Source organism: Dipodomys spectabilis, unplaced genomic scaffold (genome assembly GCF_019054845.1).
Source record: "Dipodomys spectabilis isolate Male_0828 unplaced genomic scaffold, ASM1905484v1 ptg000187l, whole genome shotgun sequence".
Lineage (NCBI taxonomy): Eukaryota > Metazoa > Chordata > Mammalia > Rodentia > Heteromyidae > Dipodomys > Dipodomys spectabilis.
Genome location: NW_024870864.1, coordinates 8,490,606 through 8,562,694, shown reverse-complemented (window position 1 = coordinate 8,562,694; position 72,089 = coordinate 8,490,606).

The following is a 72,089-nucleotide window of genomic DNA, read 5'->3' as shown; positions in this document are numbered from 1 at the left end:
GATAGGTTCACTATTTTTAGTAAACATTTAATATTCTCTAATAGATGCCGAGATTCAGGAGAGAACAAGGCTTTTGCATATTTGAAATAAAATTGTGTTGATAAAGTCTCTTTGGAAAAGATGTGTAAAACTCTAGAACTGTAATGTGACACTAAACATGTAAGAAATAATTATACCCCATTTCCAATAAGAGTAATTAAGGAGGAGGCTGACATGTTTTTTGATTACAGAGATGAATTGAATCGTATGTTATATTAAACTTAAGTGAAAACATTCAGAATGTAAACCATATACTTCTAAAAAGTTTTGTTTTGGTCAACAACACCAATTAAGTCAGAGAAATGAAGTATGCTAGATGTATCACTAGGCTAGAAAATGATTTTATTAGTTACAATAACTAGGTTTACTTGTATAAGCAACCATGATCCCAAAGACCAGTGGATTAACAGAGGGCCTCATTTATATGTACAAAGACCCTATGAGGGGCTTTCTTCAGCATTTTCCTCTCCAATCACAATGGAGGAATTTTCACCAGCTTTCAACTTTGTACAACCTCTTTCCAGGAGAGGTAAAGAGCTTAAAGTTCCATTCTTTTTTTAAAATTTTTATTTATTTTTTATTGTGAAAATACTGTACAGAGGGGTTACAATTACATGGGCAAGATAATGAGTACATTTCTTATCAAGCATTGTAGCCTCCTCCTTTGTTTCCCCTTCCCATCCCTTCCCAGCCTCCCTCCACCCCCACCCCCCCCCCCCCCCCGTATCCAATCCTCCCCGTCCCACCACCACCAAAGTTGTAAAGTTCATTTTCGACATGACAACTTGTACTTCTCAAGTACCATTCTAAGTCAAATACTGACTTCATTAGGAAGTGACAGCTGATGGTCCTGGATGGGGTAAGGATATTCCTTCACACTTTCCCTGTATTAGCTAGCAGTTTTTGATTAAATACAAGGACTTGGAAACTTCCAGAATGGACTGAATAAAGAAAATGAGAAGGCTGGAAGAGATTTGAGGGTGCAAGGAGAAACCTTAAACTTTGCTATGGAATGGACTGGGAAAGGAAAGGAGCCTTTTACCATAAGCCCGTGTCTGAGATCTCTCTGGTCAATATTTTCCTACAGGGAACAAACAGTCCTGTTTCTCTGTCTCTTCAACCATACAATGTCCTCCGTACAAACCTGTAGTTAGAAAAAGATTGTCTTGATGAACTTGACTTGTAGAGTCAAGTAAGTTTTAGGAAAAGGAAAGTCTTTGGGACAAATGAATTTCACCATTCCTTAACTACTTGACTTATTCTTGAGACTTTGGTTATAAAATTATATCCTTAAAATATCACTATTGATATTTTGAATGACATAATTTATTACTTATTTGTTTTACATTGACAAGTTGGGTGGCTCTGTCTGCCAGGTATTCAATGAGCTATAGCCAGGAAAAAAATTATATATTTCAGGTCATAGAAGATCCTGTTTCATGTTATTATAGAGTTTTAGACATAGAGGAAAATGAATTGATTTTTTTTTTCCTGGAGATGGTATTGCCAGAGAAATCTGAGGACTAGAGTTCCAGCTTGAACTCTTTCAGTGACAAAACAAAGAGTTTTAACCAGCAGAAACCTTGCTGTGACCTGGGAAGAAATGCTGAAATCAGATATGGATTTGTGAGATTGGGGAAGAAGATGTTGCATTCAGAAAACTAATTAAGAAACTGACAGTGGTAACTGGATATGAAACATTGAAGAATAAAATGTTCTACACATCTGGTTCTGAAAGTCTCTATTTAATACTTCTCTTTCTAAAATAAAGGAAAAAGTAGCAAATGCATCCCTTACATTTCAATACTTTAACTCTTTATAAACTTATACTTCTCCATATACATGTATTTGGTTATGAAATTGTTAATAAGTATTTTATTGTAAAAGTATTGTACAGAGGGGTTACAACCACATGGGCAAAGTAACGAGTACATTTCTTATCAAGCATTGTTGCCTCCTTTGTTTTTCCCCTACCATCCCTTCCCTCCCATCTCCACAACTACATCCCCTCCGCCACTGCCGCCTAAATTTTAAAGTTCGTTTTTTGACATAGCATATTGTACATTTCATTGTTGCAACAGGTCAACCTGTATCCCTATTTAAACAATTTGTTTTTTTCCCTTCCACTCCCCAAATTATACCAACATCAAATATAGTGAAAACAGGGGTTAAACCATGGGGAAGGGACATACAAAGCAACAAAAAAAAAATCACATGGTACCTTATAAATAGTTTAGAAACCATAGTGAGAAAAAAACACTTATGTCCTTATCTTGGGGTTCATTTTGCTTAACATAATCTTTTCTTACCTTTTCTACTTGTCTCAGATATATACTAGTTATTACAAATAGGGCAAACCATGGGACCTATGTTTCTTTGCATCTTGCTTACTGAAATTTTAAAAAAATGTTCGATCTCAAACTTACTCAATTGCCCCGTTTAATGACCATTAAAGAAGCTACTCTGTGTTAGCCTTGAACTTGACTACCTTTCCTGCTTCTGCACTCTTGGGAAGAGATGTAAATGAATGCAGAGTTATCTTAATTCGGGCTCAAATTCTGAAATCTTCACTGATATAATGCCTCAAAGAATGAAACAATTTCTATTTAAATGCTTGATATGGGTCTATTAAGTTTGTTTGAATCATTTGTCACAGCATTATTTACCATAGCTAAGATATGAAACCAACCCAGATGCCCTCAGTAGATGAATGAATCAAGAAAATGTGACACACTCACACACACACACACACACACACACACACACACACACACACACACACACATACTCAATGGAATTCTATGCCTCCATCAGAAAGAATGACATTGCCCCATTTGTTAGGAAATGGAAAGACTTGGAAAAAGTTATATTAAGTGAAGTAAGCCAGGTCCAAAGAAACATAGGTCCCATGGTTTCCCTTTTTTTTTGCAATAACTAATATATACCTAGGACAAGCAGCAAAGCTATACATATGACCATATAAGATGATACTAAGCAAAATGAACACCAAGATAGGGGCACAAGAGGTTTTATCTTTCTTGCTTTTGTTTTTAATATATTTATAATGTACTATGTGATTTTTTCTTTCATATGTTCTTCCCCCATGGTGTAACCCCTGTTTTCACTGTATTTGATTCCAGTGCACTGCTTCTTGTATATATGTTTTTTTAATTTTGGGAAGGGAAGGGAAACAACAAAATGCTGAAATAAGGATACAGATTGACCCATAGTAACAATGAGATGTACAAGACACTATGTGGGGGAGGGTGGGAGGAGTTGGGGAGGTGAGGAAGGAAGGGATGGTAGGTAATAATGCTTGATAGGCAAGGTACTTATTATCTTACTCATATAACTGTAACACCTCTGTACAGTATTTTTACAATAAAACTGTATCTACAAATAAAAAGAATGAAACAAGTCTGAGTTTGTTATATTATCATGGAATCACAAGTCACATGGCTGCTTAATTACATGGAAAGTAGGAACAAATCCTTAAAATGTCTCTATCTTTTGCATGAAGATATGATGGTGAAATCGATGAAAAATGGGTGTACATTAAAGTAAATCAGTACTTTTCTTCATTGTCTAAGTTAGCCAAAAGAAAACATAAAGCAGATAACATTAATAATGTTTTTCACATTTCTGTGTGCCTGATCTTGAGACACTCAGCACTTTTCAGAACTGAAGGCCTTTGCTTAACCATGGGCTGGGGCTAGTGATATTAAAGGGCTCACCTGAGTCTTTCAAATGCAAAACCCCCAAGGCAGATCCATTCCCTCTTTCCTCCTCTATTAGCCTAGAGCACTTTGGGTCACTATTCCCCCTGTCCTAACTACCCCAGAACAAGGATGACAGTTCAGAAAAGTCTGGTTTATTTGAGCCTGTTGAACTTACCTCATCCAACCAGTTCTGACACTGCTCACTTGACTAACCCATTTCTCCTTAGAAACTTCAGTAAAAGCTCTTGCTTATATTTTTCCTTCACTCCCTTAGCTCCTGACTAACCCTATGTCTTTGCTTGTGGCCCACATGGAAAGGCTGGACTCCTCTTGGGAACTGAGAGTAACTCATATTTCCAAAGGCAATCTCCTTTTGGCTATAAATAAAATCATTTTTAAAAATTTTATTTTATTGTAAAGATGCTGTATCGAGGGGTTACAGTTACATGAGTAAGGTGATGAGTACATTTCCTATGGAGCATTGTTATCCCCTCCTTTGTTTTTCCCCTACCATCCCTTCCCTCCCATTCCTCTACACCCCAAGTTGTAAAGATCATTTCCAGCATAGTGTCTTGTGAGTATCATTGTTGCAATGGGTCATCTTGTGTCCTTGTTTCAGCGTTTTGTTATTCCCCTTCTCCTCCCCAATTAGATAAATTAATATACAAGTTGCAGGACACAGGAATCAAATACTGTGATAACAGGGGATATACCATAGGAGGAAGAACACACCAAAGAAACTAAACACATAATCAAATAGTACATTAAAAGTAATAACAACAAAGAAAGACCTCTTGTGTTCATATCTTGAGGTTCATTTCACTTAGCATCATCTTATATGGTCATATGTACACAGCTTTTGAGCTTTTTTGCTCATCTGATAAAATTATCCTGGGAGAACAACAAGGAAAGGGTAACAATGTTCGACAAAAAATGTGCTCATTGCCTTATTCATGTAACTATATACCCTCTGTACAGCATCTTTACAATAAAATAAAATTTAAAAAAAGATTATCCTAGATGTATGTTAATTATTGCAAATAAAGGAAACCATGGGACCAATATTTCTTGGGCCTGGCTTACTTCCCTTAATATGATTTATTTCAAGTCCATTTCCTAACAAATGGGGTGGTGTCATTCTTTCTGATGGAAGCATAGAATTCCATTGTGTATAGATACCACATTTTCTTGATCTATTCATCCACTGAGGGGCATCTGGGTTAGTTCCATATCTTAGCTATGGTAAATAAATTCTGCGATAAACATAGTTGTGCTGTTAGCTTTAGTATGGTCTTGTTTGTGGTCATTTGGGTAAATGCCCAAAAGTGAGATTGCTGGGTCGTAGGGGAGCTCTATGTGGAGTCTTTTGAGGAACCTCCGTAATGGTTTCTAGTGGTTGATCAAGTTTACACTCCCACCAACAGTGCAATAGGGTTCCCTTTTGGCCACATCCCTGCATCCTGGACTAGAATCAACTCCAAATGGATCAAGGACCTCAAAGTCAAAGCAGATGCATTGAAAGGGATAGGAAGGAATAGGAGAGACTCTAGGTCTCCTTGGAACAGGCCAAAATTTTCTAAACAAAGACCGGGAAACACAACAAATCATAGAAAGGTTGGACAAATGGGATTGCATGAAACTGCCGAGCTTCTCACGGCAAAAGACATAGCTAGCAAGATTGATTGATAGAAAAATACACGGAGTTTCTTTTTTTTCTTGATACTGTTTCTAACGTATTTATAAGGTACCATGTGATTTTTTTGTTGTTGTTGCTTTGTATGTCCCTCCCCCACGGTATAACCCCTGTTTTCACTGTATTTGATGTTGGTATACTTTGGGGAGGGGAAGGGAACAAACAATATACTTAAATAGGGATACGGGTTGACCCATTGTAACAATGAGATGTACAAGACACTATGTTGAAAAAACGAACTTTACAATTTAAGGCGGGGGAGGGGCTGCGAGAGGAGCAGGGGGGAGTGTGGTTGTGGAGGTGGGAAGGCAGGGATGGTAGGGGAAAAACAAAGGAGGAGGCAACAATGCTTGATAAGAAATGTACTCATTACCTTGCTCATGTCACTGTAACCCCTTTGTACAGTATTTTTACAATAAAAAACTTATTAAAAAAAAAGAAAACCCATGGATTGGGAGAAGATCTTCACTAACCATACAACAGTTAAGGGCCTCATATCTAAAATATACTTTAAACTCAAAAAATTCCAATAACACCCATGGTTTCCCTTATTTGCAATATCTAGTATATGTATGAGTCAAGCAGGAAAGGTCAGATAATGTGATGTTAGGAAAATGAACCCTTAAATATGTATTTAAATGTTTTTTTCTTTCATGCATTTGTTTCTAACTCATTTATAAGATTATTTCTTAGTTGCTTTGTATGTTCCTCCCCCACAGTATAACCCCTGCTTTCACTATATTTGATGTCGGTATAATTTGTGGAGGAGATGGGGAAAAACAAGTCGTTTAAGGATACAGGTGGACCTGTTGCAACAATGAGAAGTACAAGTTGTCATGCCCAAAACGAGTTTTACAACTTTGTTTGGGGGGGGGGGATTGGGTGGAGGGGGGGGGGGAGGCTAGGAAGGGATGTGAAGGGTAAACAAAGGAGGAGGCTGCAATGCTTGATAAGAAATATACTCATTATCCTGCCCATGTAATTGTAACCCCTCTGTACAGTATGTTCACAAAAAATTAAAATTAAAATTAAAAAAAATATAAAATAAAAAGAAAAAAATTTAAAATGCAAGTGAAGTGAGTAAATTAAATTGTTTTCCAAGTTAAAAAAAAATTCCAGGGGCTGGGGGTTTAGCCCAGTGGAAGGGTGCCCGCCTGGTGCGCGCAAGGCCCTGGGTTCGGTTCTCAGCCCTGGTTAAAAAAAAAAAAAAAAAAAAAAATGAACCTTTAGATATGTATTTTAATGTTGTTTTTTTCTTTCATGCATGTGTTTCTAACGCATTTATAAGATTATTTCTTTGTTGCTTTGTATGTCCCTCCACCACAGTATAACCCCCGCTTTCACTATATTTGATGTCAGTATAACTTGTGAAGGAGATGGGGAAAAACAAATCGTTTAAGGATTCAGGTGGACCTGTTGCAACAATGAGAAATTGTCCTGTCAAAAACGAGTTTTGCAATGTCGGTGGGGGGGTGGAGGAGGGGAAGGATTTTGTGGGGGGGAAGGGGGGAGGCTGGGAAGGAAGGTGAAGGGTAAACAAAGGAGGAGGCTGCAATGCATGGTAAGAAATGTATGCATTATCCTGCCCATGTAATTGTAACCCCTCTGTACAGTATGTTCACAAATAAAATAAACATAAAAAATAAAATTAAAAAAAATTCCAATAACAAATCCGTAAACAACTGCCTGATTAATGACTGGGCTAAAGACTTAAAGAGAAACTTTTCTGAGGAGGAAATTAGAATGGCCAAAAGACACATGAAGAAATGCTCAACTTCTCTAGCTATAAAAGAAATGCAAATCAAGACAACATTGAGATTCCACCTCACCCCAGGTAGAATGGCTTATCATCAAGAAATCTAAAATCAACTTTTTTAAACATGCATTCTGGGTATCTCAGTTGTTTTTTTGTTTTTAAAAAATTACCTTTCCCTCCCCTCATCCAATAAGATTAAATAAAAAAGCAGCTTTGAAGTTTGGTCCTCAAATTATAAGATTATTTAGATGTTAATCTTACTGTTAGATAATGACGTAGTCTAATTTATTTTTTTAATATTTCATTATTTTGTGCTATTGAGCTCCATGCATACATAAATTGTAGACTCAGATATAAATAGGCTTTGTAAAATTAGATATTAGATATTTTCAAAGAAATAGAAGCTTTACTAGGCATCTTAGGTTACTTATTTACTTAAAGGTTTAATCAAAAGCTAAAAGTTAACAAATACCTAAAAGATGATATAAAATTGTGTTCTGTTTTGCATTGCTAAAATGTTTACATAGTCCAATAAAAACTGGGTTTGATACGTTTTGAATACCAATTTTAATCCAGTATGTGAGTAGCATCTAAAACCTGAGTAAGCCATACATTAATCAGAATCTGTTCATTTCTATTGATTTATCAAAGCTAGCCAGATCATCTACTTTTGGCTTTGACATATTACCTAATTGTTTTGTAAATATTTGAGTTTCATAAGATGCTATTCCATTAGAGATCGGGACAAACAGGAATTCTTGGCAAACTAAACAATATTTAAGGATATTCAAAGTTTGGATGTCCTCAAATTTCACCAAAGTGTTTATGTCATGTGGAATTTACCAAGTGATTTATGGCTAAAGAACTGAAAAAGAGTAAGATTGCAAAACTGTACTTGTTTGGTATCTCTCTCTCCTTTTGCCCCTCCTCCACCCATTTATCTCTCCTCTCTCCACATATATTGCATTTAAAAATCCAGAAGCTCTGTTTAATGATTCTGTATTGGCTGTCATCCAAAGAAAAAAATTACTTCACTTCTAAATTTCTGTGACATAACTTATATGTCTGATGGGAAGACCTACAAAGTACCATTTGTCGTTGCATCCGGCAGGTCTGTGTTTTGTGCCTCCCAGACTGAAATTTGTAATTCATATTTCCTTTGGCCAGATCTTTGGAACAAATGCCCAAAAGGTATATTACTTGTACAAGAGGTTCTTGCAAATATGCCGTCAGTTCTCCTTTGAGTACAACTCTTCTGTGTTAGACCAGACTGTTTGTCAGCAACGACCCTGTCACTTTTTTCTGGTAGTTGAAATGTAGAAACAATCTCTCCTTGGACTGATTCTTTGCATTTTGAAAAATTGCCATAACAAATTCCCCAGCCTGCCAAGTTGGCAGATTCTATGCCAAAAACTGGATCAGAGCCAGGCATCAATGGCGCATTCCAAATCTCTGAGTCAGCATCCAACTCCATGCCATTCTCTGTCTGTGTAGGACAGGAAAGCATCTCATGTCTTGAAGTCGTTGCTAGCCATGTACTCAACTTCATTTTAAAGCTTAAACAACTTTTATGTTGATGTTTCTTTATGTGAAAGAGAGGATAGGAAGAATCCGTACATTGTGAAAAAAAAAATCTGAGATTGAAGATTTCTCTTGAAGTTTGGTGGATTTGAGCCTGCTTGCATTTCAGAAAGTAAGAGAGAGAAGTCTGAATAATTTTTTGGCTTGAGTTATAAAACACAGGTCCTGACCCCTTGTCGTCATTAAAGATCCCATGGGCTCTTTTGAAAAGACTAAGGGGGATTAACCTTTCTGTTCTGGCTAAGTTCCTAATTGGATAATTACATTCTGCCTCCCCAAATTATCCCTGTAGCTCCAATTGGATATGGAATTTTCACTTCCTGTCATAAAGGGTTGTAGGGTGTTACGACATTTCACCCCAGGGGTGATGCCAATTAAGTCGTTAGTGAGGTGAAATCTGTATGTGGATTGTCTTCCTTTTTTTTTTTTTTCCCAACCTCCTTTTCCCACATCCTCATTTGGAGTTTAAAATGTGTGGAAAGCCATTCAATCCTTCCTAATGAAAAGAGATGTCATAAGTTAGTAACACTGCTTTTGGTCACATTATTTCGAAGAATATAATAAAGGCAGTCAATAATTGATAAGCATTTGCAGAGAGCATTATCATTCTAAAGAGAACAAAAGCCCTGCTTAAACACTGCTGTCCCAATACAGAACTGAAAAGCTTCTAAAGCAAGTTCACACATTGCATTTTTGCTGGGGAAGTGAAAGACAGCTCCTTCAGAGCAAGGGAGCTGGGAGCCTTTGTGGAAGGCTGGCTCAACACTCATATAAATGGTTAGGCCCAAGGCCAGGACCAAGGGGAGTGAGTGTCTCTCCTGCACATGGAAGCAGGCTTCTTCAGTGAGCAGATTACACATGCACTTGATTGCAAAGGGAAGGTCACGCACCATTCTCTTCAGCTGTATTTACCCATGTTGAAAATCCTTGTCCACAGGTCACCTCTGATCCTCAGAAGCAACATCTCCAGCAACAGCAGCCTTATACTTCCCTAGCTCAGGAAGGCAGGAAAAAAAAGACAGTTTGTGTTATTTTTATATTTATTGTTTGTTCTTAAACCAATTAAAATGTTTTCTTGTGTTAACTATATTTATTTGTATCCTACAAAGCTGTCTATTCCATCCGTAGACACCACTGTCATAGTCTTAGTTTTATCATAGACATTATAAATTAGTTCTTTAGAAATAGATTTGGAAAGAGACTTATGATAGATGAGTAGTAATATATTTCATCCTGCCCCAATGTGGAATAGCTGTACTTCTGAGTAGGTAACCTTTTAGAACCTGCCCAGGAGAACAGGAAAGAAACAGGGACTGGGTGCTGGCAGCTCACATCTATAATCTTAGCTACTCAGGAGGTTGATATCTAAAAGTTAAGATGCAAAGCCAGCGTAGGCAGGTAACTCCAGGAGACTCTTTCCAATTAGCTAACAAATAAAAATAAATAAATAAATAAATAAGCCATAACTGGAGCTGTGATGCAAGTGTTAGAACACTAGTCTTGAACTAAAAGGCTCAGAGACAGTGCCCAGACCCTGAGTTCAAGGTGTAGGACATGCACATACAGAAAAACAAACAAAACGAAACAAAACTCACTGGCATTAAACCATAAGCCTCATTTTAGTATGTGAAAGTAAATTTCAAAAATTATGCTTCTGTATGCTTTCATTCTACTTTGTAGTGTTTTCTCAGTACAATATAAGTTGAAAGGTTCAGTTAAAAATACAAAGACTCGATAACCATTAGATCCATTACATTCTTATAACTAAAGCTACAGGTGGCATCTGTTGAGCATCTTTAACACTTGTCTATCTTGTGTATCCCAAAGTCTCTGAGTCTCTTGACTTTTTTTCTCTTGCTCTTTATTTTATCGGAAGGGATTTCTTTTATGGAGACCAAATCCATCTCATTGACCCATTAAGCTTAACATTTATCTAAGAATATTCCACAGGTGGCTGAAGGCCTTGCAATAGTGACCATTGTAGATTATTTTTTTCATAATTTATTCTACAACCTGTTTTGTTCTCATTTCATGCATGCAATCTTTCCCCCTCAGTTAGAACTTTAAAAACTAATTAGGCTATATTTTTAAATCTATTTTCCTTTGTCTTGGTTGCTCCCTTTTATCATTCAAAAATATCAATACTTAAGCATGTCGTGGTTTCTTAAATCTGTAGACAAACAGTTTCAAGTTAAAAGTTCCCTAGTTCCTCACTATTTGAAACAATAATTATGAACACTGTTTAGTGGAAATAATTAAATTATTCAAGTTTACCTATATTCAGTAGAAATTGCTCTAAATAACCTACCTAGAAGACCTTTAGGAGATTATGCCATATATCTTGCTGAGATTTGGACAGGATAGCTAGGGGAGAACATATACATATATCTAGGTAGCTGGCTAGACTTATGTGAACAATGACACAGAACTTTTTTTTTTTAGGTTGAAACCTTTTATTTAGCTAATTATTTACTAATAGTGTTTCTTAAAAATTCTTTTTTTCTTTTTTCTTTTTTATTGTGAAAATACTATACAGAGGGGTTACAATTACATGGGCAAGATAATGAGTACATTTCTTAACAAGCATTGTAGCCTCCTCCTTTGTTTACCCTTCCCATCCCTTCCCAGCCTCCCCTCCCCTTTTGCCCCCCCCCCACCCAATCATCCCCCTTCTTAGACAACATTACGGTTTCTCATTCATCTTGGACTACTTATAATTCCTTGAGTACTTAGTGAGAAACTCGTACAGGATCTCAGTCATACTCAGACAATTCATCAGAGATGATTGGAAATTTTTGAATTTTATATTTGTAGCAGTTTACTTTCTTTGTTCTAACCTTGTTTTAAAAATCATAGATTTTTTTGACAGTTCAGGAGTTTGAACTGGCTTTGTACTCTACCACTTGAGCTATGTGTTCAGCCCTTTCTGTGTTAGTTATTTTTCAGATAAGCATTGAATTTTTTCTTGGAGCCAGCTTGGATTTATTCATGCCTTTCATATAGCTGGGATCACATTTATGTACCACCATGTCTAGCTTATTTTTCATATGCAGTTTAGTCTATCTTTCTACCCAGGCTTGCTTCAAACTTCAAACTCAGCTTTTTGAATAGCTGATATTGTACCTATGAGCCACAGTCTTAGTCCTTACATTGATTTTATTTAATAAGAATCTAGTTTACAAAGATACAACCATTCTAAACATAATTTTATATTTGCTAGTGACAAATTAAGTCATGAATCAACTTTCTAAACAAACAAATAAAAAAGCATTTACTGTATTAGACAAGTACTGGTAGCCAATGCCTATAATCTACTTAGGAAGTTGATATAAAAAAGGAAGAGTCTACAGAAGATTGCATTTCTAAAGTAAACAGCCAAAAGGCAGGGACAGAGATGTGGTAAAAATAGTAGCATTCAAATCAAGCAAGAGTGAGGCTCTGAGTACAAACCCCAGTATCACTACCAAATAAAAACAATAAAATATCAGCACTTTTTCTTATCTTCCTTTTATTTGTTCTACTCTTACCATCCTTTTCTTGATTTCTCCTCTTTCTCTCACTCTCTCCCTTTCCCTCCTTCTCCCTCTCTCTCCCTCCCTTTCCTTCTCCTCTGTCTCCCTTCTCCCTCTCTCTCTCTTTCCCTCCTTCTCTCTCTCTCTTTCTCTTCTTCTGTCTCTGTCTTCTGTCTCCTCTCTCTCTCTCTCTCTCTCTCTCTCTCTCTCTCTCTCTGTATGTAGGTCTTGGAGCTTGAACTCAGAACTCAGCCAGCACTCTACCACTTCTGGCTTTTTGGTGCTTATTTGGAGAGAAGAGTGTCACAGACTTTCCTGCTGAGGTGATTTTAAACCACAATCCTCAAATCTCAGCTTCCTGAGTAGCTAGGATTACCTACAGGGCATGAGCCACCAGTGCCCCTGTTAGCATTTCTTTTATTATTATTATCTCAGAAACTATGGGATGTTTAAGAGCAGTAAACAATGAGATGTACAAGACACTAAGACACTATGTTGAAAATGAACTTTATACTTTGTGGCAAGGGGGGGATGGGGAGTTGGGGAGGAGGGGAGGAAAGAGATGGTAGGGGAAAAACAAAGGAGGGGGTAACAATGCTGATAAGAAATGGACTCATTACCTTGCTCATGTAACTGTAACCCCTCTGTACAGTATCTTTACTATCGATCTATCATTTCTCTCTCTCTCTCTCTCTCTCTTCTATGAGCAGTAAAAAAACTAAATGAAACCATTTTGTTTTCCTTCTCAATACAGTTGATTGTATTTTCAAGATTTGCTGATTGGAAACAAACTGGCAGAACTGACTGACAAATATCTTTGTGAAAAGTAGCATATCACCTAGGGAATGATCTGTCAGTTAGTAACCCGATCTGTTAAGTACTAAGTACTTCATCTTAAGTGCATCTTTCAAATTGCTCCCCTGAGTGCAACAAATTTACTACCAGATCATCCAATTCTTTGTGAATTGGTCCAAGTATCCATTGTTGTATCTGTCCCAGAGGTATATACAACCAGGATCTACACACACACACACACACACACACACACACACACACACACACACACACACAAAACATGTAAATATATAACAATTCCATTTTTGTTACCCATTGTTAGATTAGTATCCTCAAGTTGTAGCTAAAGTACATTATAGCATCAAATTGAAATAATCTTATAGATAAATCATTATAGTAATAAAAGGCACATTCACAAAATAATGCAATACTAGTGGGAACTAATTGGGATAGGACCACAGACTGAGAACTATTGTACAGAGGATTGTCCACAGCCTTTTCACTCTACCATTCGGACAAACAAATAAAAGCCAGCATTAGGATGTAAAGATGTTTGACCTTGACTGACTGAACAAGGTGGCTGAACAAAGGGATTTGACAAGGCAGACCACCTGCTGCACTGACAGGGATGAAGTGAACACCTTGAAGGCACTTGGAAGACACAATAGATTAACAGGATCACTTGCTTCATGTCTCCCAATTTTGTTGATCACAGTAATAAACTATGAACTGGATTCTTGATCTTGGAAGAAGAGGGATAAGTATAATGAAATCGGAAAAAGGTAGTCCAATTGACAACATGTCTTTGTTCTTCCTAATGCCATCTCACATCCTTGTTTTGAGTCTAGTGGAAAAACAATTCATTCTGTATTTAACAAAAACATGTGGGACATGATTTGTCAAGTTGTTCAGATATCACTGGGCATTTTAGAATGCTGTGGACTCCAACAAATTTTACTCACACACTATGTTCATGAAGATTTAGAGCAATCTGGATCTAGGGTTTTCACATTTGGGATGTTCAACTTGTAAAATAATTTTTAAATACACACAATTTATTTGGAACATTATATTATCTTGCTCTTAACCTACTGGATTTTCATAAAACATTTTTGTAGATGGTAATTGTAAGATAGCCAGACAAGACAGGTAATAGGGTATCAGATACCTATCTTCCAGAAAAGCAATGAAAATTGAAGATGGTAAGTCTCTATAACTATGGAGACCCCAACAAATCAAACTCAATAAGGAACTAGGATTTTTTTTAAGTATATTGTATTTCAGTTCACATTAAGTAATTAACAAAGATTGCAAATGTGCATATGTATTTTCCTGGTAGGGGGTTGTTAGAGTCAAATGTGTGGAAACAAATATTGTCTTTCACTCTTCTTGCATTTTGTTTGCTTTCCTGACTATTATCTACTTCAGGTGAGTGGATGTAAGCATGTTTAGAGATGAAAATAAAAAAATATGTTTTGCTTAAGAGCTAGTTGTAAAAACTGACTTCTTCAATGTCTTTATTTAAAAAAACATGCTTTCTCTTCTGTTCTTTTGCTGGGTTTTATAAATCTTACTTGGCAAAAATCACTAACATAAAAGAAAATTCACTATTTGTGAACATTCTAAAGGGGTTATGGGGGGTGGTGTTCTTCACAAAAACGAATCTGAAAGGATGCAGTCTTTGCTTCCAAGAAGGCAAGAAGAACAAAGATGGAATATAAAGCAGAGTAGGATTTTGTTAAAGCAGAGGAGACGATTGGGTAGAGATATATACTCTGCTTTCTGTTTTGAAGGGATGAAACAGTTTGGGAAGGGCAAGAGATGCAAAAAGAAGAGGTGGAAGAAAAGGAAACAGAGCAGAAAAGTGTTGACACATGTGCTTTTGAAAGATGGGACGAAAAAAACGTATTGAAGATGGGTGAAGTAGCTAATATACACCTTTGCAAGTCTCTGCTTACCTTACCTGCTACCTCCCCATCAGGCCCATGAGTGCCTGACTTGGCAGTCAGCGTGCTAACAATTAGCCCCTGGCTTTGGGTACTGTTTTCTTCATTCCCTTCTTACAAAACGCTTCATGGACTCCTTAGCACCTCTGCTTCCTTACTAAATCCCCTCTATTTATGAGGTGCAGAAGTAACAATGTGCCAGAATCACCATTCTTTTCTAGTTAACACAAATAGCAATTCCATCTGAAAGGATAGTTACTTATAAGATGCTTATTGACTGCATGAATAAATTGTAGATGTCCATAGAAAACAGGGAAATAGCATGTGTCTGGCCACAGAAAGATACACATCTTCTAGAAAAGCAAGCTGTAAGCAAAGTGCATTTGCTAAACAAAAATATAAATGGCTCTCAAAGCTTTAAGTTAATTCCAATATTGTAAATAGCTCTGCTCACCTGTGCGAGTGCTCAGTCACATCTGCAACCTGAGAGAGGCGAGGAATGGAAGCAAAACTTTCAGTGACAGAACAAAAGATTAAATGCTGATTGTCTTTGAGCAATAGGGCCCAGCCTGACATTTCCTATTTTTTCTAATGTTCTCATTTTCCAAAGGTTCCGTTTTGAGTCTTACCCATAATTTGTATTTTGCTAATAATATAGTGTTCGGTAGAGTTAGCATATCGGTAGTATGAATAGAAATGGCTCTTATACATTCTCCTTTTATATATTCATGTATTTTATCCAGGGCCCCAAACAGTGATTCTTATCTTGGATGTTTCTGTAAGGCCTTGTGAACATTCAAACTCCTTTTTTTCCTTGGCCAGACACTCCAATTCAGTAACTGTAAGAGGGGACCTAGCTAGCTATAAGTGATTTCAAAAATATGTACAAGACCTGAAATGGTAGCTTATTCCAATAATCCAAGCTACTTTAGAGAAAAAGATCAGAAGGATGCCCATTTAAGGCCATCCCTAGACAAAATGTCAGCAAGACCCCACCTCAATAAATTACTGAGCTTGGTGATACATGAATGTGATACCAGCCATGCAGGAAGCTTAAGTAGGAAGATCATAGTTCAGGACAACCCAGGTGAAAGCGAGACTTTATTCAAAAAATAATCAGAGCACCAGGTGCCAGTGGCTCACTCCTGTAATCCTAGGTACTCAGGAAGCTGAGATCTGAGGATCTGGGTTAAAAGCCAGCCTGGACAAGAAAGTCCATGCAACTCTTTTGGAGGGGGGTGGGGAGATACATTTGCTATGGAGCATTGTTGCCTTCCCCTTTGTTTTTCCCCTACCATCCCTTCCCTTCCCACAACCCCGACTCCTCCTTTTCCCCTCTCCCCAGAAGTTGTAAAGTTCATTTTCAACACAATGTCTTGTATATCTCATTGTTACAATGGGTCAACCTGTATCCTTATTTAAGCATTTTGTTATTTCCCTTCCCCTCCCTAAATTAGAAAAATGTGTACACCAGTTGCAGGGCACACTGTATATGAAACATTGTATCTGATTCCATGAGACTCTTATCTCCAATTAACCACCAGAATACTAGAAGTGGTGCTGTGGCTCAAAGGGTAGAGTGCTGCATTGAGCTGAAGAGCTGGGGGGAAGAGGGAGGGAAAGGGGGTGGTGTAGTTGTGGAGGTGGGAGGGAAGGGATGGTAGGGGAAAAACAAAGGAGGAGGTAACAATGCTTGATAGGAAATGTACTCATTACCTTGCTCCTCTAACTGTAACACCTCTGTATAGTATTTATAAAATAAAAACATATCTAAAAATAAAATAAATAAGCATTTAATATATATGCAAGGACAATATTAAATGGCTTAAAAGTGGGGAAATTTAGACAAAGCCTTGATACATAAAAACAAAAAAAATAAACAAAAATAAGAGCTAAGGGACAGAGCCCAGGCCAGAGTTCAAGCCTCACAACTGACAAAAAACATATATATCAAAGCAAAAAAAGGGCCATGGATGTTTTTCAAGCAGTAGAAAAATGCCAACCACCTCTCAACCATTAATTCAAACCTTTTATCTCCAAAACAAATGAATAATTAAAAATATGTCCATATTCTTGAATCCTTTTATTTCCTTCTTCCACTTTTCTATTTCATCCCACAAATGCTGTGCATCCTTTGCTTATTCTGGGACTCAATCCTGCCTTTCCCAGTAATTCCCAGAGCCATACCCCTCTCATCAACCTTTTCCATTCCCAGTAAATTCTAGCCCTTGTCAATTACCATGTGAGCATTCTTCACTGGTTGAGGAACTTATAGCAAAGAGAAAAGCTGTGACTGAAAAGACAGTACAGTGAATCTGCAAGTGCAGAGTAACAGTTAAGTCAAGAAGCAAAGCCAGAGAAAAGACAGAAGCAAACAGAAACTCCATTCATCAAAACAGGAGAACATGAGAGCTGCTAAAACCGTCCTTTCATTTTGGAGATACCTCTTCCTAAAACCAGGCCTGAGGTTCTGCCTGACATTCTAGAGTTACCTATTTACTTTTTCCTTCCCTTACTGATAGGAGGGTTACCCAAAGGCATTGTATAATTCATCATTTGTTGATATGTATAATGCCTGTCATTCAGTAGACAATGTTACACACATACCTTAATACTTATATGCACATCAATTAATAAATCAAGTAGCAATTTTATTATGGAAACTTGTATGTCTATAAATTATATTAAAATATCAATTTTTAAATGTTAGACTTGTGGAAGACTATTATCTTTTGCTGCATAATCTCATAAAATAAGTAAAACCAGGCAGAGACATACTTTAATATCAGACATGACTTCTACCTAATTGACATCAGACCTCTGATATTGAGGTGTCCTATCTTGAAGACTGCCTATAACTACAATTTTGTGTACAATGTCAATAACTCAGAACAGAACCCACACTTTCCATTCGATTTTATTGATAATGTTCTCCATGTTCAGTGGACCAGGAATTCATCTAGATTTCTGGGCTTCTATTCAACAGGTATGGCCCAACACTGGGGTTTGTTCCTTTACCTCCCAAGGAAAATAAGGGAGCATTTGAGACCATACCATGTTCCTTATTCCGTAGCTTTCCAAATGGAGAAGCTGATTTATATGTGAACATTATTAAAGTGAGCAGTGGACTTGAGTGCTTGTAACGCGTTGCAGCCTGGTTTGATGAGCAGATAGAAGTGAGGCTGTTGGTGAGAGCGTGTGATGAGGTCATAGTGCCCCTCATTATCTCATCCAATTTGATAAATGAAGACCCAAGTGTTTGCCAGTTTCTTAGTAATACCATCATCATCATTATTACCTTTTGAGTAGTACTGGAAAAAAAATCCCAACTTGTGCCCAACTCTAATTATGATGATCTTTCTGGCTTGGTTTATAAATATACTGCCACACAACTAACAGATGGTCACAGATAGTGAGGTGTAGTGGGTAAGATGAAATGGATTGAAGTACTAATGTAAGTCATAACCCTAAACTCAAATCTTATTTCAGAATGTCACTTACTGGCAGGAGGAGGCAGGCAAGTTCACTGCTCCTAAGCAGGAAGCACTGTGACTCCATACCGAGCTGTGAGTTAGTTCCTTCTTCTCCTTTAAATTGGAGGACAACCTTTTCTGTTTCTCCTGACTCCTGATCATTACTGTTCACATATCCCTTTCTCAACATTTTATGAAAACACAATTCTTCTTTCATTTAATTGCCACTTTTGTACATCTGTTTTTCCACTAGATTCTAAGTTCACTGCAAACTTTAAGGCAATGTTCAATGTTAATCAAATGAATGAATAAATAATTCATTCTCTATTTTAAGGAAAGGCAAAAAATTGTGGAGGATTTAGAGAGAGAACAGTTTGGAGAGGTCAGTTGTAAATGTATTTGGATGTTTTTGTTAAAATAAGTTTTTTATTGTGAAAATACCTTACAGAGGGGTTACAGTTACATGAGCAAAGGAATGAGTACATTTCTTATCAAGCATTGTTGCCTCCTCCTTTGTTTTTCCCCTACCATCCCTTCCTTCCCACCTCCTCAACTACCCCTCCCCCTAAATTGTAAAGTTTGTTTTTCAAGATAGCATCTTGTACATCTCATTGGTGCAATGGGTCCACCTGTAACCCTATTTAAACAATTTGTTTTCTTTCCCTTCCCTCCCCAAATTATACCAACATCAAATACAGTGAAAATGGGTTATACCATGGGGGAGGGACATACAAAGCAACAAAAAAATCACATGGTACCTTATAAATATGTTAGAAACAATAGCTAGAAAGAAAAAACCACTTTGAACGGTTTTTAAAAATAATTTTATTAATAAAAATCATTTGCGCTGTGTGCAAGTGGTTCATGCCTATAATCCCAGATACTCGGGTGGCTGAGATTTGAGGATCACAGAAAAGTCCCCGAGCATTATTTACCATAGCTAAGATATGGAAGCAACCCAGATGCCCCTCGGTAGATGAATGGATCAAGAAAATGTGTTGTATATACACAATGGAATTCTATGCCTCCATCAGAAAAAATGACATTGCCCCATTTTTAGGAAATGGAAAGACTTGGAAAAAATTATATTAAGTGAAGTAAGCCAGGCCCAAAGAAACATAGGTCTCATGGTTTCCCTTATTTGCAATAACTAGTATAAGTCTAGGACAATCAGAAAAAGTCAAAAGCTATGCACATGACCATATAAGATGATGTTAAGTGAATGAACCCCAAGATAGGCAGACAAGTGGTTTTTTTTCTTGCTTGATATTGTTTTTAACGTATGTAAAATGTACTATATGATTTATTTTGTTTCTCTTCTATGTTCTTTTTATCTTAAATTTATTTATTTTTTTAATTGTGAAAATACTGTACAGAAGGGTTACAATTATAACCCCTGTTTTCACTGTATTTGCTGTCAGTGCCCTGCATCTTGTATATACATTATTCTAATTTGGGGAAATAACAAAATGCTTAAATAAAGATACAGGTTGACCCATTGTAACAATGAGATGTACAAGACACTATGTTGAAAAGGAACTTTACCACTCAGGGAGAGGGGAGGGAGGATTTGGGGAGGAGAGGAGGAAATGGATGGTTGGGGAAAAATCAAAGGAGGAGGTAACAATGCTCGATAGGAAATGTACTCAATAGATCAAGGTTGCTAAGGCTGTCCAACTCAGAGTAAGAATTCTGCTTTCCAACAACTCTTCTGGGTAAAAAGTGAAACTGTCCCTTCTTAATTCTTTGTAATATTGTCATTTGTACTTTTTAAAATAGAAATTTTGCCACCAGTACATGCACTGAAAAGAGAATCTTTCAACACTAAGGTTAAATATACTCTTTGCTTTTTTTTCCTGTTTTTCCTTGAAAATTTGTCAAAGTACTTGTTTCTTAGATAAATTAGTATTCCTTTTTGGTTTTGGTTTTATTGGCATACATTTAATTAACCCTTTCAATAAAACATCTATAGTGGCTATTTGTGAGTGTGTGTGTGTATGTGTATGTGTGTATGTGTATGTGTGTGTGTGTTTTGCTTTTTTTGTTTGTTCTGTTTTGATTTTATGAGGGTATAGGGGATTGATACCAGGGCTTGGGGCTGTCCCTTAGCTTTCTTGCTGAAGACTAGGAGTCTAACCACTTGAGTCACACTTTTACTTCCAGGGATTTTTTTTGGTGGTTAATTGGAGATAGGACTCACAGACTATTCTGTTCAGGCTGTCTTTCAACTGTAATCCTCAGATTTCAGCTTCCTTAGTAGCCAGAATTATAGGCATGTACCACTGACACTCAGAAAATTTGTGGTTTTTAAACATAATGCAATTTAAATATATACAGAGGCATCTATTTTGTTCTCACAAGTAACTGAATCTTTGAATGGATCTAGACTTTGTGATATACCCCAGCTCAGAATTCCTGATAACCCCATCCATAGTAGCATTTTAGTCTATATCCCACCGTGGCTTACTCTGTATTGTTTTTATTTTTCAGGCAATTTGCTAAATTTAATTGGGCCATCAATTTTTTCAATAAATATTTTTGTTTCAGAATAATTTTTCCATTTAAAGGACTGCTAAACACTAGTAAAGAATCACCATGTATCTCTTACCATCTTCCTTTATTGTTTATGATTTATATCACCACTGTGATATACCTCTGTCAAAGCTTTGAAATTGGTTGCATTAACATTGTATCACTGTAACAAAATACCTGTAGTAATAAAAAGAGGAAAGGTATAATTTGGGCTCATGGTTTCAGAGGTTTATCTCCAAGACAATTTGACCATCTAGGTTTGAGACTATATTAGTGTAGTTCCTTAGAGTAAATATGTGTGGTAGAGAAGGCCTCTTGTCCCAGGAATCAAGAAGAGGAAGGATCAGTGTCTCAATATATTCCACAAGGATACACCCTCAAGATGTACTTCTTCCCATCACATCTCAACCCTTAATGTTTTCAATGAGATCTCATGATGAGGAATATATTTTCAGCACATAGTCCTACTCAGGACAATCAATGACCAAATGATTGCATTGTTCTATTACAACTAACTAATCAAACTTCAGAAATGGATTTGTATTCCATAAATTTTAGCAATAGGATGTCCTTCTTGCTTTAGATTCCATTTAGGATACTATACATTCCCAGTCCTTTCTGGCTTTTGAAAGTTTTTTTTTTAAGTTTTACTTATCTTTCAACAAAGAAAATATTGAAACATCCTAACTAGGCATTTTGAAAAAGATCCTACAAAACCTTTTGGATGTTTTTCTCAGAATTTGACCATGCTTTGAACTTTGAGAATGAATACTACCTAAATGAAGCATGCTACTTGTCATGTGATACCATTTTCATGTCATATCATTGGTTAAGGTAACACATACTAATCAGAAAATCAGAAGTTAATTTTGATTTAGGAAACAAGCATTCACCAGATACCCAGTATTGACTTCCATGGACTATTCAGTCCCTGGAATTATACTGGTTGTTCAGGATGCCCAGTTTATGGTAGTTTTGTTAGAGAGAGTCAATCTGACAAAGATGAAAAGTGGCATCAAGGAGAGATGATGCTTTCATAATAAACATTTTAAGATATGGAGTCTTTGGGGGACTAGATATTGAGTGAAGGGTGCCATGTTTCTGAAGTACATTTTAAAATTGATTCTTATAAAACTTGTTTTTTTGAATTGGCATAGGTTGATAATATGAGGAGGCTTCATTGTGACAATTCCATAGGTCTATACAATGCACTCTTAAATGTTCATCCCTTCCACTGCATTTCTAGTTCTTCTTTCCCTCCTCCCCCCTTTCAAACAGTGCTTTGTGGATTTCCTTTTTCAAAAATTTATTTCATCTTGCTTTAACGTCTATATCTATTCCTTTCCTCCACCTCAGCACCACCCATGTGTGTTTGTGTGTGTGTGTGTGTGTGTGTGTGTGTGTGTGTGTGTGTGTCTAAAGAGAGGGAGCTATAAGTACACATTATACATTCCTATGTGTGCACACCTTATTACAGCTTTTCAATGTGAATTTTGCAATGAAGCAGTATTGATGTGAGTGCCTTTTGCCATCTTGAACTAGAAGTCTGATCAAGTTTTCAAACCAAGATGAATTATAGAAGAGACTACAAGTGCTTTTCCCCCTAAAAAGTTTACCTGTAAGCAGGAGTCAGTAGTTTAAACTGTAGACCAGTAAGCACCTGCAGAGAGAGAGAAAGCATTTCACCCACTAAGTTCCTTTCAGAAGGGAGAGTGTTCCATTTGCATGAATTTGTTCTCAGACTCTTCAGAATGACCTTTTCTAAGAATCATGTGGACTTATCTTAATACACACTCTTTCCAAATCCATTAATTCATCCTTCTATGTCCCTTTCAAAGCCATAAGTCAATGGAATCTTAGATAGACGTCTGAAGAATCCAGGAATTGCAAAGCAGGAGATACTTCATAAACTCAAGGTAGTTTCTGATGTGAAGTTTCAAATAACAGCTGAAAAAAAGGGAAAATTGTGCAAAATGAAAACAAAGCCATGCTTATTAATATACACAGAAGGAGTCATTTTGTGAAGAAGTTGTTAAGTCAGGGTTACTGTGTTTATTACTTTTAGGTGGACTAATTTTATTTTAGGAATTAAACTTAATAATTGTGCTTTGCTTTATTTGAGTTTACCTTATTTGCAATGATTTCCCAAGCACTGGAGAGTGTAGATTTCATTAAGTCCAATGAAAGCATTTGTTTTAGCTTAATAATACACACAAGTCCCCAAACAGTAAGTTGCTTATATTTAAATATGGTCATGTGAAAGCACCCATAATAGTTATTGCCCATAAAGACACACAAAATGATAAAAACAGAAGTACTTATCGATCCCTTGTAAGCAAAAACATAATACATTACTTTTAGAGGTTCAAATAGAACAATATCTACCACAAAACTATTATATACCAGATTTCTACATCCAAGTATAAGTTAAATGTGTACTTTCTAAGAAATATCCACAACAGGCACTTTAATTTTATGCATTTTGAGAGCTGTTTGTATTACCGTATCTCAAAGATAATGCTTAAAACAATGAGATTTCCTGACTTTCCTTCTAAACATGTATTGGAGACTATTGTTATTTTCATTCTTCTTTTTGATGGAAATGAGTTTTAAAGCAACTGTCTTTTAGATAGAGAAAAACAAAGAGGTAAGGGCCACTTGCCTGAGCACTAGGAAACTTACACAATTCTTTCATTTGTAGTAGAATTCTTCTTTTCTTTGTGGTGATATGTTTGGCACCAACCATCATATCTTGAGCTCCTTCTAATCCTTCCATAGAAAACAAGAGATTGATTTGCAGTACATAAAATGAAACATGACAAAAATAATTTCTGTTTTCCTAGATACAATTTTTATTTTGTATTTTAAAGTGCTCGCTGCCCTGCCTTTCTAACAGCTAAAGTTCTTAACCTGTCCCATGATTGGCCAGTGATTGCAGACAATGGAGAATTGATAGCTACTGCCAGAAAAATGGATATTTATCTTCCAGGTGCAAAGTAGAGTACTGGAATTGTTACACACTCACTGACCTCACGGACCTTAGCCCATCACACTGGGAACAGAAGATGAAGCAAAGACAAGATTATCTTTTCAAGATCTGTGATGATGCATGGATGGTATCCAACTCAAGAGTTCTACTGCCCAAACATAGGTTTCATTTCTGTCAGTTCCTTTTGTATTCATACTAAGCTTAACGTTGAGTCACAAGCCATAATGCTTTGAGAAAAATAAATTTCCAAGGTTATATCACTTTCAATACAAATTTCCTTTGTGACTGTGTGTATGTGTGTGTGTGTGAGAGAGAGAGAGAGAGAGAGAGAGAAAGAGAGAGAGATATACAGAGAGAGAGAGAGAGAAACACAGAGAGAGAGAAACAGAGAAAGAGAGAGAGAAACAGAGAGAGAGAGTCTTTTTGCATACCAGTACTGGGACCTGAACACAGCCTCTAATTACTCTCACTAGAGTTTTCACTGAAGGGTAGCACACTACCTCCTGAGCCACACCTCCATTTCCAGAATTTAACTGGTTGATCATAGATAAAAGTCTGATGCACTTTTTGACCAGGGTTGGCTTTGAACTTCAATCCTCAAAATTCAGTTGCCTGAACACCCAAGATTAACAGACATGAACCACTAGGATCTGGTAGCTAGTTTACTTTTATTAACCAGGGATTTCGAGCAACATAATTCAAGTACAAGGTAATGAGCAGCCATGAGGTAATGATATTTTTATTTTTAATAATTTATTTTTTTAAATCCTCCTTAGTTGTTCAAAGGGTTTCAATTCAACATATCAGTTTATCAATACAGTGCATCTTGATCATTGTCACCTCTTTCTTTGTTTTCACTTAATTTCTTCAAGCCTTACCTTAAAGGGACTAGGTATTGAAAATAATAGAGTCATAGAATGTGGCAAATGGCTCTTCTTTTCCTCTATGCAGGATTTCTGTGGGCTTATGACTCTAGCCTTGCTATCGTGACCAGCTTTCTGTATTTCTAGGCACTTGAACTGAACATTTATCATTCTCTAATTCTTGGCTGTACTGACATTGGAGACTCTCCTAGCCATGAGGTCCATGTGAGTGAATATTCTACTGCAAACTTTGAATAGACAGGTACTCTCCAGTCCTTCTGGCAAACAATTCTGGTGCTAATTTTTCCAGTTCTCAGAGGGTTTGGATGGGACTTAGGTGCCATTTCTATCAGTGGTAAATAGCTCAAAGCTATATGCTTACACAAGTAGCCTGAATCAGCCAAAGTAGACCGAAGATACACAAGGAAGTTATAGCATTTCTAAACATAAGCCGACTTAAAAAATCGTGCCTCCACTCCCTAAATAACACAATATAACAGCTACTTAGTTACTAAATTGTATCAAATATTATGGGTCATCTAGAGGATTTGAAGTATATGGGGAGGTATGAATAGTTTCTGTGTAAACATTGTATTATATCATAGAAGGAAATTGAGCATCTATGGATTTTGGTATTTGTGGGTGTCTGTGAAATAGTCTTCCACAGATTCTGTGAGATCACTATATTTCCCTTTTTTGTAATGCTACCTTCTGCCAGTGTATTGCTCTTCCCACCCCCCCACTCCTGTTCCTGGGATCAATTCCTAACACTTAGATGGAAGCGTTTATCTCAAGTGCCACCTGGAGGACTCAGGAAGGAAGACAAAATTGTCTTCGTTGCCCAAATTTGAGAGTATAAACATTCTAGTTTGCTATACTATAAAAATATGTTTCTTTATCTATGTTATCATTTCAACCATGAAGATCCAATAGTTGTAACTGTTAGTAATTTTATCTCACCAGAATCCCTTAGTTCAAACTACTAAGTCTCCTCACCATATTCCACAGAGTGAAATTGTACTTGATATGAAAATCCTTACGATTTCCGTATACCCTCTATTAGAGAACCACATGAAGAGGTCCTTATCTCCTCTAAGCTAAAGGTACGATTTTCTCAGCGTGACTAAGCAGATAGCTGGTTCAGGCCACCTTCTGATCTCACCGTGAAGTTCTCTTGTGCTATCATTTGTTCGTCCAATGCACACTTCAAAAGTCCACAGGACACATCAGATGCAATTACTACCTAGGCACATAAATGGGAAATCTCCATGTGGAGAAAAGAAAATCCATTTCTTTTCAGAGCTCAAAAGTCAACTGATATTTTGACCAGAGAGAACAGAATTGAGATCTGAGGATTGTCACAGACTCTGAAACGCATTCCATCCATGGAGATGAAGAACAAGCAGACGTCAAGTTTCCAGAAGAGCTATGCACAGGCAATTTTTGTCTACTCTAGACACAAGGTCTGCTCTCTGGAGAAATGCTAACCTGAGAATTCAATTCTATCATATTTTCTAGGAGTATCATTTGTCTTGACTTTTGGTGATCCCAAAATCTAAGTCTACCCCAATCAGCTTAAAAAGGAAATTTGAACCCAAGTTTTCTGTGACTTTTTCCAATGAAATTCTGAGCTAGTATGGTAAAGAAAGAAGAAATGATAATTTACTGAAAGTATAAAGAATGAGCTAATTCCCATTGAGTATGAATAACCAGATTGAAGGTACATCTGCTACAGGCGGCTTATCTCATTCAACTAAGAGCATGTTGGAGAACACTAATTAAAAATTTCGCTTTCAGTTGAATTTCTGCTGTGACAGTATTGTAAATTGTCAATATTATCAGGTTCTTAGAGATAATGAGTCTGGTATGATATTGTAATGCATGTTTGTGACAAAGGCAAAGTATATATGCCTATAATATTAGAATGAACTTACAAATAATAGTATAATATTATAAATATTGAGACAGACCAGCATAGTAGGGAACACACTAAGGTGGCCATACGAAAGAACATCGGTCCGCTGAGGCCAGAGGTTAGCCTATTTCAGAAATAAGATGGCGAGGAAAATCAATATCTGTAATATGGTTCAATGTTTGCTTGTAGTGAAGCTGAGTTCTTTGTAAGAAGGAATCCTTTCCTTGAAGCATAAAAGCCCCCATCTTACAGTGTATCACAGGCCACCCAAGCTAGGTATTTTAATTAAATGATTCCATTTATTTCATTAACAATAATTATTATTAGGTAGGTCTGGTCCTGTGATTTTAATTCTAAAAGAGTAAATAATCTTAAATGTTCTCATGCTGTATATATAAAATGATATCTATGGAAAGTGAGGAAATGTTAATTAACTCAATAGAGCTAATGATTCCACTAAGTATACATAAACAGCAAGGTGTATATTTTAAACATTTATGGTGTTTACTTATCAATTGTTCCTCAGTGAACTGGAAACAAAAAAGAACAGTTTTTTCTTAAGCAAAATCCTTGTTTCAGCTGGTAAAAATATTTTTTGTACTTTATTTAGATTAGTATAAAATGTGTAGTGATAATTAAGGCCCCCACATGACTATGTATAACTTAAACTATCTAGAGAGTGCCATTGAGAATTATTTTTCATAACATTCAAAAATCTGCTTGAGTATTATTGTAGACATACCTTCACTTCTTTGGAATTGTCCCATTAGATTTGTGACGACTCTGAAATATGTTCTGGCACAAGGAAAGTATGCGCACACACATACATACACAACACACACACACACACACACACACACACACACACATACACACACATAGAGGAAAGAGGAGAAGAGGAGGAGAGAATGAATGAGTTCTAGTAGACAGACTTTTTTAAAAAAAGAGTAAATAGGGCTGGGAAGGTGGCTCAGTGGTACTGCTCAGGGATAGTGCCCAGGTCCAGAGTTCAAGTCCCACAACACAAATAACAAAACTAAAATTCAGTATTCAGAATATTAAAGTACTTCTTAAAACAAAAACCAAACAAATCCAAAGACACACAAAACAGAGGATTAAATCTACACCAAGTAGCCATCGAACTTAAAGCAAAGAAATGACACATCTTTCCCCCCTACATCACACCAACAATGTAAGTAAAGCAATAAGTAAATAAATTTTTAAAAATACATATGTTTGAATTCCAAAAATTATGTGTGTAAGGTCTGCTCCTGGATGGTGAGCAGATTCCTCCCTCCTTAAGGCCAAGTCTCCATCAAATACCTATGTTACCTAGGCAACTGGCACACTTGGAGGAGGTTCACCTCTGTATCTGCTGAGGTCACAACTAGATCCAATCTGGCCACACCTTTGTCCCTCTTGGTCCCATTGCCCCTTACCTGGTCCCACCTCCCTTTACCCGGCCACACCTTCTCTAACTCCTACCCTAGAAAAGGCATGGCCCAGCAGCTTGCAGGGCCAACCTGGCCTGGTGTCAGCTGGTCCACTGAATAAACCTATCCCTTACCTGAATACCTCATGCATGGTGTTGTTCTTACCCGGCAGCCTCTTTAAATACCTAACAGTATGGATGTATCTATACTGTATAGCATATCAATAGCATGGAATAAAATGTCACTCAGACTCTAAAAAGAAATAAAGGCCAAATATGGTGGTACATGCTTGTACTCTCAGCTACTCAGAAAGCAGATGTAAAAGGATCACCATATAAAGCAAACCTGGGCAAAAAAAGCTTGTCTGAAAACAAACTAAAAAGAAAAGGACTAAGGGGAGGGCTCAAGAAGTAGAGGAAGCCCTGATTTCTATCCTCACCTACCAAAAAGCAGAAAAAATAAACAATTATTCATTAAATCATTATTGAATATAAGCCGCAAAACAGAGGGCAGTGTAGATAAAATGCTTTAATTTTTGTAACGTGTATACGTGTTTAACCATGGAAAATATGAACAAGTGACTCCTTATGAGAATGAAAGAGACCTATTTGAGAGAGACAGAAAAAAAGCTAGGCCTTAAGAATGAAAAGAAAAGTGATAGGGCAGGAGAAAGACTGGAGTATCATAAAGTGCCATGACAAGTTCACATTAGTAAAATGATAAACAACAAAAAATGCCCAGTAAAGAACTAGTCAATGAGAAATCGATTTTATCCTTGTTTAAATCTCTGAATAATCTTAAATTTTACCTGTTTTTTGTTTGTTTGTTTTCCTCTGTGTTTAATGTAAGTACTGGATTTTATTTTGTGTCATTTTGCTTTTCCTAAAATGTCTCAATTTTTTAGCAGGTCTTTCAAAATTCCCTGAATCACAAGAAAGGATTCTCCCCTGTCATTTCCCTGCTCTTTACTTTCAGGCAGATTGTTGTGACTATGGTTTTTATTTGTCTTCCTAGTGTTTTTTTTATGGGTTAAGTATTTATGTGGATTGATTGATTTACATCCTTAAATATCCACCCTATCAGCTTTGCCAGAGAATTTGGAACTCTGCATATACAAAATATACAACAAACTATCATTCTAGAGTTAGCATACTCAACAAATATTTATTCTAAATCTATTTTATATGAAACTGTAGCTAAATAAAGTAGATATTACACAAACAAAACACGAAATTCCTGAACAAAGAATACCATGAAGATACTTACATACTTGATAGATTTATGTGATTCAAACCATTCATGATAATGAATTTACATGATGTTTCAAATTTGTGTGATAGTTTATAACCTCAAAAATAGTTGTTGGTTACATAGCTAAGCATACATATATATACATAGAAATGTCTCCATGAAAAGATGATTTGCATAATAGCCAAATTATTCATCTATCTTTTAAAGATTAATGAGATTTGTATGTGAAATTTTGGGGCCTCAATTGTAGAGACATGCAAGACCAATTTTGTAAAACCTCATTAAAATTTAAATGCAAGGAACCAAAAATGCTTTAATTAGCCAGTTTGGATTTCTTGATATTTTGTTTGATAATATTAGAAATTTTATTTGGCTGGGGAATAGCAGTTGTTTTGAACTATGCACTATTCTGAATCAAGACACTGTTTAATGAGGTGTTAGCTCGAGAGGGATTGTTACAAGTTGATAGAGTGTAGAGGATTACCATTAGGTAATGTTCAGTGAAAACTATAATTTAACAGACACAAAAACAAAGAGTAATTTCTCAAATCCATTCAGAAATGACTAATTGGGAATATATCTAAGGAGTTTGCTGTAAACTTCAATTTCTTCCATCTAACTATGGAAAAGGAGCTGGAAAAGTGCAAATGACACTCTACCCTCAAAAAAACAAGTTCATGACAATTTTTCAATTCTCTTCAGTGCAAATTGTACTCCATTTAAATACAGTATCAGAAGTAAAATTTAAAAATCTGATAGGAATAGTTGTTCTTGGCTCAATATATATATTGTCTGGCACCAGTGGCTCATATCTGTAATCTTGTCTACTCAGGAGGCTGAGTCCTGAGAATTATGGTTTGAAGCCAGCTGGGGCCAAACATTTCATGAGAGTCTTATCTCCAACTAACCCAGCAAAAAGCCAGAAATGGAGCTGTGTCAAGCGGTAGAGCAACAGCCTTTAAGAAAAACAAAACCAAACCAAAAACAGCTAAGGAATAGTACTTATGCCCTGAGTTTAAGTCTCGGAATCAATGTGCCCCTCACCCATACATCCTGCAAGGAATTAATTACATTCCTTGAAGAAATAGAACTTTTAAGCTCTTCTTGTTACACATCTTTGATGCTATTCTCCACCTTGCCCACATGTAAAAGCCACTTGCAGAAGTTTTGTTCCTGATTATGTAGGGGAGCACAACATTATAGACATGAAAGTTGTATTCATGCTAAATAAGGGTTGACATGAGGGAGTAAATACTATTAGGACCTTAAATCATCTTCAGTCCATTTTAAGCAGCTTGGCAAATAAGAGCAAGTTCAAAAGCAGCTCATAAATCTTAATTCTCAACAGATGCACCAGACTTGACCCACTGCTAGGGATGACCCAGAGAAAGCAGAAAAGAGGATACTGTGATGATCACCCCAGGACCACCCTCAGCATTACCAACAACTTCTACTTTGCTGCAGTTGGGGCATTTCACCTTTCTCTGAATTACTTTTATTTTCTAAAGACAATTTAAATTACTATCAGTTCAGGAAATATAGAAGCAGTTTGCAGTAGGATAGGCTGAATTGAATCAGAGTTCAAAGTGGTTCCTAAATGTCAAACATTCTTCTAAACTGTTTACACCAATACAAAGGATTTCTTTTAAATACACACTATTGTTTAACTGTTTTATAGATGAGAAAAGTGAATCAGAGAGAGATTTAAGTTTCCCTCCCAAAGCTGTATAGCTAAGATGATACGGAATCTGTGAGGCTTTCAAGACAGAAGAGCTAATTAGAGTGTTTGTAGCCTACATAACTGTGCTTGTGGGAAACGAGTGGAGATGATGGTGAAGTTGTTGGTAATATTTACAAATTCTGTCTAGATGTCCCATACTGACTTTATTTTGTCTATTGTGAGGCTTGAACTCTGGGCCTAGGCACTGTCACTGAGCCCTTCAACGCAAGGCAAATGCTCTACCACTTGAGCCACAGTGCCACTTTTGGATTTCTGGTGGTTAATTGGAGATCAGAGTCTCACTGACTTTTCCTGCAGGGGCTGGCTTTGAACCCCGATCCTCAAATCTCAGCCTCCTGAGTAGCTAAGCTTATATGCATAAGCCATCAGTGCCCAGCTCCACACTGTTTTTACAGTAGGGTATATAGCCTATATTTTTTTCCTGGCAAGACACCATTCTGAGTTGGCGTTCAATTGCTTTACAGAAAAAGAAATTGAAGTTAAGGAAAGTACCATCCACTCCCCCATTACACATTGGCATTTATTTTGATAAGTTTGTTTATACTTCCAAATTTGCATAAAGACATATCCATAGTTTATGGTCAAAAGCAGAGGAAAATAGTTATACTACGGAATCATATTTGAGACAGTTTGATTCTCATAGTGAACATCAGGAAGCTGAAATATATTATGTCTGAGAATACAGCTTAAGAAGAGAAGGGACCCAGTGGAATGGAGAGAGAAATGGTGGGCATAATATGTTGTATACATACGTGAAAGTGGAATCAGGTAACTTAAAGGGATGCAGGGGGTAGAGATCGATGCAGGAGGAGAATCATGGAAGCAGTGACACCGATCAAAGTACATTGTACTCATAAATTGTATTGTTCAATTGAAGTCCCTTTGTACACCAACTTAGAAGGATAATAGTGATAATAATTAATAATTACTAATAATAGCAGGGAAAAAATCATGTTTAAAGGACCAGCTTCCAGAGTAAAAAATTAGAGATCTAGAATCCTAACCCTAACATTTACAAGCTGTATGGCTTTGTACCTCTTCCTGAAACTGTACGAAAAGGATATTCTTAGTGACACATGGATTAATGACTCTTACTTCCAATGTGTGGAACATTGCCATGACACAATGAGTATAAATCACATTTCAGAGAGCCAGGCCAAGAGACATCACCACTGGTTACTGTTGTTTATAGTACAGGGAAGCGTAGGTCATTGCTTAGGGCTAAGACGGACTATTTGTTCTTGAGTGTTCCTAAATTTTGTATGTTGGAATTCATTTGTAAACAGTAGTGACAGATACATTTAGTATTGTATGATGTTGGAGTCCCTTCCAGTTGATATGGCATAATGTAGAAATATTTTGTAGTAATCCATGACAACCTAGTTTATGGGAAGTGATAACTAAATCTATGGAAAGTCTTGGGAATCCTCAGTTCCATATCACAATTTGTTCCAATTAATTTTCAGTGCTATTAACAGTTAAAGTATCAAGAACCGTTTACTATACAACATACTCCAACTGTTAGTGATCTTACTGATTTCATTTACACTGAAAGCTTCAAAACACCCACCTACCCCATAAAGAAGAAAAAAAATGTTGTTTGAAAATGTATTTCAAAATATATGATTAATCTTTCATTTCAATTTGGTGTATTTACCAAACATTTTTATGAAAAAAGTTTAAGAAAGTATTCATATGAAACTTTCTTAGTATTCCTGTTAGAAAGACAAAGCTGGTACTTTTAATTTAGCATCATTTTGTGAGTTACCTATTTTGTAGAACAGAAAATATTACCAATAAAATTAACCAGGCTCCAATGACTCCTGCCTGTAGCTATACAGGAAATTGAGAGCTGAGGATCTCAGTTCAAAGCCAGTGAGGTTCTTATCTCTGATTAACAACCAAAACACCAAAAGTGGTGATATGGTTCAAGTAGTACAGCATCAATCTTAAACCAAATACCTAAGGAACAGTGCCCAGATCCTGAGTTCAAAACCCAATTTAGTGTACACATATACACACCCCAAAGCACATAATTAATCTAACCATGGCAATCACTAAGATGTATTTGTCCTTTAAGGCTGATTACTCTTCATATTGTACAACAATAAAGTTTAATAACCTACACTACATGTTTAATAACTACTATTTCAGTATTGCTGTTATTGTTGAATTAGAAATGAATGGAAGAAAAATATAATACTTTCGTAAATTTTATTTTGTACTTATTAAAAACAAAAAAGGAATGCTTTACTAGTTTTTAAATACTAGATAGTTAGACATGTAGAATCTAAGGCTTTATCATTTTGCTATTTAATTGGGAAGCAATAAAATGTTGATATTCAATAACCTTTTGACATTAATGTATTTTCATTCTTTCATTTAAAGAAAAATAGTTTAAAGTATATTTTTAAGTTTTTCAAGTTTAAGACAAGTTTAGAACAATTTTAGAGGTTTGGTCTGTTTACTATATTGTATTTTCTTAATTTTAACAGAATGAGCATTTTCTAAATTATTAGGGTTAATTTTTGTCCTCTAACTCCAGGTTCATATTAGCTATGTGAATTAGTGAAATTATTATTACTTTAAGATTGATGAAGAGGGGTTACTATTACATAAATCAGGTAACGAATGCATTTGGTTTTGGACAATGCCACTCCTTGCTCTGCTGTCTCCAGTTTTAGTCAAGAGTTTTACTGATGAAAAATATATCAAAGAAAAATGCACAAGCCAAAAAGGAAACTCCTTCTTTCCAAAACATGAATATAACCAGCTGAAGCATTGTGGTCAGTATCACCCCCATCACAAGTGTCTCCATAAGAAAGGTAGATAATGATCTAGGCCACAGACAAGAGAGTATGTGCAGAGAAAGCCATGCAAGTCCAGTGACCACTAACTGTGGGGTCCCATAGAGCTCCTGAATCAGGAAGAGTTAAAAGGGGAAGTTCTCCTGTAAGCCTTGGTCAAAATAAACATGTCTGACACCCTGACTCTGATCTAGCAGAACAGATTTCAGACATCTGAAATCACTGCTACTCCAGGACTGTGAAATGACAATTCTTGTTCAAGGGATCTATATTGCGGTAATTTGTTTTACCACCTCAGGAAAATAACATACACAATTAACATAACTTTTTCCACCTTTGGCTCAAACTCATTTCTAGAAGTTTTTCTCCTGTAAACAGTTTCTAACTGAATTGTGCTATTTTAGCCATTTTGAAAAACTATCTCTTGATTAGATTTTAATCCACAATTATTGAATGTTACTATTTAAACATTTGAACTTATTTGTGCCATTTTGGTTTTTGTTTTCTGTGTGATTCTTGTGTTCATTGTTAAAGTATTCTACTTTATAGAATTTAGTATTTGTGTCTTTTAGTATGACATTTTGCTCCCTTAATTCTTTTTGTAATAGATGGATGGATAGATAGGTAGATACAGACATATGTACATGCCTATATACATGTATACTTACCTGAATACATACTTATTTATTGTATACAATACAATGGTATTGACTTAAGGCACATATGTATTATCAGAATCGAACTTAGACCTAATTTATTCAATGAGTTATTACAATCTTATTCCTATGTAACTTTGTTTTTATGTTATTTTTTGCTAATACACTGTGTTCATATAACTTATAAACTTGAAAACATACATTGAAATCGTTATTATTGTACTTAATTTTACGCCTATTAAAGAATTTGAGCTTAGAAAGATAGCAAGTCTATATTGTTAAGAGTTTAGTGTTACATACTATTTCAGATTCTCTTCATTTATGCAGTTGTGCTTCTATATGGTGCTGTTGCCCTAAAGTTAGTTTCATTCTCAAATACTTCCTTTGTGTTTTTTTTTATTATTCTCTTTAGTTGTACAAAGGGGTTTCAATTTTACATATCACAAGTACAATACATCTGGATCAATAATACCCATTTCATCTCTCCCAATCCCACCCATCTCCTCTATTCTCCTAGTTTCATTTTCACTCACACACGTGCACACATACACACAAATATAATTTAATATTTAACATTTCATATTATCTATACTGAATATTAAATGTTTTCCCTATATAAATGTTAGTAATCTACTGATGCTTTATTTTATATAGTTGTTTGGGAATATTAAGAAAGAAAAGAAAAAATATGTATTTGTTTTGGGTCTTAGAATTGCATAATACCAGGCTGGGAAGGTGGCTCAGTGGTAGAGCACTTGCCTTGCATGCTTGAGGCCCTGGGTTTGATTCCTCAGCACCACATAAGCAAAAAAAGAAAAAAGCTGGAAGTGGTGCTCTGGCTCAAGTGGTAGAGCGCTAGCCTTGAGCTGAAGAGCTGAGGGACAGCGCCCAGGCCCAGAGTTCAGGCCCCACGACCGGACCTCCCCCCCCAAAAAAAGAGAATTGCATAATACTTTTACCAATACTCTTGGTTTCGTAGGGGAGGGGTCTTGTTTGTTTTATTTTTCATGTAGAATTGAATTACATTTTCTGATCACTTGCTTTCAACATGAAGAGCTTTTCTGCGGTGCCCATTTGCTTAGCAATGAATGTTGGTAAACCATGAGACCTATAGCTTAACATATTATCCTTATAGAATTTCTAGTCTCCCCTAACTGCTTATCATGAAAATCTCCATCTTTTGCAAAGTTTTAACTTCTTCACTGGGTTTTAAATAAGGTTTCTCCAGGTGTGGACCTTCAATCCTGTAAGCAAACTAAAGTCAAGGCAGTGAGGCCAGCAATATTCTAACAACTTGTCTCAAAATGATGCTTCATAAAGAGTCAACTCTCATAGTGTCATCAATTTAAATATACATATACACCAAGAGACATATACTACAAATATTTTTCTCATAAATTAAGATATAATGTTTCTGGTCTTTAGACTGCTCATTCATAATGATCAGTAAACATCGATAAGAATTCTCCTAATGGATTACTTTTGAAGATCACTTCTGCAATAACTCTTGAAAGTTCTTCCAAGATGATCTATTACATTCCTAAACTGTCATTATATATGTTTGGTCTATTTAATTTACTAATTTATCCCATTCGGAAATGAAGCACTCAATTCCTATTACACGCTGGAAAGGAAATAGGGAGAGAAATAGTAGTTTATAATTTAATTTGACTTTTTTCACTTTTGAGTACCCTTTTCCTGAGAATCCAGACAGAACACAATGAAGCAACATTGTTTGAAAAATCCTGTGCTATTTCTGACCATTGCCAGTTTTCTTTCTGCCTTTCCACTCTGTATACCATTTCCAATCATCATCTCTTGCCCAGGCTACTGCTACAGTCATATCTCTCTTTTAAATATTACACAATATATAAATATGTGTCTCTATTAACTGTTATAGATTAATAGACAAATGGATATACATATATAACGTGAACAGCATATGTAAAATATTGATTACCTTGTATATAAATATGTGTCTCTATTAACTGTAATAGATTAATAGACAAATGGATATATATATATATATAAAATGTGAACAGCATATGTAAAATATTGATTACTTTGAGATAACTATGACTCATGATTCCATGTATCCTGGACTCAGTTTTTCCTAGTGAAACTACAGTACAATTTTACAACTGTGATATTTCCGTTTTATTAAAATGTACCAATATTATTCAAACTTCTCTGGTTTTACTCATGATCATTTTTTTTATTGTGAGAATACCATACCGAGGAGTTATAATTACATGGGCAAGGTAACGAGTACATTTCTTATCATGCATTGTTGCCTCCTCGTTGTTATGTGTCTTGAGAGTGTTTAGTTTTTTGCAACCTTATCATACATAAGCCATTATAAGCACCACCACAGTTAAGGTTCAGAATAGTCATACCATCATGTTGTGCTCCTGTGCCACATCTATTATTGTTATTTGTTTGCTGAGATTTTTCCAATATTTCCTTATTTCCAAGGAGCTTAACCACAGAGAGTTGGGGCATTATGGTTGCTGCATTAAAACCCTTACTTAGAAGGAAAGATAAGAAAAGTACTGAGTATCCCATCATGCCCACAGAACTCAACACAGGTTTTAAGTTCTAATAGTAATAGTTTTTTTTTAAAAAAGGAAACAATTAAAATTTATTAGAATACTTGTATTTACCTTGTTTCAACACACAATAATTTATTTTTTATGTTTTTTATTGTGAAAATACTGTACAGAGGGGTTACAATTACATGAGCAAAGTAATGAGTACATTTCTGGTCAAGCATTATTGCCTCCTCAATAATTTAAAATGTAGAGTTTAAATTATTTTTCACATTTTTAAAGAAGTAGCTCATTTTAATGCAGCATTTTTATTAAATTTTATTTATTGTAAAGAGGCTGTAAAGAGGAGTTATAGTTACATGAGTAAGGTAGGTTTCCTATTGAACATTGTTACCCACTCCATTGTTGTTCTCCCACTATCCCTTCCCTCCCCCGACTCCTCCACCCAACTTCCCAGAAGTTGTAAAGTTCATTTCCAACATTGCCTTATGAGCATCATTGTTGCAATGGCTCATCCTTTGTACTTCTTTCATCATTTTACTTTCCCTCTCTTCCCCAAATAAGATAAATGTATATACAAGATGGAGGGTAACAGGATCAAAGATAAGAGATTACCAGGGATAAACCTATGGAAAAAGAAAAATGAAATAAAATAAGAAGAAAGAACTAGGTACAATACATTGGTGACATCAAAGTTGACATCTGAAAAAGATCTTTTGTTTCCATGTCTTAGAGTTCATTTCAATTAGCATCATTTTGTGTGGTCATATATACAGCTCTTGAGCCATTGTGATTCTCTGCCAGGACTATCCTAGGCATATACTGATTATTACATTTGAGGGAAATCATAGAAACTATGTTTCTTTGGGTCTGGCTTACTTCACTTAATATGATTTTTTTCCAAGTCTTTCCATTTCCTTATGAAAGGGGCGATGTCATTCTTTCTGATAGAAGCATAAAATTCCATTGTGTATATATACAACATTTTCTTTATCCATTCATCTACTGAGGGACATCTGGGTTGGTTCCATATCTTAGCTTGGCAAATAATTCTGCAATGAGCATAGTTGTCCTGGTAGCCTTAGCGTGGCCTAGATTATTTGGATAAATGTCCTGGAGTGGGATTGCTGGATCATAGGGAAGATCTATGTTTAGTCTTTTGAGAATCCTCTATACTGCCTTCCAAAGTGGTTGAACCAGCTTACAATCCCACCAACAGTCTGTAGTAGTGTTCCTTTTTGGGCACCTCCCTGCCAGTATCTGTTTGTTTTCTTGATAATGTGGTGAGGTGGAATCTCAATGTGGTTTTGATTTGCATTTCTTTAATGGCCAGTGATGTTGAGCATTTCTTCATGTGTCTATTGGCCATTCTTATTTCCTCTTCAGAGAAGTCTCTTTTTAATTCTTTAGCCCACTTATTAATGGGGTGGTTACTTTTTTGGGGATTTGTTATTGGGGAGGGATTAATTTTTTGAGCTCTAGGTGTATTTTTTATATGATATTCTTGTCTGTTGTATAGCTAGTAAAATCTCCCAGTCTGTGGACCATTTATCTTGCTTGCTATGTCCTTTGCCATGCAGAAGCTCTACAGTTCAATATGATCCCATTTATCCAGCCTTACTTTGATTTGTTGTGTTTCTGGATCTTTATTTAGGAAGATCTGACCTATGCCGAGGAACCCTAGCATATTCCTTCCTGTAATATTTTCAGGGTCTCTGCTTTTACCTCAAGGACTTTGATCCATTTGGAGTTGATTTGGGTGCAGGGTGATATATAAGGATCTAACTTCAGTTTTCGACATATACGACACCATTTCTTGAAGAAGCTATCTTTCTTCCATCTGATAATTTTGGCTCCCTTATCAAAGATTATGTGGCCATAGGTCTGTGGGGTCATGTCTAGATCTTCGATTCTATTCCATTGATCTTCATGCCTTGGTACCGTGTCAGTACCAAGCTGTTTTTTTATAACTATAGTTTTATAATAGAGTTTGAAATTTGGCCTTGATATTCCTCCAGCAGTGTTCTTCCTGCTAAGGATTGTTTTTGCTATTCAGAGTTTTCTATTGTTGCTTATGAATTTTGGATTGCTTCTTTTATTTCACTAAACACTGTTGTTGGGCTATTGATAGGTATTGCATTGAATTTGTAGATAACTTTGGGCAGTATTGTCATTTTCACACTGTTAATTTTCCCAACCCAGGAGCATGGGAAGTTTTTCTATTACCTTAAATCTACTTAAATTTCCTTTATTAAGTTCTTAAAATTTTCATCATAGAGGTGCTTGACCTCTTTGGTTAAGTCTATTCCTTGGTTTTTTTTTTAAAGCTATTGCAAAAGGAGCTTTTTAAAGTTTTGGCCTCTCTCTTTTTATTGTTGGCATACAGAAAAGCTACTGATTTTTGTGGTCTAATTTTATACCCAAAGTTGTCAAAGTTTTGGATCACTGCAAATAGTTTGGAGGAGGAGTCTACAGGGTTCTTTAAGTACAGGATCATGTCATCTGCAAAGAGGGATAGTTTTACTTCTTCTTTCCCTATTTGAATCCCATTTATATTTGTCTCTTGCCGTATTGCTCTGGCTAGGATTTCCAATACTGAAGAGGAATGGGAGAGAGTGGACATCCTTGTCTTGTTCCTGATTTTAGAGAAAATGTTTTTAACTTTTCACTATTACGTATCATGCTGGCTGTAGGTTTGTCATATATGACTTTTATTATATTGAGGGATGGCCCATGGAGTCCTAGTTTCTCCAGAGCTTTCATTCTAAAGGGGTGTTGGAACTTGTCAAATGCTTTTTCTGCACTATTAAAATGATCATGTGGTTCTTGTCCCTGCTCCTTTTGATGTGTTGAAATACATTAATTGACTTGCATATATTGAACCAGCTTTGAATTCCTGGAACAAATCCTGTTTAGTCATAGTGTATGAATTTTTTGATTAGATGTTGTAGTCAGTTGGCCAGAATTTTATTGAGGAGTTTTGCACCAATGTTCATTAAAGAGATGAGTCTATAAATCTCTTTCTTTGATGGATCCCTATCAAGTTTTGGGATGAGGGCTATACTGGCCTAATAGAACAAGTTTGGTAGTGATCTTTCATTTTCAGTTTCATTGAAGATTTGAGGAGTATTGGAGTGAGTTCTCCTTTGAAAGCTTTATAGAATTCAGTTGTGAATCCATCTGCTCCTGGGCTTTTCTTGGGTGGAAGGTCTTTTATTGCCATTTCTATTTCAATACTTGATATGGGTCTATTTAGTCGGTTTAGATCTTCTTGGTTCAGTTTGAGTATATCAATATTTGCTAGAAAATTGTCTATTTCCTCTGTATTGTCAAATTTGCTAGCATAAAGGTTAGAAAAATATTCCATTATAACGTTCTGAATCTTGCTTGTTTCTATTGTCATGTTCCCAATCTCGTCTCTGATTTTATTTGAGTATGTTCTTTTTTTTGCTTTTTGTTTGTTTGTTTGTGTTGCTTCTGTCAGCCTTGCTAGGGGCCTGTCAATTTTGATAATTTTTTCAGAGACTCAAGTCTTTGTTTTGTTGATCCTTGCTATAGATTTTTTTGGTCTCTAATTCATTTAATTCTGATTTAATTTTGATTATTTGTTTCCATCTACTGGATTGGGGTTTGGCTTGTTGCTCTCTTTCAAGGAGCTTCAGATGCATCTCTAGATTGTTGGTATGAGATTTCTCCAATTTGTTGATGTAGGAGCTGAGTGCTATAAATTTTCCTTTGAGAACTGCCTTTGTTGTATCCTAGAGGAGCTGATAATTTGTATGTTCATTTTTATTTGATATCATGAACATTTGAATTTTCTTTCTAATCTCTTCCATGACCCACTGGTGATTCAACAGTGTGTTTTTCAGTCTCCATGTATTACAAAATTTTCTTTGACAGCTTTTGGCATTGAGCTCTAAGCTTATTCCATTGTGGTCAGGGAGACTACAGGGAATAATATCAATATTTCTTGATTTGTATAGAATTTGCTTTGTGGTCTAAAATGTGGTCTATTTTGGAGAATGTTCCATGTACTGAGAAGAAAGTGTATCCTGATGTTGCTGGATGAAATATTCTGTAGATATGTGTTGTCTAGTAGATCTATACATTGTTGAGATTTGAGGTTACTCTGTTGACTTTTTGCTGAGTTGATATACCCAGCAAGGAAAATGGTGTGTTAAAGTCATCAACAATCAATGTCATTGGCTCTATGTGTGATTTTAGGGAAAGTAGATTTTTTGGATAAATTGTGGTGCTATGGTGTTTGGTGAATAGATATGTAGAATTATTATCTTCTCCTGTAGGAGAGATCCTTTTATTAGTATGTAATGTCTTTTTTTATCCTTTCTCACTAATTTTAATTTGGAGTCTTTTTTTAAAATCAGATATTAGGATTGCTACTCCAGCCTGTTTGTGGGGGTCGTTTGCTTGGTAGAATTTATTCCAGCCATTGGCTTTCAGACTATGTTTGTTTTTCTTGGAAAAGTGTGTCTCTTGAAGTTAGCAGAGAGAATCTTACTTTTTGATCCAACTAGACAGTCTATGTCATTTAATTGAAAAGTTAAGTCCATTAATATTGAGAGTTAGGATTGAGAAATGTTGGATAATTCCTGTCATCTACCTTCTTAGGGACTGTTTCATGGGTCCTTCCTAGGCTTATTTTATTCTTTGTTTGGGAGTCTTTTCTCTGCCCTCATCACCTTCTTGTTGGTTTCCTGTAGGACATCTTTGAGTGTGTTTTATAATACTGGTTTGGTGGAAATATATTGTTTCAATTTTTCTTTGTTGTGGAAGGTTTTAATATTTCCCTGAGTTATGAAGGAGATTTTAACTAGTTACAATATTATTCTTGGTTGATAATTGTTTGTTTTTAGGGTGTAGCATACTTTATTCCAGGCTCTTCTTGTTTTCATAGTCTCTGCTGAGAAATCTGTCATTATTTGGATAGGTTTTCCTTTATATGTGATTAATCTTTTCTCCCTGACAGTTTTAAGGATCCTATTTTAGGTATCTACCAATCCTGTGTAGATTACAATGTGGTAGTAGGATGTTGAGTTCTGGTCTGGTCTATTTGGGGTTCTATAGGCTTCTTGTATCTGAATGGTCCTAGCTTTTTGCAAGTTTGAGAAGTTCTCTGCTAGGATTCTGTTAAATAAATTTCCTTGACTTTTAGTTTCTGTTTCTATGCCCTCTTCTACACCCATTAGCCTTAAATTAGTTCTTCTATATGCTGAATGGATCTATCATGTTTCTTGGTTCAGTTTTGAATATTTGTCTGTTCTTTCTCTATAATGTCTAGGCTATCTTCTATCCCAGAGATACAGTCTTCTGCATGGTATAGCCTACTGTCCAGACTTTCTACTTTTTTTTATATTTTCTTTCCTTCTAATTGGTCAGTTTTAATGGCTTTAATTTCTTTGTTGAATCTTTGTTTTAGATCTTGTATGGGCTTCTTTGCCTCCTTGATTTGGTTTTCAGTATTCACTCTCAAATCTCTTAGTGGAGTGGCTATACTTTCATTGGACTCTTTTTCCTTTTGTTGGAATTCTTTCTGCTTTCTGGTTGTGGATTCTATGAATTCCTCTATTAATCTTTTGTTTGCTTCATCGTGCTCATACTTAGCCTTATGTAGACTTTCATCTTTTCATTCAGCATGTTTAACTATTGTTTGTAAAGCATTTTGAGAAGTATCCTCTGGATTTATTAACTGCTCTATTGCCTGTTTGTACTAGCTGGGAGTTGGGATTCCTTGACTTGCCATTTTTCTTGTATTTCTGTCTTCTGCTCATTTGGGAATGAAAGAAAATTCAATTCCTCACAGAACACAAGCACCAACCCAGAGTCCTGTGGTTGCACAGATTTTGAAGGTTTACAATTCACAATGGTTGTTTTCACTGTATCTCACCTATTTTGGGAGTGAGCATGTATCCTATTACACACCAGAACACAATTTCAAGGCAAGCATTTACCTAGAGTCCTATAGTTGCACTGACTTTGGAAGTTTTCAATCAACGATGGGTGTTTTTACTCTATCTCACCTATTTTTGGGAGAGTATACCCTATTTCACACCAAAACTCAATTCTATGAAAAACACCTAGTCAGAGCTCTGTAGTAGGACAGACTTTGGGGATTCATAAGTCAAATAGTTATTTCACTCTATCTCTCTTCAATTGGATATGTAAGTAGGCCTAATAAAACCACTGAACACAGTTTTCAGACAAAATCCACTCTCGGGCTGTGTATTCACATGGTTTTACAGGTTCCCAATCATAGACATTCCCTTATTTATCTCTGGTCAGGGGGAGGTTATTGTGTTTCAGAAGTGGGGATTATAAACAGTTGTAATCAGTGAGTAGGTATGTTATGAGGTTTATAGTGGTTTAGATAGAAATGGTAACACCATGAGCCACTTTGGCAGTCTCACTGACTACAGATATAGTCTAGCTCAATGTTTCTCACCTATTAGTCAACAGAGTAAAGAAAGCAAAGAGGGACTAAAGGAGCAGAAATAATGGAAAATGGGTTGAGGTAAAATTAGAGGAAAAATTAAGATATTTAATGAAATATAGGAGGAGAAAATCAGAGAAGAAGGATGTAGTGAAGGAAAGGAACAGAGGGAAGCAAACCAAGACAAATTCTAAGTAAGAAAGAGAGAAGAAAAAATTTTAAAAAGGAAAAGAGAAAAAAACATAAATAAAAATTAAAACAATTGTGTATATATGAAGTAATAATACTAAAATTAAAAATACTGACTGTGCAGTAGAGAATTGGGTAATCAATTTATACTAATTTATACTATAACTAGAGTACATTCACAGTTTAAGAGAAATCCTAATGATCACAATAGGCTATAGATCCAGTTGTCAACAGAACAGCAATGAGGAAGAAAAAAAATATAACAGGGTTGTAGAAAAAAGGAAAAACAAACACACACATCCGAAACAAAAAAAAAAACAAACTGATAGAAAAAAAGAGGTAACCGAGAATAAAAATAGTTGCAAAAAAAAAAAAAGAAGGAAGAGAAACAAAAGCAATTTTTTTAAATTTTAAAAGTATAAAAATTATAATTGGGAAGCTGGGTGCCTGTGGCTCATGCCTGTAATCCTAGCTACTCAAGAGGCTGAGATCTGAGGGTAGCAGTTCAAAGCCAGCCGGTGCAGGAATGTCCATGAGACTCTTATCTCCAATAAACCACTAAAAACCTGGAAGTGGCGCTGTGGCTCAAGCGGTAGAGCGCTGGCCTTAGCTGAAGAGCTGAGGGACGGCTCCCAGGCCCAGAGTTCAGGCCCCACAACTGCAGGAAAAAAAAAATAATAATTAAATATATATGTATATATACATATATGATTGCGGAAAACGTAAAGAAAAAAGGATCTTATGTCTCCCCTCTGTCCATTTTCCAGTGCTTTGATGATGTCTTTGATTTGTTTGCAGTTGTTGGTTTACTCTCTAGCTTGGTTAGTTATTCAAATCAGCTTGTTTGGTTACGCAGAAAAAAAAGTTCTGCTTTACAAGCTTGCGAACTTTGCGACCTTCTTCCCAGACTAAAAAGCACGATCTGCTTTTTTAGTTGCTGTTTTGTTTTGCTTGTGATGCCTGGAGGAGGTGGCTGGAAACTAGTTCGTTGTCGCTAGGACTCCCTTTGGGAGTGGATGGGGTTTTGGTCTGTCTGGGGTCAGTGGCTTTTCCCAAAATGGCCCCCTGTGGGCCATCAACCTGTCTAGGCCTCTCTAGGCTTTTATAGCTTGTCCAGTTTTTATTTATTATTTTAATGAGTTTTAGTGTGACTCCTGTACTTGGCTGAACTGCCAGCTTGGGCTGCGGTATGGATGGAATAACTTTGCAGCCTGCCGTGGGGCATTGCTACCTCTCTGAGCTCACCAGGTAGTGGAGGTTCTTTGGTCCTGGCCCTATGATGAGTTACCTCCTCCTGAGAGGGACAACCTTCCCCTGGGTGGAGCCCTGAAGAAAAATGGTGCCACCGTTGCTGCTTGGTGTCCCAAGTTATCTGCTAGATGTTATGTCGGAGTGTATGCCAGTATTAAATATGGCGTCGTTCTCTGGTGGTGGAGGGGGCTGGGTTGCCTTCCCTGAGTTGTTCTTTGGGAAGGAGTGAGGATGCTCATGGTTTCCCTTGGCTTTTTGGCCATCTCGATCTGCACCTGACAATGGTCAGCAGGATGTGGGATTCCACTCATGATCATCCAGTCCATGCTGGAAGTGGGTGAGGAGAGGTAGTCCTCTCTCCAGTGCATTTTCTCTGTCTTTGTCTGGCCGATCCTAAGATAGCTGATGTGGCAGCAACCGTTTGTGCTCAAATCTGTCTTCTCATGCAAACTGCTTGTACTCAGTATCCTCATGTTAGGAGTGCCAACCATATTTGATAGTGCGGTTGAGACCTTTCAACTTAATATTTGCATGGTATTTACAATGCTTTTTAAAAATACTTGATAATACTTGTTCCTCTGTAAAACTCTTCAATGACTTCCCAATCCAAAGAAGAAAAACAAATCCACAATTTGCAGTAATGGTTTCCTAAGCACGCAATGAGGGAATTTTTCTTATTCTTTCTATTGTTCATTCTTAGTACCCACTCTGATTTCAGCTTAATTGTGATATCCTCAGGGAAGCCTTACTCAGCCCCAAACTAAGTCTTGTCTCCCCATTAATACCTCTTAATATGCATTATAATTTCTTTGTCCAAAGCTTGTCACAAGTCTATGTAGTGGCTTTAATTATATAACTAGCTGTTTGCTGATTCTATTCCCTATTCAGCTGTATGTTCTGTAAAAGCTGAGTCTTATCTGCCTCACTCAGTAGTATATCCCCAGTGCCAGCACGCTACTCGGTAGTTCAAGAGAATAAATGAATTGACCGATTCAAATAGGAAAACCCAAAGACAAAAATGCTTATTCTTTGCACAAATGAAAATGATAGAATTTGAAAGTGTTTAGTTTTGAAATTCTAAGGAAATCATTTCTGCAAGTTATACTTTCATGAAACAAGAAGCTGGTGGGCAAGACTTATAGGAAATGGTTCAGGGAACATAACTGAAATGAAGTTGAGGTGCATTAATCAGTGTTTACTCATCTTTTTTGGAATTCTTGACATGGTTTCAATTATTATATTCCAAATCACTCAGGAAAGAAAACACAACAACAAAGCTACAAAGGAAATTTTGATCTTTTATTATTTCTAAGAATAGTAAGCACTTTTGTGGATGGGACACTATTTGCTGGGCAATTCTGGCATTTTTTCACTCACTTTTATTGCAAATAGTATTGACATATAACATTTGAAATTATGATAAGTTAAAATATTAGAGAAGTCACATATATTTCACTTTATAATAAAGCAAGCAACATATTATTGTTTGATCAAAGTATAATTTGTAGAAATTATTGAAGAATGTCAAAACTAACCATTTTCCAATTTTGTCATTTTCATTTGAATAATGAACAATACAGTGAAGACATGTTTGTTTCTGCCTGGATTAGTATGTGTTTAGTGAAGAATATTCCAGAAATAATTTGGAAAGAGAAAATGACCTGTAAAGCTTGTTCTATCTTTGACAGGCTAACAGGTCAGAAAATAAATTTAAGACATTTTATTTTATGTTGCTAGTCTTAGGGTTTGGAATCAGGACTTAGGCACTGTCCTGAGCTTCTCTTTGCTCAAGGCTAGCACTCTACCACTTGAGCCATGGCACCACTTCTGGCTTTTTCTGCTTATGTGGTACTGAAGAATCAAACCCAGGGCTTCATGCATGCTAGGCCAGCACTCTACCACTCAGCCACATTCCCAGCCCCTGGGAAAAATGTTATTTTGACCCTCTTGAGGAAACTGACTACATGTATATGTGTGTGTTATTCTGCACTCAGTGTAAGATCTTAACCCAGAGTATGTTTTTCTCTTCTACTCAATACACTTGACCTCAGCCTCTTGTATACCTGTTTTCTATTTTCTTGAATTACAATGGGTGCTGCTGTCACCCAAATTGTAATTTGAACGATCCAAAAATTCAACCACTGTAAAATATTCTACATCCAAATGTCAGTGTGCTTTTTGTTAGTACCCAGTTATTTGTAGATCGTTATAACTGGCCTGTATAAAAATATAGAAAAATTACTACAGTTGAAATACTAGGTTTAAACTGGCATTTTGGATATAGCGATGGAAATTCATCATATACATCAATTTTCAACCCGATTCTCATTGCTTAGGTTTTTTCCACTAGTTTCTACATTGAAAACATAATTTAGTATATATCAGATTTAACCTGAAATGTAGCCCCAAACTATCATGTTTCTGTTATTTTATTTTTATCTTTTCAGCAAGCAGAAACAATTTCACCATTTGGCATATCAATTTGGAACAGAAAAGAAATTCAGGCTGTGTCACCCGTGAATTCCTTTGGTTAAGTTTGTGTACTAAAGTTGATGTTGTCTATTTTAACCTGGTGATTGTAAAGCTTGGTGATAATATTGTTACAAATTTCACCACTTTAAAAAGAAGATACGCTTTTTTTGCTATTTGTAAACATTTTATTCAGACACATAAAACTCTTGGTGCAATGCTTCCTGCCACACCCAGTTTGGAAAGACTACCCTAAATGATCCGGCCTAATAAAAAGTACAGCCTGTCTGTCAGGAGCACACCATAGCATTGGGTGTGCTTCTGAGAAATTTCCACAGGTTGCTGGAGTAGGATTTCCCATATAAAAATCATAGGCTTTTCAGATGAATGAGTCTGTGTTGAATCCTATTTCAACTGGATATTGTTTGGGTTTTCAGTCCAAATCACTTCATAAGAATGTGCACAGTGCTTTTTCCCCCCTTTCTAGTCATTAATTACTTTTAAACAATTTTAGAATGAACTACAATGGGTATTGAATATGCATTGGTTGGGGAATTAAGAATCTCATTATCTGAACCAAATCCTTTACCAAATTCCCCCAGAATCATTGTTAGGAGGAATTATATATCTTTCTCTTCCTGCTGGGCAGATTCAACGCATTTCTGTATCAATGGAGTCTGTTTCAAGGGCACATTGCCAAAGTGATAATTTACAACAAACAAAATAAACAAGACAGAAAAAAGGGATATCAAATATTGGCAGAAGTGGGGAGAGTTTGCTGAGGGTGAGCAAATTCTCTCCCGGCACCATAAATGCTGCCTTTGCCAAAGCAAACCACAACAAAGACTTCACAGACTTAAAGACATACAAAATACTCTATTTTGTTGCAAAATCTTATAAGCATCTACAGACAGATGTGTTTATATTTAAACTGATAGTTGAAAATGAATCTATAACCAGCATGATAATAAAAGGTTTCACAGACATAACTTGAGATAGTCCTTTCTCCTTCAAGACATGAACTTTTCAGAAAATAAAGCACTAAAACTTTATCACACAGATTCAACATCAGCTATTACAGCTGTCTCCCTGTCACCAAGGAAGCAACAAAATAAATTATGCATCTTGCTTTTAAAAAAATTCCTAGGGACAAAAATGATCGCATCAATGTTAGATCTACTGAAAATGGCCCTTTAATCTACTACTTCGCTCTGTGTTGATGAAATACCTAGAGTGGAGGGAAATGCTTGGAGAAATCAAACAGATAAAAGACATCAACAGGGCAAAAGTGACCTGCAAATAGTCAGAGATGTTCAAGAGAAAATGATCCCTAATAGACAGAATATGATAGGATCCCTTAAGAATAAAAGAGTACTCCTGAGCCATCCTGGGCCAATCACAATCCAAAGACTGATTTAATCAATGACAACAAGGTAGGGTCAAATAGAGATGGAGTGAAAAGACATGGTAAAGAAGGAAGAAAAGGCTGAAGATATGATTGAGCTAGATTTAAAAGGCTGTCTTTCAGAAATCTTTGTTAGTACATGGCAAGACAAAATCCCATATGAATGATGAACCCCAGGACAAGGGATTTGAGGAAATAATAGCAGCAGGCAGTGAGTAGAGAGATCATGAAAAATCCAAGCCAGAGAGAAACTAACTGGAGTGTAAATCCTCAGTTAGAGTTGCCAAGAAATTTAATCAGAGAAAGAGAGAAGCAGAGAGACACTTAGAGAATGAAAACAGGGAAGTCCTGTGGCTCACAGTGGATCTCACTGGGAAGAGATCTAGGAAGGTAATGAGGTGTGGGTAGTGTAATTGAGAAGAACAGGAGGGAACTAAAATACGTGAATAACCAGCGTAGGGTTAAGAGACCATTTGACAATTATTTTGTAGTAACTGGCTGGTGATAATTGGAGATGGGAGGAAGATGGGATGTTGCAAGTGTGTCTAGACCTCAAGAAAAATGAACAGGAAAAAAGGGACGAAACTATCAAAATTGGATTTAAATGCATCATTGAATATTTTAATCAGTTTTGCTATAATTTTAATGATAACTCTTCTTCTCTCATCTCAGATAGAAGCCTAGGGGGTGCAGAGAGAGGTTCAGGTCTTATACATGAAACACTATTTTAATTTGTGATTTGGGGCACAAGTGCACGTATGTACAAACACACAGACAAAATCAAGCTCCTATCAATACTGAACCAATGTAACTCTCAGAGGCTCCGTTCTTGCTCTGGGAATGAAATGATTCTCTTTTCAAGAAAGACACCATCTAGGGATGGAGAAGATTGGTATTTTTAAATAGCCTATTGGAGCTGGAAGTTACTTTCCCAGTAAACAGAGTAATGAGGAGACACATAGATGAGAGGTAATTAGAAGGCTTGGGCAGAAAATCCCATGCTGTCTCAGTTAATTGAATAATTCCTTTGGAAGATGAGTGGCTCTCTTTGTCATACCTCCACTACCACTCAATAAACTTTAGTATCTATGGTAGTAGATCTGGCCTTTGAGCTGTCTTTATCCACCATTGTTCTGTATGTTCTCCTTTTCTTCATGCCACCTAATTCTCCAACTTTCCAGATAGCAATTCTGTTCAGCCCTGAAATTCCCCTGAAACGATTGTGAACTTCACAGAGAGGGATCTGTCCCATGATACTTCCTGCTTTAGATACCAACTGCAAGTCTCTTCTACTTCTGAGGAACTGTATTTAAAGTTAGGGGGTCCCACAGTTTCAATAATTTGCTAGATCTGATTACAGTATTCAAGAAGACAAGTTGCTCTTTATTCTCTGTTTACTGTAAATGTACAAGCCAGAAGTGGCAAAGTGGAAGAGATGCCCGGACAAAGTCTGGAGAAGGCCTGGGAGGAGGGACATGGATGAAAAGATGTTATCTCACATCTATCAAAAAACTGCAAGATGCTGGGCACCGACAACACAGGCCTGTACTCCTAGCTACTCAGGAGGCTGAGATCTGAGGATCATGGTTTGAAGGCAGTTCTGGCAGCTCTACAAGATTCTTATTCCAATTAACCACTCAAAACACAGAAGTGGAGCTGTGGCTCAAAGTGGTAGAGCTCTAGACTTGAGAAAATTAACTCAGAGACAGCACCCAAGCCCTCAATTCAAGCTGCATGGCCGATCCCATTTCCCCCTCAAAATAAAATTACAAAAGTTTTAGAGGTTCTGCGTCAGCCATATCATACTGTGTCATGAGCCTGACAGAAACATACAGGAACATGGTATGTCTTTCCACAATGTCAGAATTTATTGACTGACAATACATTCACAAGTCTCATCAGTCTTAAAGTTATTGAAATGATTTGCTTTGTTAGCTATAAGCCAGCTGGCAAAGGAGTTCTTTTGTTCCAGTGTTAATCAACAATATTAACTCTCAGATTTCACATTACACTTCACAACAATATAAAAGCTACAGAAATCTTGAAATGGTAAAAGCAGTCACAGGGTTCAAAAAAGACCTCCATATAGGCAAGAGCATACAGGTGCAGTCAGTCAGCTCTGGCAGTCAGAAAAGATGCTAGTGAAGAATCCAGTTATAGAATGGTGAGCCTAGCTCGGGCATAAAATTAGTTTATGGTGTATTTCCAGTTCAAATGCCTTGCTGGTTCAAAGTACAGCTGATTCCCAACTTACAGGTCCAGGCTTACTGCAATTCAACTTTCCTCTCCTCTCCTCTCCTCTCCTCTCCTCTCCTCTCCTCTCCTCTCCTCTCCCCTCCCCTCCCCTCCTCTCCTCTCCTCTCCTCTCCCCTCCCCTCCCCTCCCCTCCCCTCCCCTCCCCTCTCCTCCCCTCCCCTCCCCTCTCTCCTCCCCTCCCTTCTCCCCTCCCCTCCCCTCCCTTCTCCCCTCCCCTCCCCTCCCCTCCCCTCCCCTTTCTCCTCCCCTCCCTTTTCCCCTTTCTCCTCCCCTCCCTTCTCCCCTCCCCTCCCCTCCCTTCTCCCCTCCCCTCCCCTCCCTTTTCCCCTCCCCTCCCCTCCCCTCCTCTCCTTTCTTTCCTTTCCTTGTTTGTTGGGCTTGAACTCTGGGCTTGAGAGCTGTCCCTGAGCTTTTCAGCTCCAGGCTAGTGCTCTACCACTTGAGCCACAATGCTACTTCCGGTTTTCTGGGGGTGAATTGGAGGTAAGAGTCTCCCAGAGTTTCCTGCCCCAGCTAGCTTTGAACTGTGATCCTCATATCTCAACCACCTGAGTAGCTAGGATTTACAGGCGTGAGCCACCAGTGCCTTCCTGCTACCTCCTTTGATAGGCAGAGACTGAATCATTCCTGTGTCTGGTGTGTTCCATGAGTTCATGGACCGCTTTTATTTTTCCTAATATGGGTTTGATACACCCATGTGCCCATGAGTCCCTGATTCAGTTTAACAAATTTGTAGGTGTTTATATTTCATTCTCATAAACAAGTTTATAGTCTGTCCCTTGGTTTGTGATGGACAGGTGATGGTTGTTTACTCGCACAAACAAGATGCAGAATCATTCTGCCTCAGCATTTGCACTTGAAATGGAGCATACATACTGGTGTCTTTTACAAAAGAGTCACTCAGGGACAGGCAGAGCCTGAAAGCTACGGTTCTGTGTAGCATGGAGTCACTTAGAGCAGGGCACACACTGCCATGACCAGTGTTGGAGTACTTTCTGTCTCTTGTTTCTTTTTATCTCTACTTACCTTCCCTGAGAAGAATTCCTTCATTAAACTCCCGTTGGCTCTTGCATCTGAATGTACCTGATGTTCTTTGGGTAGTGTGAAAGCTGTTTATGAGGTATATATCTCTTTGCTTTATGTTAAAAAATAAATCTTGTGTAAGCATGATTGGTAAAAGCTATTTTTCTTCTATTGCTAAAATGGCTTTTATTTATTAATAGATCACAGAATTCTTCCATTCATGTACCTCATTAGAGAGCAACATAATTCCAAGATTTTATCAGTACACTATTTATTTTACTGTCTTGTGCTATGTCATCAGGTGTTATATTTTGCATTAGGTACAATTCACATTGGAGAGGCTGATTAAAATTATTAGAAATAAAAATGAAGAATTGCCTTCAGACTTGCTACCATATAAGAAACTTTTAATTTTGTCATTTTTAGAAAATGATTCAAGCTTCAGTTGCCTTTTTTTACATTATTTTGATTGTTTAGATGCCTTCCTGTTAAATGTTACAGCTTCTGGGCTGATCATTGAATACCTCATGACAGAATTTTATTTAATAGGTGACATTGAACTTAAAAGTGGCAGTTTTGATAAATTGCTGCTTATAATTACATTTCCTTCAGATGTGAGTATCTGTGGAACGATGAATGCTATCTCAGGTGTTTGAAGAAAACTATTGCACCAGTTGGCAATAGGTTTAATACAAGCAGCACAGTTGGCAATTGGGCTACGTGAATCTGCCACAAAGACAACCCATTTAACATTATTATATCAAAGAAATACACTATGCATCTTCTGGCAAACATTTTTCATTATGAACTGACAGCCATTGCCAAGGCCACTCAGTGAACTCTCCAATGGCCCAGCATCATTTGTGGCCCACTTTGCATATACCAGGAGCACAAATCTGCAATAAGTCTAGAATATGGAGACCCATTCCCAATTTGGAAATATTAGTAGGATGCATTTAAGCAGCGAGAAATAGCTGTGTATGTGACTGGAAAAGAGATTTCTTATTCTTTCCCTATGTATCATTATTTTGACAAATTATACAGTTTCATTTTTTTACTAGAGAAATAGTCTTTATAGATATGACAAACCAACTTACTCAAAAAATAGCTCTCTATAGTCCATGACTATTTGAAAGGGAAATGGAAGGAATTGGGTATGAGAATAGCAGAGGAGTAATCCCACAGGCTACCAAACACTACCAGGCCCCCAAACACTAGAGGGGTTATGCCTGTCCAGGGCATGGCAGAGGTAGCTTGAAACTTTGAGACTGTGTCATGTTGGGATCTCTGTAGGTCTCTTTATTCTTCTGGGGGAATCATAGTAACTCCCCATTCTACCTCATGGGCTTGTTGTAAGCATCAAATGAGAACACTTTTAGCCAAGTGCTCTGGGACCCATGAAACTCAACTCCAGGATTGGCCTGGGGAACTGGGGACTTATTCTTTACTTCTTGGTCCCTAGTTCCTTTAAGAGGAAAACATCGATAGCAAAACAATCTCTCTTACAAGGGCTGTTTTAAGGAGCGTATGTGATAATATGTGTAAAACATGTAGCACAGTACCTAGTCTATTGCCATCCTCCAATGGGTGACTTCTGTTATTCCTTCTGTACAGGCTTTTTAAGTTAGGGGGAAGGCAGCTGAACCGAATCATCACTACTTGTGTTTCTTTGAAATGCATGCTGTGTATACCGAGATGATGTTTATGGTTCTTATGGAACACTTAACCTCCACATATTTCAGCAAAGAGAACAATTCATGTATTAGGGTGTTCTTTGAATGGTACTTTTTTCAATAACAGGTAGATAGCTTGATTTATTGATACATTGCAGTTAACCTAATTTTGACGATGCCAGGCTAAGAAACAAACATTAAAAACAACAACACAAAGTAATCTAGGCAGACCTTTCTTGTGGCTTCCCTTTGTTATAAATTCTGATTCACTGTTCTTGGCATAAGGCACACAGCCTCTTCTCAATGCCAAGGCTAAACCCATGGTGGGAAAGTGAAACAAATCTATGTGAAAAGTTTTAGCCAGATTTCCTCCATTTAAAAAATGATGATTTATAGTTACCAAGTTCTCCGTTTAATATGCATTAAGAATTCAAATGCTGTTTGGGATAATTTTTTAGTAAAAGCTGCTTTTGAGGACTACCTTTGCACATTTTCTGCACAAGCAATAATTCTTCATCTATGGAGTAATTTATTTCTTCTGGTTTTAATATGTTACAGATGAATGGTTGTATGTCTTTCCTGTTAGAGCATTACAAGACAGGCCACTTTTACATTAGGCTGGTGCTACAACAGATACCTGTGGTGTTCTTCATGGTTCATGTGGTACTAATTTAAATGGGAAGTTGCACATATTTCATTGAAACACTTGGTAAAGCCAGCTTTCACAGAAGGGTGCAAATGATGGACTGTTCTCTGTGTGCAGCTGAACTGCTCTAAATGTGTCAGAGAGGGTTATGGATCATTTCATTCACCCATCAACTCTGGTCCGCTGTGTGTACAAATCACAGCATAGTGTCATCCAACAGAACATTCCTGACAATACTAGAACATTTATAGTGCTGCCATTTTTAATAGGAGTTCTGCAACCCGTTTTAAACAGTATTACTTCCTTAACACTTTCACTCCTGTTTTTGTGACCCTCTTCTCCGGCTGGCTTGGCTGGCGCAATGTTGACTGGGGTTTATTATGACTCTTTATCTATGAGTCTATGGTGTTCAGGCAGACTGCCCTTCACGTGGTGCCTGAGCACCCCCCCCACCCCGTCCCCCGAGTTACAGCCACTCCGACTATCAGAAAAGAGACTTCATCATCCTTATCTATGGTTATTTCACGTTACACGCTGCTCCGTTTTTATGTTTCCTACAGCAATAGATTATATAAAAGAAAAAGATGGAAAATGATCACAATGCATTGGCATCAAAACTAACAAACTGAATTGAAGCCCCTTTGTGCAACTACTTTAAAACAATTTTTAAAAATAGTTTAAATATATTTCACAGTTTTGTTGTTTACAAATAAGGGTACTCATTCCCTCCTGGTATGTTCTCAGAAAAAATCATCTATAATATTTTCTTCTACTTTTTGGACTGGCGGTGGAAGGGATGAAACCAAGGAGCTTGAACATGCCAAGTAAGCACTCTACCAATAAACTGCAGTCCTAACCAATCCGTAAATTTCAGTCAATTTTAATCCCCAACAAATATTTAAGGTGGCCATAAATATTGATTGAATACTAAATTTCATGTCTTAACTTTGATGAAGAAAGATAACACCGTCAGCTTGATTTAATTTGGACATTGTAATTTGGACATTCTGTTTTTGCCATTTTTCTCGTGTTTTTTTTTTTTTAATGTCAGAATGTAACAACTGGGGAAGTACTTAAAAAAATAACTATTGCACTGAGATGCAGGTTTCCAGATACTTCACACAAGAAACAATGTAAGATGAGATCACAAAGACTCTATATAATATCATCTTTCAGTAATTAGAAAATCATCATGTGCATTTTGGGACATTACGACTTAATATTTATTGCCTGATTATAACAGTTATATTGTAAGTAACTAAGCAAATAAACATAATTTAGAAGTTAAAGTTTCTTGTGAATTGTAAGAATATAAAATATATTAATATTATGAATGCAAAGATAATTAAAATGACAACCTGAATCACACTGAAGATAGCCCTGGAATTCTATATAAACTTTTATTGTAATCATATATTTTTATTATATATTTACACAAATATAGCATATACCTATTTTATACATTATATGTGTGTATGTATGTATATATATATATATATATACATATATATATATATGTAAAACTGAGAAAGGCCTGAAATGCAATGTTAGAGGTATAAAATGTTGTATAACCTCCAACAAAAAATTCTAAACTCAGGGAAAATAAAGGTAAGCAATAGGCTTTTTCTATCACATTTGTTTATACTTTTTTTCTTGTTACTATAAAGGTAATGTACAGAGGAGTTACCGTTTTATCCTATCATTCTTAAGGGACTATTTTTCTACTAGTCACTACATTTATTTGATGGATTAAATAGGAAAGGATTGACTTCAGTAAGGGCTCCATTTGTATAACATCTGGTCTCATATTTGATATATATTGAATATTATAATAGGTCAACCAAATTTAATTTTATCCTGATCTTTTGTTGTTGGTGTCGATTATTGAGATAAATCATTATATGTAACACTTGTGCTTTTTGTTGTCATAATACAATTAATATGATAAGAGTAGAAGGATGTCATCCTGCAGCCTAACTTGCTCTAGCAATGATAATTAAAAGATAGACACATTCTTTAAGTGATACAAGTGTCAAAGTGATTTTTATGAGAATGAGAGAAGCTAAAAAGTCCAGACTGAAACACAACATCATTACCAGTCAATGAAAATGAATGTTTAACTTGTTCACAATATAGCTCAGTAGTTACTTAGCCACAGAAGGCCCTAGGTTTGATCTTCTGTACCTTCCACAAAATATCTGTCGATTGTAATAGGACATAGAAATATTTTCTGTATAACTAGAATGAACCTAAAGATAGATAATTCCGTTTAGCTTATCAGAAAATATATATTCCTTAAAGTTAACAAAATCACATTTTCTACTAAATAAATAGAAGTTTAACTGCTAAATGATGCAAATATCAGGAAAAAACAACATTTAGTGTCCAGAAATCATCTGAGAGCAGAGTCATAAGTTTTATATACAGGGAGCTGCTAGGAGGAGATTTTAAGGATGTGTGTGTGTGTGTGTGTGTGTGTGTGTGTGTGTGTGTGTGTGTGTGTGTGTGTGTGTGTGTGTGTGTGTTGAGGGAACCAATGACAGACAGATGGATTTAGAATACACCCAGGATATGTCAACTGCTCTTAGTTTGAATAAGCTAGAAAAAAAATGGAGTCCCCACTGCTGGAGGCAGAGGAGTCTGGACAGAATGAGCCTCAATCAGATGCAGACTCTTACTCTACACAGTAAAATCTCTCTACTCTCTATTATCTTATCCGTCAGTTCCTTCAGGAGCCTGTGTTGGCAGAGACATCTGGAGAAAGTAGATATATCTTGGGAAAGAAAAGAATAAGCAAAATTGCAACATAGTAGGTGTGTGTGTGTGTGTGTGTGTGTGCGTGCATGCGTGCGTGCGTGTGTGTGTGTGTGTGTGTGTGTGTGTGTGCTGGGAATCAAAGCCAGGGCCTTAACATGCTAGGCAACCCCACAATCACTGAGTTACATCACCAGTTCTTTCTGGCTTAATCCCTAAAAACAATTTACAAAGCTCCAATTGAACAGTTGGTGCATAGAAGCTCCTGTCTATTCCCAACTGGGGTTCTTCAACTTAATCCCAAAACACAGAAAATAATTTAAGAACCCATGTTATCAATTCCTGCAAAGTGCATCATTACCATTTTCTGAAGGAACAAGAGAGAAATTAATATTTCTCATACGACCAATGCTGCACTTGATATGGGAGGAATTCTTGGGAGGGTAACAGATATCAGAGGCCCAATGTTCTGGGCTTCTTTATGATGTGCCTTGACCATTAGATAATCCCCTTTCTTAAAGACCTCCCTCTCTCAGCACTTCTGGGACCACTCATTGATGGAAACATTCTTTGTTTTTGCCATATGTTAGGAAAAGTGACATTTTTTCATAGGAAGACCTTACTCCTCTTGTGCAAACTGTTGAGTGAATGAATGAATGAATGAATATGAGTTAACATCTGTGGTGAGAACCAGTTAAAGGCCATTTATTGTGTACATCAAACTTATAACAACCTTAGTTTTTGCTGATTTAACAAATATAATAGTTGAGGAAATAATTAAATACCTTTATTTTTGTGGTATTAAGCATGAAACCCAGGATTTTGCACATGTCAGTTATATACCCTGTCACTAAGCTATTTCCAAAGCCCTTCCTACCTTCTTTCATTCCTTCATTTTTCCTTCTCTCCCTTGCTTCTTCCCTTTTTCCTTCCCCTTTCTCCCCCTTCTTCATTTTGACAAAGGATTTCACTAGCCAGATTAAGCTGGCTTTAAACGTGTAGCCCAGCTGACCTGGAACTCACAATCCTGATTATAAGTTTGAACCACTGAACTGGACTAAATATGTCTTTTAAAAATGAAACATATTTTTCAATGCTGCTGATTTGTTCATGTACTTGTCTTTTTTTTTTTTAATTCCAGTTTTTCTTCCTGTGCCTTGTCAGTTAACTTCCTTAAATTGCCAGATTTATAACTGAGTGTCATTTCCATCCACATATTGGCCCCTTTCCCACTCCCTCTAAACAAGTGCTCAAATTGAAGAAAATGCATGGCTTCCCATCTGTGTTTTAATATCAAACTTCTAGGGAAATCAACATGTGAAGTATGTTAAAGGCTGTAAGAAAACATGGCAATGTTGGGGGGAAAATGAAAAGAAATTTGGAGGGAGAACCAATGCAGGGAAGGTTTGTGTACACTTTTCTGGGCTCTCCTTTCCTGACAGCTGTGTGGAGGGAGTGAAAGGCAGCTAACACTGTCCCATTGAAGTGGGAAGGGCGTAAATTCAAACCATGAATGTGTGAACTGCATTATACTCTCTTTGTGAACATCTCTGAATGCTACCCTGTTGTAAGCATTTAATTTCATTCTATAATAATTCAGTTGCCAAAGTCTTTGTCCTTGCTTTCTAACATACACCCCAAAGGCTTGTTTCATGCAAGGAGGTGCCATTAAATATGTTTATTAAGCATAAAGAGAGACAATACTTCCTAAATCCTGCTTCTATGTAGTGGTGCGGTTTCAAAACTTGATGGAATATCCCCTTAAGAAAGTATTGCATTGATTTCTGTGTGGCATCAAATCATAGGCCAATATGATTTCAAGAACTAATTAAGCAGATAGAAACTAGTGCCTGTGGCTTAATCCAGTGCTAAATCTGCATGAGCTCCAGACACTGGGGCATGCATCTCTCCTTTGAATTTGCCTGGGATCCACAAAATAAACTAGGATCTGGAAGAGATACTTATTGTATAATTATAGTTTACATATATACAGTAGAGTAACCATTTCAGTAAACAGGAATTGTAGGCTATTCACTGAACTGTAAGGAAAGGAAGATCTGGGAGCTACAAAAACTGTAAATGTTGTTCCTAAGAAAGAACATTCAATGAGCAGGTTGGAGTTGGCAAAATTCCTAAGCCATGAGAGAATCTCTCACGTGTTTCCCATTGACGTTCCACAAAAGAACCAAACTTGGAAACCAATGTGGTTTTTTGGGGGGATTGCTGAATAGCACCCTCAGTGGCATGTTGTGTTCAGGAATTGGCACGTTTTTCAGTTTCGTCCAATTATCAATAAGTGAGAGGGATTAGCTGTTAGTAATGGTGCAGTAGATAAAAGGCTCAGGTCATAAGCAGTGAATTTAGAAAAGTGAGAATGTACTTAGGGAGGAGAAAGCACCTCCAAATTAGCAATAAAATGAGATGATTAGGTTAACTGTTTCGCTTCTAAAGTAGATAAATCCTGGTGAGATGAATTCCACCCTGAGTGGTATGTCAAGGTTCATCTAACTTTTATTTTCTTACTGCAAAATAATCATGGAAGTCTTCATCTCACAGACAATAGAAAACTCGGGGCAAAATTTTCAAAAGCCTTTGAAAATGATCGAGTATGACCTTGAGAGGAGAAAAGGAAGTTTAAAAAAAAAAAGAAAAGGAAAGCACCAGAAGGAAAATAAAACTCTGAATGTTTAATAGAAAGTTTAGATTCAGATTAATGATTTTCTTTGTTTAAATGCCAGTGCTTGTATTCACATGAAAATCTGTCCTTAAAGGTACAGTTATGAAACATCAATCCTTAAATGCTGCAAAGGAGAGATAAATGAAAACTCATTGTACCCCCAAAATGTTGATTTATGGCTGACAGTAGCTGATGACTTGCTTTTCTATCATCATTTTGAGGTATCAGTTTAACAAGAAGAATATGCAAAGCAATTCTGAGAAGCCAAAACTTATGAATTGAGAATATATTTTGAGTCTTTTCTAATTATCCACAACATTCAATTCACATCACACTAGCTAAAATTTAGCATAAGGAAGTGAAAGAAACTTTGACTCAATCATTTAAAATTAACCATCCAGATTACTCAAATGTTGTATTTTCTCCCGGGAAGTAATTCAAACTTCATTTGGGGCACCATGACCCAAATTACCTCAAGTCATTGAGGTCTCACGCCATATCTAAAATATTATCTAGTGGGAAAATCATCTGAATATCTATGACTATTCACAAAATTTCACTTGTTTTCAAGTTTTGGAAACACACAGAAAGAACATAGGTGACGTTTGACAAAGCTCAGTAATAGGAATTCCAGCCAATAGGGCATTATGTGAGATCTGACATCATTCACTATACAATTAACAAAGAAAATCCACCCAGCAGTCTCTCTTTTATACTGTGTAAGACATAACAGTACATGCAAATCCAATTCTCAAGCTGCCTAAGTGAATAATTTGTGCGAGGAATGAGTAGAAAGATGTTAGTAATGCAATTTATTTTCATTTAAAAATACTAACTTTCCTGGACATTGCTAGTTTCATTTCAGTACATGGAAATTGATATTTCAAGTTAAGTTAAATCTCTAAAGAACACCATAGTCCAGTAACAGAGAATAGCTATTTTGTTGTTAAAAATATCTAGTTTAATCACCTGCCCATTACTTCCTCATTATATCAAGTTTGTATTGATTGTGCCTAGGAGAGAGGCAGTAGGGACTACATTCCAGATAGGAGATTTGATCTACAAGGAAAAGCAGTATGGAGCAAAGCAGATGGGAGGAATTCAATACAATGGAAAATATCCTAGTGCCACATAGTTTTTATTTAGCTTTCATTATGAAATTAATCATATTGGTGCGAGAAGGAAAAAGAAAACACATGAATATCCTATATCAAAACTCATCTGTCAAGCAGATGTTTGTGGCTAATACCTATAATCTTAGCTATTTAGCGGTCTGAGATCTGAGGATCATGGTTAGAAGCCTAGAAGCCAGCCAGGGCAGACTCTTATCTTCAATTAACCAGCAAAAGGCCAAACATGAAAGTGTGGTTCAATTGGTAGAGCACATATTATGAGTGAAAAACCCAACAAAGAGTGTTAGGCTTGAGTTCTAACCCCAGCACACACACACACACACACACACACACACCACACATACATACATAAACACACACTAGATAGATAGATAGATGGATAGCTAGATAGATAGATAGATAGATAGATAGATAGATAGATAGATAGATAGATAGATAGATAGATAGATAGATAGATAGATAGATAGATTTCTTAAAAAAAAAAAACCAGAAAAGGCATCCATCCCAGGTCAACTGACCCTGTGTTCTCTACTACAGTGTCTTTTCTCTTGCAATACTTTTCATCTATTTTATTGGCCTGACGTCTTCATTTGACCACCTGAAACAACCAAGGCATTATTTGAAATGAAGATTTGCTTACTATTCTATCAAATTTGAAGTCATATATTTTAGTTAGATAGTCTAATATTTGGATGGCATTTGCAGAGTTATACTTGTTGACATGTATTTTATTTCTAGAAAGGGGTTAGTTATAGAAGACTTAGAATATTTGCTCTTTGTTGCTGGGACAAAATAAACTTTTTGTAAGAGACTCTATGGATCCTCTCCAACCAAATATCAAAGGCTGTTTTGTTAAAGCAATGTTAAACTTCACTTGATCCAAGAGCTCATGTACTCAACATTTTTTAGGTACCGGGCATATGGTAAGTGGTGACATAAACTACTATACCTCGTCTGTGCCCCAGGTATGTCTCTGATATCAGCCTAATGCCTTCCAACATATTGTGGATGTCATATACATCACCTTTCCAAGTCACACTATTACCCTAACAGGTTAACAACACTCATATATTAAGAATCAGGTTGGAGAATTTAAGGAACTTGCTGATTTTAGCAAAATGCTGTAGGACTCTGGTCAAAACCAGTGTTCTTTTCCATTGCTGATATTAAAGACTAACACAACTCCCTCTCAGAGGTCTGACTAAGGAAGGATGGTGGGTGGACAGGTTGGAGAGGACTCAGAACCTTGGATAATCACAAGAAGGATAAGGTCTTCATGGACAGTACAGGGGGACAGGGAAGATTGTGTTTAGACTTAGTTATATAAAATGTGTAAGAATTCCCAGAAACATGAATCAAAGGATTTTTCCACATAAATAGCCTTGACTACGAGAGACTTCTTCCTGTGAGATTTGTGTATACATCAGGGGATGACTTAGGTAAGCTACGCATTCTGAGAAGTGAGAAGTCAGGCAATAGCAAGAGTTTGACGGTATTTCTTCACATACACACATGCAAACTATATATATAGAGAGAGTATATAATTTACAAATATATACTATATATTCATATACAATATATACATTATATAATATAATATATGATATAGTATATAGTATCTATGTATATATAGGTATATAGATATAATACACATCTATATTCATATAGGTATATATTATAAACATATAGATATACATTACATACAAATGTATAGATACACACATATATATTTATATAATAAAATCAGTATAGCACACCTCATATAGAATAAGTAAATATTTATGACACACTCCCTCTCTATATCTTTTGTCGTTATTTCTATTTGTGATAAACATAAATTCTGATATCCATATGACCTGTATCTTGTTGTCCTTCTGTAAATTTGGATCACTTAGATAGTTTATTATTGGAATAATAATAAAAGCAGAGTGCAGTGATTCACCCCTGTAATCTTACCTATTTGTGAGGCAGAGGATGAGAGAATTTTGATTCAAGGTTATCATGAGCAAAAAGTAAGATCTCATTTCAACCAAGAAAATGCTGGCATGGCAATTCAGTCCTGTCATTACAGCTACTCGGGAAATTTAAATAACTGGATCATGGGCAAGGAAGGCCCACACATAAATGTGAGACCCTTCTTTTTTTTATTTTTTTTATTGTGAAAATACTGTACAGAGGGGTTACAATTACATGGGCAAGAAAGTGAGTACATTTCTTATCAAGCATTGTAGCCTCCTCCTTTGTTTCCCTTTCCCATCCCTTCCCATCCTCTCTCCCCACCCCCCTGCCCAATCCTACTCCCCCCCCAAGTTGTAAAGTTCGTTTTCAACATGACAACTTGTACTTCTCATTGCTGCAACAGGTCCACCTGTATCCTTATTTAAACAACTTGTTTTTCCCCTTCCCCTCTACAAATTATACTGACATCAAATACAGTGAAAGCAGGGGTTATACTGTGGGGGAGGGACATACAAAGCAACAAAGAAATAATCTTATAATTGCGTTAGAAACAAGTGCATGAAAGAAAAAAAACATTTAAAATACGTATTTTAGGGTTCATTTTCCTAACATCACCTTATCTGACCTTTTCTGCTTGACTCATACATATACTAGATATTGCAAATAAGGGAAACCATGGGACCTATGTTTCTTTGGGCTTGGCTTACTTCACTTAATATAATTTTTTTGGGCAAAGCTAAAGTGCTTAGAAAGCCCAAAGCCCTGAGTTCCAACACAAGTACCAGCAAAACAAAATTTAAAAAGAAATCTAGTTTTCATTATTCAGATGTATTGATTATACAAAAGGCTTCATGGTGGTATTTCCGTAGACACATACAACTTATTTTAATCAGATTCAATACCTCTATTTTATTCCATTAAACTCCCTCTCTCTCTTCCCATTTCAAAAGCATTTAATAAATTTAATTGTTGTATTTATATATCTATAACATACACTAACCTTCTTTGTACCCCCAAATTCTCTTTCCTTCATCCATGTCCTTGCTGACTCCCCTTAGACAGTCCTGTTTTACATTTTATCATTATTTATTATCAAAACCTATCTGACTTAAGCTTGACTTATATAACCCACTATGATGATCTCTATTTATTTTACTGAATGCATTTCAATCTTTGTAACTGAATAATACTCTATTATGCATAAAGAACACATTTCTTAATCCATTCATTAGTTTGGGGACACAGGTTCAATGCACAGGTTAGACATTGTGAATAGCTGCAGTATAAACTTGGGTATGCAGCTACCACTCTTGTGAATTTATTTATGCTTTTTTATATGCATTCCCAAGTGGAATAGTAAGGTTGTGAGATAGGTCTTTTTTGTGAATCCACCTTACCGATTTCTAGAGTGATTGCACTATATTACATTTTCACCAACAGTGTGTGAAGTTTCTTATTCCCCCTCATCTTCAAGAGTATGTGTAGTTGTCTTCTTGATGATGACTATTTTTGATTGTGGTAAGATGGAATTTTAGTGTAGTTTGAACTTGCATTTCTTTCCTGACTATGGAAATTTTCTTTATATACTTATTTGCCATTTGTATGTGATCTGCTTAGTTCATTTGTCTATGCATTAATCAGATCATTTTTTCCTTTTGGTGTTTTTCTTAGCTCTTTGTATATTTCTTAAAAAACAAACAAACAGGGAAACAAGGCCCAGATTTCTTGTTGGTATTTTAATGTCATAACCTTCACTTGAGGGGCAGAGCAGGAAGGAACCCAACTGACCTAAGAGAAACAATGTGTGTTTGTGTGTGTGTGTATGTGTGTGTGTGTGTGTGTGTGAGAGAGAGAGACAGAGAGACAGAGAGACAGAGACAGAGACAGAGAAACTGCATGTGAGTTCACATATGTATGGGGACTTGAACTCAGAACCTCATGTTTTCACTTGGCTTTTCTGCTCAAGGCACATCTTGAGGCATATCTCTACTTCCAGATTTTTGGTGGCTAATTGGAGATAAGAATCTCATGGATTTTTTCCTTCTTGGGTTGAATTTGTTCAACATGGTCCTCAGATCTGAGCCTCCTGAGTACAGATATGAGCCACCATTTTTTGTTTGTTATAAAAATAATTTAGTTTTTTTTTCTTTCATGTGATTGTTTCTAACATATTTATAAGATGATTTCTTTGTTGATTTGTATGTCCCTCCCCCATGGTGTAACCCCTGCTTTCACTGTATATGATGTTGGTATAATTTGTTGAGGGGAAAGGCAAAAACAAATCATTTAAATAGGGATACAGGTGGACCCATTGCAACAATGAGATGTATAAGTCGTTATGTCGAAAACAAACTTTACAACTTTGGTGTGGGGGGAGGATTGGGTGAGGGGACGGGGGGGGGGGGGGGCGAGGGGAGGATGGGAAGGAATGAGAAGGGGAAACAAAGGAGGAGGCTACAATGCTTGATAAGAAATGTACTCATTGTCTTGCCCATGTAATTGTAACCTCTCTGTACAGTATTTTCACAATAAAAAAAATAAAAATAAATTAGCCCACAAGAGATTTTCTTTGCTATTGTTGTTTTTAATACACTATGTTATTTGTTGTTTCTTTGGTGGGTTCTTCCCCCTATGGTTTATCCTTTGTTACTGCTTTTGATTTTGGTACCCTGGGTATTGCATATGCCTTTATCTGAATTAGGGAAGAACAGGGGAACAACAAAATGGTGAGATAAAAGATAAGGAGGGAACTCATGTAACAGCAACACTCACAAGACAATATGGTGGAAATGATATGTACAACTTGGGGGGATTGGGAGAGGGAAAATAGGAGAAAAATGAGAGGGGGGTAACAGGTTTGACAAGAAATTGACTTATTACCTTACTTATTTAACTGTAACCACTCTGTACATCACTTTGACAATAAAAAAGTATTAAAAAATAAATTAGTGAAGCACCTCTGGCTCAGAGACAGTAATAGGAAAAAAAGTATCAGTCTATTATTGGCAATAGATACTTATTATTTTATAGCCTATTTTTCATTGTTTATCAATTAATATTTAATTAATAATAATAATAATTTAATAATTAATGTAAAATTTAAATGTCTAATAAATAAAACTGTATAAATGAACCTTTACCTAACTATCATCAATAACTAATTCCAACAATTAAAATTTACTGCATGTCTGCTTTTATTTTTCCTTCTTCCCCTCATCACTTCCCTACCATCTAATTTTAATACAATTACAGGCAGTATTTTGCTTCGTGTAAAAATATTTCAAAATAAGCCTAGTGCTGGTGGCTCTCGCCTGTAATCCTAGCTATGTAGGAGGCTGAGATCTGAGCATCGCCATTCAAAGCCAGCCCAGGCGGGAAAGCCCATGAGGACTCTTATCTTCAGTAAATCACCAGAAAACCGGAAGTGATACCATGGCTCAAGTGTTAGAGCATTCACCTTGAGCTAAAGAGCCGAGGGACAGTGCCCAGGCCCAGAGTTCAAACCCCATGACCGACCAAAAACAAAAACAAAATAACTAGAATCAGGGGTTAGGGGAGGAACACTGGCCTTGCCAGGAGCTGGCCTGGCCCTGACTTCAATATTGCAAAAAATAGTACTTTAAAAAATCACTGTCTGTTCATCAATATCATATTTATTCAGGTATAAATGTCTAATAAGTTACTAAATATCTTTATTTCCCCCAATAGGCTGCTGTTTATTCTAGGCCCACAAGCATTCAATATTGTGATATTTGGTAAATCTCTTAAGTGTGTTAAAGTTTTATTTTCACTTTTTCTGTTCTGCTTTGCATTGCATTTAATTTTCACAAAAAAACCATCATCCAAACAGAAGCAAAACCACAACTAAACATGGATCTGTGTTGATTCCCAAGTGTTTGTTTTCTTATTGCTTCTCTGTGATGACTTAGTGTTGTTACATTTTCTTTATTTCTTCCGAAAGAGGATTGCAACTAGAAGCTCTATCAAGATTATTCCCCACATTTTCCCCTGCTAATTTTGACAGAAATATCATCAAATGAGTTATATTTTCTTTCTATATTTGATAGAAAATATAAGACAGGGAAAGACTCACAATAGCAATCACAAAATTCACCATTTCACTGAGATTGAATTGTTTTTTCCTATTCCCAGGTCTTGAACTCAGGACATCTCTCTAAGTTGGATTGCTTGCTCATGGATGACACTCTACTACTTGAGCTATGCCTCCAGCCCAACTTTATTATAGTTATGGACCACTAGTGCATGACAAGATTTTGCAGTTTTGCCGGGAGCTGGTGGCTCACATCTGTAATCTTAGCTACTCAGCGGGCTGAGATTTGAGGATCATGGTTCCAAGCCAGACTCGGCAGCAAAGTCCATGGGACTCTTACCTCCAGTTAACCACCAGAAAACCAGAAGTGTTGCTGTGGTTCATGTGGTAGAGCTCAGTGACAACACCCAGGACCAGAGTTCAAATCCCACAACTGACCAAAAAAAAAAAAAATATATATATGCATATATATATATATATATATATATATATATATATAATTCTAATGCTGCCATTTTTTATTCTTTTATTAGCTGTTTGGAATAATTCAGCAAATCCCCGCATATCTCCTATTTATCAGCACATGGCTGTGTGCAAGGGAAATATAACTGTTTGAGTTTTTTCTTGATTTGCCAGATTTCAAAATAAGGAATTTGTTCACTGGTGAACAATTTTTAGTAATTGCCACTGTTAATAATATTATGAATTCAATGTGTTTTACTCATTGTAGTCATCATTACTAATGTTAAAATTATCCCATCATGAGTGTGTGTGGGTCTCTTCTAGTTGACAACTTCCCTGTAACAGCACCTTTTGGAGTCTCTGAAAATTCCTTCATTATCTGGTTTGATGAGATGTTGGTTTTGTGGAGTCCTTGGCTATCTTCATGGAGCTCTGGAGAGCTCCACCACCGTAATTTGAGGGGTGATATACTCTTTATAACTGAATTGGTTATTGCTTCTAATCCTTTGTAGTGAACCAAGTGAAATTATATATATCACACACTTATGATCATAGTTTTTAATCAGATTGTGTGTTTGTCTAACTTCCTGTATCTTACAACTTGATTCCCCTCACTCAGGAATTCACATTCTCATTCACATGGAAACAGTAAAATCAGCATACTTGCAAATTTGTTCAATTGTTCTGAGTCCTTTTAAACACACAATCATCCTAGAATGGCCATGATAACAGAATTGTGAATGTTAACGTGGTTTGACCCCAAAGGTTCATGTGTTATGAGCTTGGATGTCAAGATGGTAGGGTTGGGAGTTAGTGTGGACTTCGAGGAAGTAAAGTGGGTGATCCATCAGTCAGTGGGAGTGTACCCTCAAGATAGCCTGAGGTATTGTTCACTCAATCACAATAAATTCTCATAGGAGGGGATTATCATAAAAGTGTGAGCCTGGCTCACTCAGTCTCTATGGCTTCTTGTTTCAAGCTGCCATTTCTTCTCCTTCACGCACCCACCATCTGCTAAAAGTCACCTTCAGAGATGACCTTAAAGATCAGCCGTTAAAACCGTAAGGAAAATAAAACTCTTTTCTTTATAAAGTTAGCTTGCCTAAGATATTTTGTTAGATCAATAAAAAAATGAATTAATATGATCACTAGTACTATGATTGGAGAAAATAAGATTTCCTTTATAGTTTTTCTTATTTTTGTAGATTTATACTAGAGTTGTACAATTAATTAGCATGTTTCAAAGTTCCTTGGCATAGTTCCTTTCTGATGTTTATGACACAAACTGAATGCTCATTTGCATTTGTTTGCTATTCCTTTATTTTTAGAGATTTCTTTTTGTTTGAAGTTTCTTTTATAGTTGTGTATTTACATTATTCTGAACTCAAATATCTGTAAAATATGTCAAAAAAGTCTTCAACAAACAACTTTTTTTTAAAAAAGATAGATACCTACTTTAAAGTAGTTTAATTATTTTTATCACTTTTACATTTACTTTCCTAAAGTAAGACGTACATCATGTATAGAAATATCGATGTACTTTGTCATCTATTCTTTCTTCCTTTCTTTCCTTCCTTCTTTCTTTTCCTCCCTCCCTCTCTCCCTTCCTTCCTTCCTTTCTTTCCTTCTTTCTTTTCCTCCCTCCTTCCTTCCTTTCTTCCTTCCTTCCTTCCTTCCTTCCTTCTTTTCCTCTCTCCTTCCATCCTCCCTCCCTCCCTCCCTCCTTCCCTTCTTTCCTTTCTTTCCTCCTTCCTTCCTTCCTTCCTTCCTTCCTTCCTTCCTTCCTTCCTTCCTTCCTTCCTTCCTTCCTTCCTTCCTTCCTTCCTTCCTTCCTTCCTTCCTTCCTTCCTTATCTCTCTGTCTCTGTCTCTCTGTCTGATCTATTTTCTTTCCTGAGTAAATATATCATTTTCCACATTGTTTTCTTTACCATTATTGGTAAATAACAATATCATTTCAAGATTGCTAATAACAGAGCTTCATAACAATAATTATTTAATTTTCATAACTTTTTATAATGTATTGTTTAGATGTATAATAGTTGATTCATAGATGGATAATTGAGTTGTTTTCAGTCTATTACTGTGTTTTCTGCAAACAGCCTTGTATTTTCTTCAAAATGTCTTTCAATTCTTCCAAATTCCATTTGGAATTTATCCAGTTTATGGTAAATAGAATTGTTCAGAAGTCATTTGTGTCTGTTTTTCATATAGATACCATTATTTCAATCCTGTCCTTGAAGAGTCAACCTTTCATAATTGATTTAAGTTACACCTTAAAACATAGTAGCTGTATGCTGGTATTCCTGGAACTATTACTGCGTTTTTTTCTTCTGTCCTAATGGTTTGTATTTCTAACTATGTGCCACAAACTATAAATTTCAATTAAGAGAACCTTGGGGTACATTTTTTATCTAGTATTTTTATCATTCAGGTTTATAAAATTTTTCTTGTAAAGTCATGAGACATTTATGTTTTAAGAAAATATTCATCTCTCCTTTCTAGCAGCAAATATAAAGAATTTTTGTAAGAATTAATTATAGTATGTATGTTATCTAAGTATACATGATATACTAATGAACTTGAGAGTCTTATTTGTTGTTGTTGTTGGTCGTGGGGCTTGAACTCTGGGCCTGGCACTGTCCCTCAGCTCTTCAGCTCAAGGTGAGGGCTCTACCTCTTGAGCCACAGTGCCACTTTCAGTTTTTCTGGTTATGTGGTGCTGAGGAATCCAACCCAGGGCCTCATACATGTAAGACAAGCGCTCGACCACTGAGCCCCCTTCCCAGCCCTTCCTATTGTTTTTTTTTTTTTTTTTTTACTATTTTGATTTTATATTTTCATTATCTTCAACTAGTGTGAAACTAGAGATGCTTCAATTTGACATGTTCATTTCTGGGTACAAGTCACCTTGGCCAGAGTCACCTTTCCCATTATTCTCCACCACCATATACACTTTCCCCCACTGGCTTGCCAAGTTTCCCAGCTTAATTAACTTTACATTTTTAAAGTTTTTAATTTGTAAAAATAGTATACAGAGCAGTTACAGTTACATGAGTAAGGTAATGAGTACATTTCCTATGGAGCATTGATAACTCCTCCTTTGTTTTTCTCCCCATCTGCCCAACTCCCTCCTCCCCCCCCCAAGTTGTAAAGTTCATTTTCAACATAGTGCCTTGTACATATCATTGTTATAATAGGTCCACCTGTATCCTTGTTTCAGCATTTTGTTATTTCCCTTCCCCTCCCTAAATTATAAAAATGTATTTACAAGATGCAGGGCACTGACATCAAATACAGTGCAAACAGGGGTTCGTGGGAGAAGAACATACCAGAGAAACAAAAAATCACATAATACATTATAAGTACGTTAAAAACAATAGCAAGAGAAAAAAAAACAAGTAGTGTTCTATCTTGGGGTTTATTTCACTTAACATCATCTTGTATGGTCATGCATACATAGTTTTTTATCTTTTCTGCTTGTCTTAAACTTACACTAGTTATTTCAAATAAGGGAAACCATGGGACATATGTTTCTTTGGACCTAGCTTACTTCACGTAATATATTTTTTTCCTAGTCTTTCCATTTCCTAACAAATGGGGCAATGTCATTCTTTCTGATGAAGGCATAGAATTCCATTGTGTGTGTGTATACATATCATATATATATACATATATATCACATTTTTTATCCATTCATCTACTGAGGGACATCTGGATTGATTACATATCTTAGCTACGGTAAATAATGCTGCGATAAACAGTTGTGCTGGTAGCTTTAGTACAGTCTTGTTTGTGATCTTTTGCATAAATGCCTAAAAGTGAGATTGTTGGGTCATAGGGGAGGTCTATGTGGAGTCTTTTGAGGAACTCCCATACTACTTTTCAAAGTGGTTGAAAAAGTTTACACTCCAACCAACAATGTAATAAGGTTCCCTTCTGGCCACATCCCCTCCAGCACCTGTTGTTATTAGAGTTCTTGATTATAGCCATTCTAACTGGAGTGAGGTAGAATCTCAATGTTGTTTTGATTTGCATTTCTTTTATGGCTAGAGAAGTTGAGCATTTCTTCATGTGTCTATTGGCCATTCTTATTTCCTCTTCAGAGAAGTTTTTCTTTAAGTCTTTAGCCCACTTATTTATCAGGCAGTTGTTTCTTTGAGTATTTGTTGTTGGTGGATTTAATTTTTGAGTTCCAAGTATATTTTAGATATGAGACGCTTGTCCATTGTATGGCTAGCGAAGATCGTCTCCCAATCTGTGGGCTTTCTATTGATCTTGATAGCTATGTCCTTTGCCAGGCAGAAGCTTTTCAAGGTGTCTGCTTTCACATCAAGGTCTTTGATACATTTGGAGTTGATTCTGGTGCCAGGTGATATATGAGGATCTGGGGATCTAGCTTTACTTTTCTACAGGTGTTTAACCAATTTTGCCAGCACCATTT